This window comes from Nipponia nippon, unplaced genomic scaffold (assembly GCF_047370975.1).
Source record: "Nipponia nippon isolate SJK-2023a ecotype South Korea unplaced genomic scaffold, ASM4737097v1 scaffold_3, whole genome shotgun sequence".
NCBI classification, from domain to species: domain Eukaryota; kingdom Metazoa; phylum Chordata; class Aves; order Pelecaniformes; family Threskiornithidae; genus Nipponia; species Nipponia nippon.
Genome location: NW_028262347.1, coordinates 12,626,010 through 12,698,098, shown reverse-complemented (window position 1 = coordinate 12,698,098; position 72,089 = coordinate 12,626,010). Strand labels below are relative to the sequence as shown.

The window sequence follows — 72,089 nt, the reverse complement described above, 5'->3', positions numbered from 1 at the left end:
TTCCATATAGATCAATAGCATATATGATCACTAATCTGTAGTTTCATAAACCATTTACAATATATTACAGATGTTTTTGCAAATGAGTGTGTCAAAGTTTGAAGACCTCCCAGATTTCTTATTTCAGCCTTTTCCAGGCTTCCTATTAGTATTTAGCTTTCAGACTACAAATAAATATTTCTAAATTTGAACATTATTCATTAGAAAATTGATCAGTATACTGAAAATGAAAGCTTTTTTGTCTGTCTTTTTTTTTGGTTTCAACTTTGCTAAATGTGATTCTCGTTTTGCACAATGCCGAACATTTCTGTGTTGGCTGATCATGACCCATCTGCATTATGTAACTGTCAAAAGCCTGTCTTGGCCTTGGATCATGTTGAAAGCAACTATTGTACAGAGGGTCACTTGCCATTTTTATGTAATTGTCCAGAGAATGTCCTAGTTCACATTTAAATGACTCTATGATAGAAAATTTCTCCCAGCATTCAATCAAGCTTTTGTCTGGCTCTGAATAGAACCTATTAAAAAGCAGAAATGTATGAATAGAGAGATACCCCACTGCCTGCTTCAACCCACTAGAAGCTGTAACATGCTTGTGAATAAACAATATATATACATATATAAAGAGGAAGTTAAAATGAAAAAGTTTGGTGTGAAAAATAACATTTATATTTGAATAGGCTAGGCTGGCATGGCCAAGTCAGTACTGTAACACCTATTCCTGAGAAAACTGCCATGTTTCTTATACCTTTATTGTTCCTTGTCCCTGAAATCTGGGTTGTTTGTTCTCTTATTATGGCCTTAAACAGGGCATAGCAAGCTCATTACTGTTGGGTTTTTTTTTGTAGTGTGGACACTAGTAGAGGGTGCCTGGGTCACACAGACATTTTCAAACCATGCTGAGGAGCCAGAGGAGCTGGGGAGCCAATTCTGCAGTTTGAGTAAGGTACTGCAGTACGCCCGACCTTATAAGCCCTCCTTGAAACACAGTAATGCAGAGTGATTTTCTTGCATGGCCCTGTTAGCTCAGAAATTGCCATGCTCCTGACCACTGCACAGTGAGGGCATTCCTTGTGTAGAATCAACTCACTATCAGTGCTGGTCACAGTGTCCTTTGTCTCTGTAATCTCCACGGTCAAGTCACAGATTCGCATCACATGTTCACCCATGATGCCGTAACTGGAAAGCACTATCTGTTCTCTCCCCAGTTCTTGTTGTCATATTTATCAATTACATATACTATCCTGTTTAGATATCAGATGATAGACTGAAAAGTCGGACTACTCTGCTCAATCATATAACTACAAAGGTGTTTTTTTAATGCTAACACTAGCTTCTCTTTTCCGCCCGTCACCAAGATCTTTAGCAAGTAAGAATCAAAATTCAGCAGCCGGATCCAGTAAAAGGCTTGGTAAACTTGGTAGATAGACCTGTCCTGCATACTCACATTCCCATACTTCTCTTTTCCAACAGCTTTTAGGTGATTTTTAATCAGTAACATAAATCAGGCCTTGAACTATAACTGTAAGGCCTAGCAGCCATTAGGCTAGCGATGAGCTAAAAAGGAGTTCAAAGGAACATCTCCACCACGTTTTGTAATGAATTAAAACATTCCTTTTATTCAAGTTACGGAATTCTGTATCACAGCTATCCGTGGCAAGTCACACAGCTTTAGTTTAACTAAGGGACAATCATGCTGTTCTGAGAATCAGCTTCACTTGTGGGATCTTACGCAAGATCACATTGAGGCAATTCGTAATCTAATTATAAGAGACTGGCTACAGTTCATTCCTAAATTATTTTATCATAGGTATACTGACGTTAAGGAAGTATAAAAAACGGATTATCTAGTTTGATTTTCCGTCTATCACTGACCCTTAAATTATGTATGTGTCGTTTGAGAAAGAAAGTTTCCACAATCTCCTCAGTGCATTGCCTGGCATGAGGCGACTGTTCTGAACCCACGCCTTCGTCTTGGTACAACACAGATGTGCCATGCCTTCTGAAGAGACTGTCCAAGCCGCTGCGAGACACAGTGCAGCCAGCTCCTTCTGTTGCTGCTCACATTCCTCATCCTTCTTATGAGAGAATTATCCCTGGGCATTTTTATGATGATTTATACATTGACTGTAGGTTGTCAACTTCCCTTTTTTGGTGCGTCCACACTAGCGCTGCAAATAGTATTTCAATATTGGTCTCATTAAACCTTCAAGAAGAGGTAAAATTGCCTCTTCATACACTTATTCTTTGTTTAGCTATATAAACATCTTTTTTTTCCCCCCAGGGTCCAGCATTACAATCATTCTAGGTCATTCTGTATAACTGCCTTAGCCTCACCAGTTTTGTTGGCCTGTGTGTCATATGCAAGTTTTATCAGATATAGTATGATAATTAATTCAAAGTTATCAAGCACAGTGTTGAACAGAACAGAAATAAGTCCTGTTTTCTGCAGAACCCTTCTACAAATTCCATCTATCGGTGAAAATCTGGACATAATATTCACATAAATGTCACAAATGACAAAAATACATATCTATATAAAGATACAAAATTTAAATATATTTTAAAAATCTGCCAGCTCACTTCTCTTAAATCCTTCTAAGATCTGAATCATTGATAAAGCATATTGCTGCATTTTCAATCTGAATGTCATGGAATACTTAGTCAAAAACCTTACAGGTTTTCATAAAAAAATTAAGATTTATTTTTTGAAAATAAAATTCAGTAAAATGTTGATTGGAATTGATTTTATTCCTACCTTTTAATTCATAAGGAATTGAATTGTATATCTGTTTTCTGTTACTTTGGCTCAGGCTGAGCAGTATATTGTAGCAGGGCATATCTTGGAAGCACTATTTCAATGTTAATATCATATTTATTTTTTTATAATATTTCTGTATGCATCATCTCATTACTACTTTTTAATAGACTATACAATAACATCAGATCCATTTTTGTGGGAACAGAAATTTGTTGTAGTAATGTATTGTTTATACATTAATTGAACATACTTCAGAATACCTCCGGAAATGAAAAAGCACAATATAGCCCACACTCATGCCAACTTTGCCTGGCAAAAATAAGGGTTGTGATGGGACTTACTCTTACTTTGCTGTAATATGCAAAGGAAGCGCAGATCTGTGAGAGAGAAGGCTTATTTAAGATGAAGGAAACCTATGAAATGGGTCGGTTTAGAATTTATGAGAATGTTATAAGGTTTTTGCGGTTTTTTGTTTATGGTTTGGTTTTTTGTTTGGTTGCTTCATTGTTTTGTTTTGTTTTCTTTTGTTTTTGTAAAAATGCAGTTTGTGGATTCCAAACTCTTTTGCTCACCACCTATCTGGTTTCAGTCTAAGACACAGTTCTGGGGGAAAACTGCCCATTGCTTGCAGGTCTGCTCTGAAACCAGAGCCTCAGGCTCCAGCCCAGCCCACCCATGGGAGACCGGGGGACTGCTGTGAGCATCAGGGAGTGGAAACTTGTGAACTGCAGCTATTCATTGACATTATAATTCTTATCCATCAGCAAAGGAGCTGCTAAGAATTGTAATGGTCTCTCAACTGACAAGTTTCAGTGATCCCTGCAAGCCTCTGAGTTTTCAGATAATGATAAGTGATAAGATAATGGTAAGCAGAACTGCAAGCCCATCCACCCAGCAAGTGCCTGTCCATAGCCTACCTGCCTTGCCACACCCGAGGGAAGTGCAGCTCTTGAGTCACACCATGAAGCACACCATCACGGTTGCATTTAGACCATTGTCAGGTCTTCCTTTTTTCAAGGCTTTCTGCCCTGTAGGTAATAACCCGTTCTGGGTGCCAGCACCGTACCTGCTTGTACCTGATCACCTCCACTGGTGATCAGCTTCCAATTACTGTATCTGTACTGTATTACTCTGCTCCAGCTGGAGCTCACTGCTTGTCTGGACTTCACAGCTCACCTCTGACTTCTCTGACCCTAGCTGTGTTACTTTGCTTTCTTTAGAGTGCCCTAGACCTTTTTCTGATCATAATTCTTGTTTGCAGCTGGGTCTTACTAATTTAGGGGATAGTTTGACTTCTGACTCCCTTGTCTCTAATTCCATTTTCAGCTTTTTTAACCAGCGAAGTACCTTGTGGACCACTTCACACTGCTGACCTGGATTGCCTGACCTTGTACTGGGTTTCTGTTAAAGCTCTAATTGTTAGGACAATGGTCATCCTGCACACAGCCTTAGCATTCTGCAGTAACAAACAGTACTCAGTCTTTCCTGTTTAAATTCCTGATAGCTCTTTCTCATCTAAAAACATTTCCTGTTTTTGTTCCCTTAGACAGTTTTATCAATACATAGTTTTCTTAATCTGGGTTCCTCAAATTCTTGCAGCAAAGGCTCACAACTCAGTTTTATAGTTCTGCTTCAGTTAGGGAAATATCTAGATCTTCCAAATGCCTCTCATGAGAGAAGCTGAAAACAGCATCTACTTTCTTGGGAATAAAGCCTAGATATACCAGCCAAAACTCAACATGATGGAATAAACTGCGTAGAATCGTCTGACAGGTTATTCAGTCAGGTGATCTCATGACACAGACAAGGAAGAATTATTTTTGCATAGTGGAGAGGAGAAGAAATTATTTTGTTAAGCAAGGTTTTTACTTCTGAATTCTTTTACTGCTTTCTTCAACACTGTGGAATCCAAAGTTACAACCGAGTCTTACAGACAGTGTTCTTCTTTCATTGCAGTGGATCTAGGATTTGGTATTAATAATGCTGACAGTATTTAGCTAATATATATTATTTCTATTGCTAACCATAACTATTTTAACACAAAATATTACTGCAAATATTTTCTTGTTATTTAGCACATAGATTTTATGCCTCTTTCAACATTGCATTCTTATAAAAAACATTGTTTGTGTTACTTGATTTCATTCTGTTAACACAATTGATTCTACAAACTTTATTCAAGAAAAAAAAAATCTTCTGTCGGAATTCTCCTCTGGTACATGTGATTTTTTTTTTTGTGAGATTTAAACAGATCAACAGAATACTCCAAGGCAAAACTTCTTAGCTTTCAAAAGGAAGATTATATTCAAAATGTAATTTATAATACCAGGCACCATTAGACATAATGCATTATTCAGCCTAACACCATAATGGTATTCAATTCACAATGCAAATTAAAAATTAATAACTTTGCAACCATTGATTTTCTGTATTCTGCACAGATATTGAGAAAAGTGAACTAGTCTACTTGAAAAAAGTAGCAGCCCATTATTACTACAAGCTTCAAGGACATTGAACATGTAAACAAACAATAGAATGAATAACATTACCCAGGCAACTTGGACTAATTTGATATTTATATAAAAGTGAAGCAAACTCCAAGGCAAACAAAGGAGCACTGAAATATAACCAACTACAGGTTTACTTGTTCCTGTTTGGAAGATGAAGGAAGAAGCATTCGAAACCGCTATTTCCTGTAATGAAGCTAATGTCTGTTTTGCACTGAGTAATTATTCATTCCATATAAATCAACAAAACACAACCCATCTTGCCACCGCATTAGAGAATATCCTGCATATTTATCTGCATCTCTGTGATGACAGGAAGTGTTCTGCTTTTTTCAGGCAATTGAAGGAGAAACTTAAATGAGAAAATTACTCAGTCTACAGAAACACAAAATTTTGAATGGAGATGGAAATTAACGTAGTTATTATGATTTCAAGGCCTAAACTATGAGTATATGTTTCCTCCCAAATGGTTTAGGATCAGATTTTATACAAAAAGTTACAATTACTTTCTTCATTTATCCAGTAAAACCAATGCTTTTGCAACACAGTGCCAGTGTAATCTGTCTAACTACATAAGACTTAATTTTGAAAGATGCTGAACACCCTGGCTGTAGATCAGGAATGCTCTTAAACAGATGCATAACTTGAAGCACTTGAGCAGTTCCAAAAGAGAAATTCTCACTGTACTGAAGCACAGTAACAGTAAAGTAATAGCAATGATAACATTTCCATTGACATCAGTATATCCAGGATTTGAATCATAGAATCATAGAATGCTTTGGGATGGAAGGGACCTTTAAAGGTCATCTAGTCCATCCCCCCTGCAATGGGCAGGGACATCTTCAACTAGATCAGGTTGCTCAGAGCCCCGTCCAGCCTGACCTTGAAGGCTTCCAGAGATGGGGCATCTACCACCTCTCTGGGCAACCTGTTCCAGTCTTTCACCACCCTCATTGCGAGAAGTTTTTTTCTTGTGTTTAGTCTAAATCTACCCTCCTTTAGTTTAAAAGCATTACGGCTTGTCCTGTCACAACAGGCCCTGCTAAAAAGTCTGCCCCCATCTTTTTTATAAGCCCCCTTTAAGTACTGAAAGGCTGCAATAAGGTCTCCTGCAGCCTTCTCTTCTCCAGGCTGAACAATCCCAGCTCTCTCAGCCTGTCTTCATACCAGAGGTGTTCCATCCCTCTGATCATTTTTGTGGCCCTCCTCTGGACCCGCTCCAACAGGTCCATGTCCTTCCTGTGCTCAGGACCCCAGAGCCGGATGCAGTACTGCAGGTGGGGTCTCACCAGAGCAGAGTAGAGGGGCAGAATCACCTCCCTCCACCTGCTGGCCGCACTTCTTTTGATGCAGCCCAGGATATGGTTGGCTTTCTGGGCTGTGAGCGCACATTGCCAGGTCTTGTCCAGCTTTTCATCCACCAATATCCCCAAGTCCTTCTCGGCAGGGCTGCTCTCAATCCCTTCATCCCCCAGCCTGTACTGATACCAGGGGGTTGCCCCGACCCAGCTGCAGGACCCTGCACTTGGCCTTGTTGAACCTCATGAGGTTAACATGGGCTCACTTCTCCAGCTTGTCCAGCTCCCTCTGGATGGCATCCCGTCCCTCAGGTGTGTCAACCACACCGCTCAGCTTGGTGTCATCTGCAAACTTGCTGAGGTTGCACTCAATCCTGCTGTCTATGTCATTGATGAAGATATTAAACAGTACTGGTCCTGATACAGACCCCTAAGGGACACCACTTGTCACCAGTCTCCATCTGGACTTTGAGCTGTTGACCACTACCTTCTGGATGCGACCATCCAACTAATTCCTCATTCACCGAACAGTCCACCCATCAAATCTATATCCTTCCAATTTAGAGAGAAGGATATTATGGGGGACTGTGTCAAAGGCCTTACAGAAGGCCAGATAGATGACATCCATAGCTCTTCCCTCATTCACTGATGCAGTCAATCCATCATAGAAGGCCACTAGGTTGGTCAGGCAGGATTTGCCCTTGGTGAAGCCATGCTGGCTGTCTTGAATCACCTCCCTGTCTTCCATGTGCCTCAGCATAGCTTCTAGGAGGATCTGTTCCATGATCTTCCCGGGCACAGAGGTGAGCAACGATGAACTTTGAACCATGAACTTTGTTGCTACTAATAAACTGCTTAAAATTATTTTTTTTTTTTGGTAGAGGTAATATCTTTTATTTAGATCCACCGGTGTAGCTAGGACAAGTGTTAGGGCACCCAAGCCCTTCCTCAGAAGCAGCAGAGTTCATAGCTAAGTGCAAGCTGAGAGTAAAAGCAAGCATAGATGTAAATATAAGTCTGAATTGAATCTGAGACCTTGTATGACTGAGAATGAACAGGAACATTTTGAAGATTCAGCATATGTGTAAACACAAAACCATGGCAAAAGCCTTCCTTCAGACCTGCTTGATGTTGTTGCTCAGTAATAATTACTAAAAGGAGATAGGCAGTTTTATTACTTTGCTCCTTCTCCATCTCTTGTAATTAAGAGAATCCTATAGAGTCACAGTAATAGAATCCCAAGGCCCAGTATTAAATTTTATGTAATCATGCCTGGGGAAGAGAAGGGCAAACCCACTTTGATATATATTTCAAAGTTATTTTACTTGGTATTGTTCAGTACTCACAGTTATGCAATATTCTAAAGTGGGAAGACTACTGCCATAACGCACACATAAATGTCTGCAAAAATAAAAAGGACCACTTATTAAGAAATTATTTTTCATTTACATGTAATTTTCTGGAATATCTCATTTAGTATAACAACTTACATAGTTGTTTCACTCACTATACTTTTACAGATCTTGAATAAAGATGTTTATCTTAAATTCATTTCAAAAGACACCAACTTATGATGACCTAGCATTGCAAGAGTAAACATTATACTAATGGATATTTTTGCATAAACACTGATGTTTACTTCCTACAATTCCAAATTGAAACAGTCACTACAAAAAAGATTTACTAAAGCTTTACACAAATAGAATGATATCTACACTATAATTTCTGCTGACAACTGCACACGAATGTACATATTCATGTATCTAATTTTTATTCACATGGAATAACATTTACAAACACAACACTTAGTGGTTCACAGTGCTGTTTCACATTTACTGTGAAAGAATTTAAAGTTATCCATACCTACAAAGGAACAAAGAATATTATAACTGCCCAGACCACATCCCAATGAGACATGTATTTCATAATATCACATGTTTACCTGATTTTTTTGTGATTTATTTTACGTATAATTTGTTTCTGCTATGAGTATACTAAAGGCATAATGTTCTGAAGCTGTAGAGGATTTTGTGCTGGCCTCTTAGCACTATGGAAATAAATGTGTACCTGTTTGTGTCTCTCTCTCTCTTTCTCTGTCTCTTACAAATTAATAGAATCTTTATTAATAGCATGTTCAATTTTTCAATGTGTTCTTCTTATGTTTATTTATACTATGAAGTCCATATCATGATGAGTTCATTTGCAGGTCAGTGTTAGAACAGACAATAAATTATTGTTTCTTGTGCCATAATTATTCAGAATTAAATCTAAGGAGATAATCTTTCAGAAACATGCAGACTGCACAAAAAGAAATCTGCCTTGCTGCAGGCTCTATCATATTCTAGCAGAGGACTTATCTACACTGTTTTGAACATTGAAATAATCAACTCACAGTCTCGCGCAACTTGTTGGAAACCTGATCTTTTGGAAAGGTTAACATAATATGAATTAAACGTCAGATTCCCTTCTGCCCCATTGCTGAGCCTTCTAGCAAAATACATGCAGTCCACCTTCAAGGACCTCTGGATTACACTTGTATGCATACACAAAGCTGATTCTCTTCCCACATAAGTGTAATTAGTACTGCCTTCATTAAAATTAACAGAATCCTCAGTGTATTTCAGGCCAGCAGTGAGTACTAGTCCATGCATAGCATATGACATACATCTCCTCTCCCTCCCAACAGCACCATCCTCACACAATATACACCTTGGAATCTCCCATGGCACCGACAATAATGGCTTGCATCCATATTAACAAGCAGTATTGGTGTTAGTACGCTCCCGAGTCACAGCTTAATCAATTCAGTATTGCTCAGCTACGGCGTTAGGAAATTTTAAAACTGAACTTGTTTTGTGGTTCCAAGAAAAATTTCATTTTGAATTAAACATACAAAATCTCTTACTCAGAGAGGCCCTTCACAGAGGTGTTGCACATGACATCTGAAGCCTGTTCTGTCATTAGTGACAATGCTGAACAAGGACATTATCATAGCTAATTAACATCTAAATTATCCACTATCTATTAATTAACCACACTAATGTGAGAGGAGAATCAGCTTTGTGTGTGCATACAGTGTAATCCAGGAGTCCTTGAAGGTGGACTGCATGTATTTTGCCAAGGAGAAGACTCAGCAATGGGGCAGAGGAGCATTTGACATTTAATCCATATAGTGGATTTGTATTTGCTAACTACTTTTGATGTCTCTTTTACCATTTGTTCATCTGTTTAAATTTCAAATAGTGTAATATAGCTTCTTACCATTGGTAATGATTTAGATATGGTGTCACATGGGACTATGGCATCACATGGGAGGCCCCTAGTTAATCTGGAAAAAAATGAGGATTACTAGAACTGTAAAAAAGTCAAGCAGATGGCTAAAGGCAAAACTGCGATATACACGCTTTTAAAGTGAAGCAGTAGTATGGAAGAAGATACCTTGCACTGAATCTTGGTCACATTTTGTTTTCTTAGCATGAAAATAAATTAAATAAATTAGATAAAATTTTATTTTAGCTTAGGCATTGAGTTATAATTAGGCATATTGTTACATGCTTTACTCAGAAACTATTTTACCTTGGTCTATTCACTTTTCCAAAGATAGAAATTGAAATTCTTTCCCACTATCCTCTATTTCTCTCATAACAATTATACTCAATTTCTCATATGTGATTTTGTGTACTTTGTCTAGTTAAAGACGAGAGCAAGTAAGGTGGCTGAATCAGATGATCTAAATTAAAACCTGAAAAACAGCAAAATAGAAAGGTGAAGGCTGATCATTATCCCCACACAACACTGTATATTCCACACCAAACACAAGAAATTTTATCTATTAAGCCGATGCAATAGCAGCTAAAGATAATCTTACAGAAAAGTGAGCCCAAGAGAGGGTGATGGGGGCTCAAAAGGAGATCATATCAAACAACAGCTATTTGTTGTTAAAGCAAGCAAAACAACAAAATCTCTTGAAATAATCCTCTCTCAGGAACGAGGCCACAAAACACGCATACAGCTTCTGAGCAATCTCCCAACTTGTCAGACAAAGGCAAAAACTGTATAATTCTAACTATAGGGATGAAATACACTATCTTATATAGCCATACTGCTGTGAAGCAACTCTGACCAGTGCGTTAGAGCAAACACACTCCTGACATTTTGGAATAAAACTGATAGATGGTGTACTGCCCAAATACAGGCTCTATTTAACTACAGTTTCTTTTACTACGCAGTAGAATATTTTAGATTATAAGAAAATACTTTAAGACACCAGAAGTGAACCTCTGCCACCATGTACAGATGTATCCTAGCTCCGGACGTAGATTCAGGCCTCCACTGCTCTACAACTTAACATCATGTAAGACATTAATTGTTGTAAAGCACTGCTCTGGCAAACTTTGTTCTGAACATGAGGAGTTTCTTGGCCACAATAGTTAGCACAATCATTCTTCAGCCTTCTTGAGCACTGTAAAAAGAGTATGCATTATTCCATGATCCTGAGAGCTTTTATTGATGTGAAGCAACTATAAAATATAATAATTTATCACCTAGGCCACTATTCTGTAAGTAAACTAAACAACTGACATTGGTGAACACAGTTGAAAAGATCTTTTATTATTTCAAAGGAGACTGCATAAGGAAATACTATTGGTGAATCATATGTAACCTGTAATGAGTATTTCTTCTGCTCTTGTAAAATTGAAAATCAATACAACTTGCCTGCAAATTTCAACACAAGTAACATATATGTCAGAGAGAACATATGCAAGCAGATCTTCAGGTGTAGCCCTGTTTTTGGTAATGTTGTCCATGTACAAAAAGGTACACCTTATCCACAGGATTGTAATAGGAAGAAGGTAGTAGAAAAGTCCCTAAGTATGAAATAAAGTGGTTTTAAGATAAATAGGACTAAAAAGAGAATTAAATCTGTTTATAAGTGTGTAAAAAAGCAGAGACTAAACAGTTCTGTTTTCCTGCTACAGGGTGATAAAAATAAAAGGAACTCGGGCCTATTTCACCCTTTATACCTATGGGTGTAGTGGCAGTGTTAAAAGGGCAAGAAGGGCAGAGACAGAACTGTAGCAGACACTCTTAGTCAAAAGTATAAAAATGGGTGTGCTAGGCGCATGGTTAAATGAAACAAAATCCACACAAATTTGGAGTGTCCTACCTGTAGTATCTCCATCCTTATAACACCTACCTCTCTCATTATCACATATTTCCATCTACCATAATCTCTGTGTCCTGGTTTGGGCTGGGATAGAGTTAATTTTCTTCTTAGTAGCTGGTATAGTGCTGTGTTTTGGATTTAGGATGGGAATAATGTGGTAACACACTGATGTTTTAGTTGTTGCTAAGCAGTCCTTATACTAGTCAAGGACTTTTCAGCTTCCCCTGCTCTGTGAGGTGCACAAGAAGCTGGGAGGGGGCACAGCCAGGACAGCTGACCCAGACTGGCCAAAGGGCTATTCCATACCGTATGGCATCATGCCCAGTATATAAACTGGGGGAGTTGGCCAGGGGGCAGCAATCGCTGCTCAGGGACGGGCTGGGCATCGGTCAGTGGGTGGTGAGCAATTGCATTGTGCAGCACTTGTTTTGCATATTCTTTTATCATTATTATCCTTATTTCCTCTTCCTCTGCTGTCCTATTAAACTGTCTTTATCTCAACCCACGGGTTTTATTTTTTTTTCCAATTCTCTCCCCCACCCCAGTGGGAGGTGGAGGGTGAGCGAGTGGCTGTGTGGTGTTTAGTTGCCAACTGAGGTTAAAGCACACTCTGCTCACTACTTTCTTATCCCTTAATCTGCACGCTTTCACTTGCCAATATCCAAACCACGTGGTGTTTGTCTCAGAAATCATTCTTTATACTTTATTTCCAAACCAGAAAACTATCCCTAAGCTTATTAATTTTCCTCTCCCCTCACTCCATTCTTTCCTGAGCAGCAGTTTACATCACTACCTCTGCCACTTTGTCACAGGAGACACCAGGAACCCTAGAACAAGACTAAGTTCCCATATGTGAGCTGAACTGTTTTGTAAAAACTCTTATCCCATGGTACCAGTGTGGAAGGCTACACAAGAGAACACAAAATGGGCTGCGTACATGAACCGCTCAGGAGGGCAAATGGCTGGTGGCAGAGAAGCGAGTCAGACCTCTCAGCTGCCCAGCCATTCTCCATAGCTGCAGCACAATGAAGATGGCCAAATAAAACGTCTCAGAGGTCTTATGAAGTGTTAAGAGTTAATGTTGTTTGGGGTTTCTTTAAGAAAGGATTTTATACCATACTTTGCTAGGGTTGAGTGCATGCTTACCAACCAGAAAATGTTAAAATTGTTTAAGTCACAATTTAATTGAGTGTTATCTACTTAATTTTACATCATTACTTGTGCTTTGTTCAGCATCAGCATTCAAAGGCCCCTGTAAAGAAGAAAATCTAACACATCCAATAAAAACTATTTGATGCACTTTTCTGTCAAGATTAAGTATTACAGAAAAAAACTTTTAATTTACCAAGTACAGTAATAGCTGAGTCTGGCTTAGTCTTTGTACTCCAACGCTAAAACACCTCCTGTACTGTAAAATTCTTGCTCTCTTTTCGAGCTCATTCTGAGGGCAGAAATTCTTGAGATCTTATAGAAACAAAAAATCCTACAGACTCACTGGGGAAGATGAACCTTAATTTAACAGATTTGCCTGGTAGACCCTTGTGTCTTACGAGATGTTTTGACTGATCCCGAGATTCACGGTTTTCTTTCCTGTGCAGGCTGTTTATCTATTCTGCGACATCCACTTTGTTTCAAACTGAGTGTGCTCACAAGGTGGGGGGGAGCGGTGGATACAAAGTAACGCAGAAGCTGTGAGCAGAAGGTTGGACCAGGTCATCTCCTGAGGTCCCTTCCAACCCGAATTTTTCTGTGATCCTATTATAAGGTAATAGGATCTTTCTTTAGCAATCCAAACAGCTCAACGCGTGCATGGTGGGGAAAGAGTTGGAGACATTGCATGTAGTTTTCTTAGGGGTTTGATATTAAAGAACAAAACAACCCAGCAACAAAACAACCCATCGATAGGATGTGGGTACGCAGACAGCCCTACGCTTGAGCTCTGAGAAAGTACACCAGCCACATGAAGGGAAAGTTGACTGAGTAGTTTTGAGCCGTGGGGTGGGAGCGGTTTTTTTGGCTTTCTTTTCGCGGGGGAAAAGAATACTGCTGCCTGGTGAGTCTCAGGAGGGCAGAAAGCTCCGCTGCCGCCCCAGGCCCCCTCCCGAGGGGCCGATCGCCCCGCAGCCCACAGGCACCCAGCGCCGCGGGTGGGGGCTGGACCCCGCGGCCCTTTGACGGATCTCGGCAGGGAAGCGGCGGGCAGCGAGCACAAGGCAGGCGGGGGCGCCGGTAGCCGACGGCGACCCAGGCGGGCCCAGGCGGGGCCGTGACTGAGAACTGGCTGCCGCTCCCCGCCACGCCTCAGGCGCCCCCCCCCTCGGGAGCCGCCCCTGCGGGCCCGGTGCGGCCCCGCCCGCCGACGGAACCTCCCGCGCAGAACCGCTTAAATTCGAGCCCTCAGCGGTTTCCCCCGCGCCGCTGGCAGGTGTCCGGGTCTCGCGCGCGATGGCGTCACACAGACGCCACCGTCTCCTCCCGCGCCCATTTTTAACCTCATTCACGCTACGGCACCGCTGCGCTCCCCCGCCCCCGCCACCAACGGCTCGCTGATGCCGTGCGCACGCGCAGTCGCCCTGCCCCGCCCTTCCCGCTGTGCACGCGCTCGCCCCCTCCCCTCCCTTCCCCGCCGCCGTGTGGGCGGTGCGCGCGACCGATCGCCTCTGGAGGGGCGGGGGCGGCGCGGCGGGAGCAGCAGCCTCTCGGCCGGCGGCAGCGGCCCCGGTGCCTGGCCTCCGCCTCAACCTCTCTGCCTTCTCCCTCTCCGCCTTCCCCTGGGGACGGCTTCAGGCCAGCCCCCTCCCCGGCGCCCCGTTCTCTTCCTCTCCGCTTGCTTGCGTGTGAGGTAAAGTCGGCGTGCGGTGCCTACGCCGCCGTTGCGTTTCAGGTGAGGGAGGGGGAGAAGGAGAAAGAGAGCGGGGGGGCGCCCACTCCCCCTCCCTCCTCAGCGCCTCTCCGGCGGCCCCGGGCGCGAAACCCCGCCGCTCCCTTGCTTCTCTTCCCCCGGCGAAGTAGAACAGCCCCCTTCCCAAAATGGGCTGCACGCTGAGCGCCGAGGACAAGGCGGCGGTGGAGAGGAGCAAGATGATCGACAGGAACCTGCGGGAGGATGGCGAGAAAGCGGCCAGGGAGGTCAAGCTGCTCCTCTTAGGTAAGGGTCCCCCTGAAGTAACCCCCCCAGCGCCCTGAGGCGAGGTGCCCGCTCGCCTCCCAGCCCTGAGGTGAGGGCCCCTGTGCAGGCGAGGGCGGGGCAGGTGCCCTCCGAGCCGGCCGGCGGCTAATGTGGCCCCCGAGGGGGGCTGAGGAGAGGGCCCCGTTTCCCGGGCGGGGGGGCGCCTTCCTCGGGTGAGGCGGCAGAGGGAACGGCGCTCTGCCGCGGTGGGCTGTGTGCTCAGGGCCCCTCGAAAGTTTTCGGGGTGAGGGGAGGCGCAGCAGCCTGTTAACGCAGGTGGGCGCCTGGGCTTCTTTCGGGGGTAGGGGCAGGGCTGTGCTGGGGAAACGGCACGGCGTAGTTTGTGCCGGGGCCCTGACTTCCATGTGAAGGGGATAACATCTCAAACTTTTAACGTGGATTCTGCGTACCTCTGCTCAGAGGAAGGATATTTTAGGTTGGAGGATGTTTGCTCTTAATGCTTCTTGTAGACCCGGACGCCTCCTAAACTGTTGCTGTAAGAGTAACGTGCACAAAGCATCAAAGGAACACAAGGCAAAGCACTATCTAACTTTTTGCATTGTTTTATTTTTGTGGAAGTTGCTTGTGTTGCTGGAATTTTACAACGGGAAGTACAATCTTGATGCGGGTTCTAAATCTATAACACAGTGACTCATATAATATGCTATCATGCGTTCTTGAGTTCTGCTCACAAGTATTGGAAGCTAGTTTTTTTTGTATATTTTAAGTGATATGCTTGCGTGTAAAGATAAGTAAAATAAGATTACTTTTAAAAATTACTATACAAGAAAAAAGGAAGCGAGTGTTTTAATTAGAAATACCTTTGTGCAGTACTAAAACTACTGTACAACGTGCGGACAGCTGAATGGTGCGAGATTTTCATTGTATTAATGTTGCAGGGGGTTTTGCAGTATATGCCGTATAGCTAAACCAGACTGGATCCTTCTAATCAGGAGTTAAAAAGTTGTTGAGTTGCAGCTTTCCTCGTGCTGCCCTTCCCCTCCCAGAGCTACAGTTTCAGGCAAACTTTTTAAACGACTGACTAATTTCTCACACCCCTCGGCACTGATTTTGCTAGATTCCTGGCTATAGCGCTCTATTCACTACAAACATTGTAGTGGACCTCTTAAATAACTTCTTTCTGTTGCTAAATTCTAAAATAGCTCCAGAAAAGTACAGGAAACTGAAGCACTTTCATGTGTAGATGAAGAGGTGAAACAAACCTAGTATGGGAAAAACAAATGTCCTAAAATGTGTTTATGGATTTAGAATTTCGCTTGTGAGAGAAAAAATTAAAGCTTTTCTTCTTGGTTTGTTTTCCAGAAATTGTTAGGCTTTTGGTTGGTACTGTGCCTAGTCCCGTACACCTTTGGCATCCTCAGATTGTTGCGTGGAAAGGTTGTTCTGTATGTGATCGATAGCAGTACTGAAGAAGATGGTAACATCTTTTTTGAAGGTGGAGAAGTAATGCTTTATATGTCTTCTGGCAAGGCATTTAAAATGACTTTTCAGTATTTTGCTGTTCTGTATGGAACTTTTAGCATATGTAGTTTGGTAGTTGCCTTCGTATCTTTCATCATATTCTGTGGATATGGATAAAATCCACACCTATAGAAAGATGCTTTAAACTTGAGAATGAATATTGTCACTATTTTCAGTTGTTTAATGCTCTTATGTATAAAGTCCTGTGTTATGAGCTTTTATTTTTAAATTTTATAAATTCTATGTTTCTAATATAGAAAAGCTTTTGAGGTAGGTATGTTCTTTTGCTAGAATCTCGTGAAATCTTAGGATATGGAACAAATGCTCAAATACATGTGTTTTCTCATAGTGTTCTGAGCAGTAGCTCAGTTGGTTTAATATTTCCCCCTCCGCTATTAAAAAGAGGTGGGAAAACTAGCAGGCAAACTTCATTTAGGACCTGTGTTTGAATCATTATTTAAACAAAAATTACCTAAATGTTTACTGCACTCAGAATGAGGTTTTGTATATACACTCATGGATACATTTGGTATTTCACATGTCTTGGAATGGAAGTTTTTCTGTTACTTTTCCTTGCAACTGTGTCAGATGTCTTAAATGTTATGCGAATGCTTTATCTGATGGCAAAACTATTTAAAGTTACTTCCACTATAGTCACTTTCTTCTCACTGCTCACTTTCCCAATTGCTTGTTCAGCCCATATGTCATAGTTTATCATCTACTCGGTTGTACTCCTACATCTATTTATGGGCTTGTTCTGTTAAAAAGATACTGAAATAAAAGGAAAAGTACAAATTGTGGTCTGCTGCCAGGAAAATACAATGTGTGAGAGGCATCTAAAATACCTTGCTTATGTAGAAAAAGAGCATGTAGCTGTATACCTATTGACCCAATGAGACAGATTGATTCCAGCATCTATAAAAACTATCTTTTTGTCTGTTGACTAGAGAATCCTACTGAAGCTTGAGCTAGAATACTCACTTGAGGGAAGATGTGTTTATAAAATCAGTCTATTTCTAGCCTTAGAATTTAATTTAGTCCATTATATGCTTTTCTAAAGGTTTTTCTAAAACAGGAAATTGCAGTGATTTAATTAAAAGAGATAGATGACATAGCTGTACCTAAACCATGACTTTGTGAACAGTATCACCGATCCATGTTAGATTTTTGTATTTTGTTGTCCTGTCTCTAGGAAGAAGCAGACATATTTAAGCTGTGCAAAATTTGGCCTGGATTATCTAGCTTCTTTCATCATATCTGTAAATTGGTGCATTATTTTGTACAACTTTGACTGCAGATCATTTGGAATAAAAATACTGGATTCTGAACATTATTCAGGTATAACAGTATTTTAGCCTTGTAATTCTATCCACTTCAATGTGCTATCCCAACAGCATGAGAAACTCTTCTGGAAAATTTCTGAGAGCTATCCTCATTATTAGAAGTAAGCTGAATTTAAGCATATATATAGTTTGTAAGCCAAATAGAAAATACTTGTTTATACATGAAATTTGGTGATTTTCTTTTTTAAAATCATTAAATAAATGAGCTTCTTTCATTTAAAATTGTTTTCAATCAATGTGTGACAAAGAAATACTTACATTTCATGGGAACTCAATAAAAAATACAAGTGCAGTCTAGTATATTGTCCAACACTAAAAATTTAGCATACATAAGTGCTTTTCCTTAAGCACTTTAATATGTGCCAAGTTGACAGTTCCTAAACTTGTTTCCTAATTGTTTGAAGTAATATTTTGTTTTATTGTTTTTTGTTGTTGTTGTTTCTTATAGATAAGCTCATATACATAGTGTGAGCGAGATTTTTGAAAAGCAATGTGTATTTTGGCTGCCTTCCAAGTAGAGAAAGCAGTAGACCCAAGTTGTTTTTCTTTTTCATGGTTCCTCGTCTTAAATTTTGGTATTAAACAAATAAAATTTCTGGTGATGCTTGCAGAACGAGCGTAATTCTACTCATGTTGGGAGATGGTGGTTCTCTGTGAGCAGTCTGTGTGCTGCATTAATATACATGTGATCCAGATCAGGTGTGGATTTGCAAGTACATTTCTGTTAAATTAGCTAAAGCACATAAGACTGAATTTATGCCAACTACAGGAGAACAGGCAGTACCTCATTTAGTAGAAAGCCTTCTGGTATGAGGTTAACTCATCAGGTTTTATGAATACATTCAAACTGGCAGCATGAGTTTATAGGATTAGCGCTTTGTCTTGTGGATTATCACATTCTTCACCTAATATAGCAAATTCACTGTTCTGGTTCTTAGTGTATTGAATGAAAAAGGCAATAGATAGGTCTTAAACATTCTTTAGGAGTAGATCCGGGGATCCAGGAGGTTACAGACCGTATATTTGACAACTGTAGTTATCTGTCTTCTTTCTGGATAATCACGTTTGCAGATTTAAGTTCAATGGATACCTTTATGCTCACAGAATCATGGAATCATTTAGGTTGGAAAGGACCTTTAAGATCATTGAGTCCAACTGTTAACCTAGCACTGCCAAGTCCACCATTAAACCATGGCCCTAAGCACCACATCTACCTGTCTTTTAAATACCTCCAGGGATGGGGACTCAACCACTTCCCTGGGCAGCCTGCTCCAGTACTTGACAAGTTTTTTGGTGAAGAAATTTTTCCTAATATCCAATCTAAACGTCCCCTGGTGCAACTTGAGGCCGTTTCCTCTTGTCTTATTGCCCTCGTTACTTGGGAGAAGAGACTGATGCCTGCCTTGCTACAACCTCCTTTCAGGTAGTGGTAGAGAGCAATAAGGTCTCCCCTCAGCCTCTTCCAGACTAAACAACCCCAGTTCCCTCAGCTGCTCCTTGTAAGACTTGTGCTCTAGACCCTTCACCAGCTTCGTTGCCCTTCTCTGGACATGCTCCAGCACCTCGATGTCCTTCTTGTAGTGAGGGGCCCAAAACTGAACACAGTATTCGAGGTGTGGCCTCACCAGTGCCGAGTACAGGGGCACTATCACCTCCCCGGTCCTGCTGGCCACACTATTCCTGATACAAGCCAGGATGCTGTTGGCCCTCTTGGCCACCTGGGCACACTGCTGGCTCATGTTCAGCTGGCTGTTGACCAGCACCCCCAGGTTCTTTTCCGTTGGGCAGCTCTCCAGACACTCTTCCCCAAGCCTGTAGCGTTGCATGGGGTTGTTGTGACCCAAGTGCAGGACCCGGCACTTAGGCTTGTTGAACCTCATGCTCATGACGAACAGACCCGCTCTTCCATTCCTGAATAGATCCTTGTGATTCGTGCTGGCACATTGGTATGTCATGTTCTTAAAGATACCTGTTTTTTAACTTAAGACAGGGTACTGCTCTTAATCTTTTACATTGCAGTTCTTGTTCCCTAAGGCAGTAACTAGAACAGTTCTATTCAGTTGTTCTTCTAAATCTTCACATCTCAGGCATCTTTTATGGCTGCTTTTCTTTTGTCACAGACTAGCATCTTTCTTTCTTCTCAGTCAACTGACTCCCACTGGATACTCATCTTCTCAGTGGCATGATCCTCGCAGTCCTTGGCAATACCTGCCTTCCTCCAGACCTGACTGCACATTGGACTAAAAAAATATGTATATATGCTGTTTGTACCATTATTTCTCTTGCCTTTTCTCCAGAGTATTCTCTTTCTCCACACTTGCAGACAAAAGACTTTAGAATTCTGAACTTATGGGAGCTCTCAGAAGAGCCTTATTTTCACAAACAAGTATTGCACATTTTGGAGATGTTGACCTCATCTTTATAAGTTATGCCAGCCTAGTCTAAAACATTTCTGACAAAATATTTCCTGTCTCACCTTCAGATACAACTATCTATAGGTATTTACAAAGTTCACCTCTTATTTAAAAGCTGTTTTGTGTTTTGCGTTTTTTTTTTTTTTTTTTGCTTGTTGATCTTGTCTGTCTGCCCTCCCTCCCCCCACCCCGACTTTTTGCCTATCTGCTTAGATTTAGCAGGAGTTCTGAACTAGGAGCTTTCTTGCATTTTAATGTGGTACAGTTGGACTCTGGCAATCAGGATGTTATTTATGTGGACGTTTATATTGGACTCTGTAGTTAAGTCAATGAAGTCCTCAAGCCTTTGTACTAAATATAACAATAATTTCAAAGAACAAAGTCAAAATTACTAGATTCCCATAGTGTAATAATCCCCCTTGCTTTTGTGAATGGAGGCTTATGGATGTACAGAAAACACAGCCATTCAGCTAAGGTTGTGTTTGTATAATTGCAATTTGTGTTCTTTTATGCTTGTCTCTTTCTATTTGAATGTTGGTGTAATAATTTACAACATAATATTGGTCTTTAATGTGTATATAGACTTCTTCACTACAATACAAATTAGTGATTTCAGGTCATCTGTTGCATTATTATTTGAAATCTTTATTTTTGAAGTTTCTTTATAAAATCACCCTTTATGATAGTATCATGATTTTAATTCTTTAACATTCTTAGGAAAAAAATTACATCACCACATGTTGTTTTAGAAAGGACTAAAGAGAAACTGTATGTTTTGTACCATGTCATGATACCAGTAATGGTGACTTTGCTTTTTTGTCTCCTGATTAAAAAGTGTAGTTATGGATATATCTAAAAATTACTTTAACTTCTCTTTTGCATCAGGCACTAAGGCTTTTTTTTTAATATTTTATTTTAAGAGTTAGCAAAGATTTTAAGCTTAAAAAATTATTTTCCTTCAAGTTGTCTTTTAAAAACAGTGTAATGCTTCTTCCCCCCTGTTCTCCCCCCCCCCCCGCCCCCCCAGTTAGAGACCAAAAAAGCTCTGGTAAGGTACTTTTTGGTGAGCTGTTCACTCCTAGCAACAGTGGTGCCTCAAGACTACACATAAGTTCTGTAATACACTGACTTAATTAGTTTCTTCCTACTTTTTCTGGCAGGACAATTTATTGTGTCATCATTGTATTGGTATGACACTTTACTTCAGTCCTATAGATCATATTACTGAAATGATCATGTATTTAAGCTAACCTCCTTTTGTGAAGTTATTTTAACTCACTTAAGAACTAAAGTTTACAGTATAGCTCCTTGCATAGTTGTGTTGGCACAAATTGAACTCGGGCTTTGTGCTATAAAGAGTTACTATGCTGATTTATGTAATCATATTGCTAAAGTGGATTGTTCTTTTGCTGCCACATTTTACCCTTTAGTTGTTTTGGTCCTTTGAGAATGAACAATTGAGTAGCCGCAGATCCTGAAGTCTGGCTAAATATTTTGAAACCAAGCCATGAGTCCAGCTTCAGAGGGCATGAAATTCTCAAGTCAGTTTTGCTGCTGAGCTTGATGGATGTCTGCAGTGTTTCCTGTAATATGCTATCTGGCAAAGGTCAAGGTAGAAAACTGGAAGTAGAAAAGAGATATTTAAGATGTTCTGTTAAGTGTGGTTTTTCTGCCATGGAAATGCTGAAATAAAGATTTGAACTGACTTGATAATTAGCTATTAAAAGGCTTTTTCCCCAAGATGTGTATAGGAGAACCTGTATTGATGAAAACTTGCTATTCCGAGGTTGAGTCTTAGTCATTGTCCAGCTTTACTGAGGTCAGCTGTTCTGTTTATTGCCCTTGTTTGCTTAGTGTCCTACTGTTACCTCAGGCTTTGTGTAAATTACTGTTTTGTTATTTTGTAAATGGAACTTAGTTGGCTTCACCTGAGAGATTCTGTATCCAAAAAGTATTTAAGTTGGTAAGGTACGTAGAGAGCAGTTGATAAAATCAGAACTTTGAACTTGTGAGAGCAAGAAGTTTTGAGTGCGCTATTTGGAAGAATGCAGAGATTTTGAAGTGGCTCGACTTAGTGACGTTTCTGAGTGGAAGGATAATTAAGATATTTAAATTTATTTTTGGCTCAATCATCTAATAAACTGCTCAGGCACTTTTGTGTACTAGGAACATATGCTTTTGCAATAAGATTTGAACTCATCACTTCTTAATGCTAAACATATTTTGTTCTCCTTGTCCATTGAGTAGGAGCAGATAAGACAAAATAAGATTTCTTAATGAGAATCAGGGTGGGAAATGAAAGAATGATATGATATCAGAGATTAATTATCCGTGTTTGTAACTGCTCATAACACTTTCACAGCATAGCTGTAAGGAGTGTTAGAGCTGGGGAATTGGAAGATGTTTCCCATCATCATGGCTTCGCCCTTGGCATTTGCAAAGCTGTGGAGCCAGCTTCAAAATCGCTGGAATTATCTATAGCTTGAATATGTAACAGGAGGTAAACTATCATGTATCTTTTTATGCTGTCCCAGCAAAATGGCCTAAAAATCACCTAGTGTCACCGATACCCATGTGTATTATTCCTTGATTTGAAAGTATGTTCAGGTCAAATTTTGACTTTCCATTTCATTTCGATTTAATTGATGGCTAGCTCCTTCCTTGAAAACCATATATCTGTGTAATTTTTTAAAATTTTTCTTGATACCATTCTTTCAGGATCTCAACTGATGTGGGTAATCGACATAGAGCATTTAAGAACCAAATCTTTAAATAAAAGATTTGTTGTTAAACATATGATAGATACATAAATTGCTTTCCTGTCCTGGCTTTGGTAATTGAAGGGTCATTGAAGCTCTGAATAACACAACTTCTTGTATGTTAGGTGTCAACTTAATAAATCCAGTAGCAGTGTTGACATACATCTATATTTTTATATGGGCACTACGTATTTATATTTAGAGATGCATGTAAACTGCAATATTATATGTACCTATATATAAATTGATATTGAAATTAGAAAATACTTTTTGTAAACCTACTTATTTAAAGGAATCAACACTATTTGAATATACAGTGCTTCAATTTATGAAATAAACTGTACCTCATTACTTTTTCATATATGCTTTTTAGAAATGTAGTATTGCATTTGAAGTATGTAATATGCTTAACAAAGGTACCTGATTAAATCTTTAGTGAAATATAACAGTATCTAGGCAACCAGAATGGACAGGAAGTCTTTACAATCGTTGCTCGAAACAGATTGCTTTTAAAGAAGAAATCAATGTACTGTAATGAAAATTCCCGTTGAAACTGTGAAGCAGGTTTATAATTCTCAATATCTTCTAGAATTTAATATGGTCTGTTTCTTGAAATGAAAATACTGTTGGAATCAAATAGCTACCTGTATCGCATCTTCCGTTTGCAAAGTTGATAAACAATTTCTTGCATACAACTATATGTTGGTTTTTTACATGGATGAAGCTATTGTAGTTGTTTGGCTCATAATATGAGTTGTTACCCATCACGATCATAAGGATGTTCTGAATCTCTGGGTTTTTTTTTTAATAGTTTCCAGTAAAACTCAAGAGGTTCTTGCCTGCTTTCTAAATTCATATCAGAATGCTGGAAATAAGCAGTGCATGTTGTGTAATAAGCAGTTGAGCCATTCTAGCAGCTCTGTGTTGCTAAAAAGGAGAGTGCTCTTGCAGCATCTGGCTGAATGGTTTTGCCCTCTCCCTGGCACTTTTAAATGCTTAATTCAGTTTTGTGCGGGTTTAGTAGTTAAATTGGCTGTCCTGTTTGGACTTAGTTTGCTGCTAGAGTGGTCAGTTTAACTGGTATTTCATAATGGTCTGGTGAGGACCTGAATAAAAGCATGATGAGCAGAGATACATGCCTTATGCAGATGGAGTACTGGTAATGCATGGCAGCAGGTGGAGGGGAAAATGGGTTCAGAATAGGATTCTTTCAATTTCTGCATTTCTCTGTCACAGTTTACTGTAGAATCGGATTAGGAGTAACATGAAATTGTGCTCACCTGCGAGGTCCAGTTGATAGACATGTTAAGTGGGTTTTGAATAGAGTTTATTTTAAAACCTTGTTGCTGGAATAGGAGATAGTGCCAGTCTTTCTCAAGGTGTGTGTTGATTAGGGCACTTGATTGAAAAATGGAGGTAGGAGTTTGTTTTTGTTCCAGATCCAAGGAGTCTCAGACTTAGGTTTCCTTACGCTGTTCTAACTTATATGTCATAGGCTTGACTAGGAAGAACCCTCTTCTACCTAGCACTTTGTGAGGAATGCAAGATGGTAGTGGACAAGCAGCATAACTGCCAGCTCAGTGTCCAAACAGTAGAGAGGAGGATGGAGACATTAGTCTCCAGTTAAAATAGTAAAGTTGTACTAATATTATAAACAGAATACAGTGTGAATGTAGTATTGGAATGCAATTTTAAAACTTGCTGTGACTGGAGGTAAATGTCTTGCAATAACAAAATTGGGAGTAAACAAGACAATTGTCTTGAGTATTTATAGATTTTATTTAATGAAATGTTATTTTGAATGTTTGTTGATTTCGGAATCTACCAGTGATGTACTGTACAAAGGTGGACTGAAAATAAGCTGCTAAGTCTCATTTAAGTATTGTCTGTGTTCTTGATGCAAGAAATATTTCTTGAAGTGTTTTGAAAGTGGATTTCTCAGCTGTATGCAGATTCAGTTACTGATCCTTAATAAATCCGGTAAACTCTTAGCAAAACCATTATATGCTTTCTAAAGCTCTTAAAGACACTGACAGGGATCCCTTCTAATATGCTTTAGTGCCTCAGTGTTTGCTAGCAAAGGCTGTAATTTAATTCCTAGATGAGAGACTACTTAGGTTATTTTCTGTGCCTGCTGTTCTGGAACATAGGACCTTTTGGGGTTGGATTAGATTAGATCAGGCTTTGACAACGTTCTTGTTTGAAACCTAACAAGCTGCTATTTATGTAGGTATCTATCTTATTCCTTGCTTCTGGGCTCGTTGGGTGCAACAGCGTGTTTGAATGGGTTGAATTTTTATGTACTTCAAAGCTTTCTCAGTTTGAGACCAGTTAAATACAAAGTGTGTTTAAACAACAACAACAACAACAACAAAAAGCCAGATTTTTGTTTTAGTACTGTTAACCACAAATAATATTCTGTGTGTAGGTAGCTTTGTGTGGAAAATGCATGTGTATGTAACAAAAGAATATGGTTGAGCATACACTTGAATTTTCTTTCCTGGTTCAAATACAAATAAGAGTTCTGAAAATGTTTGCTTTTGAAAAAGATCAGTTGGGATAGCTAGATCTCTTCATTTAACATTTCCATCTGTGTCAGTTTGTAAGTCCTTACAATTTTCTGGTGGAGGTGGAGACCTTTTCGTAGTGAATTTAGGTCAACTATCAATATGCTTATTCTATATACTTTTGTGGGTCTTAGTCCTCAAGCTACAGGATGAAAAACACTGTTAAGTTAGGCATGGGTGAAGACTGAGAATTTATGTGAACTAAAGTTTATTGCACTACTTTTACATTAATGGGCTAACTTTTAGTATAACTGCATTTGCCCTGGTATAAATGTTGACAGTACCCATTTATCACATTTGCAAATAATGCCTTGGTGTTACATGACAAGTAGAGCTTTGAATAAAATCAGTTGAGATTTACATGAGTTTTTTCCTATTTTGAATAGGAACGCATGCACTTTGCTTTCTGATTTTCCCAACTCTTTGTACAGTTACATAGTAACATGAGGTAGCAGGGACTGTCAGATCTGTCACAATTGTAGATAATAGAACAGTAGTGTTGTTCTGAATTGCCAGTGGAGCCTGAGATGAAAATATGCTGTAAATTCCAAGTTTTTTGTTGTATCTCTCCGCCAGAATAACCTGCATAAAGTATGCCTCTGTTGCAGTGGGGAATTGTTTGTAAAGTATCTTTGATTGTGATTAATGATAGTCTGTTTAGTAGTAGAAGTTTTCCCTGGTATCTCAGTCACTGAACCTACCATCTTTACACACCATATTTATAGCTCAGTGAACAGTAAAAGGCCATGAAGGCCAACCACGCTGTCAAGAAAAATGTCAGGGCACTCTGCATTTCTAGAAGTCTGTTAGATATACATTTGGATGTCTGGATGAGGCATGCTGTACTCTGTTGGCAGAAATTGCCACTAACTGTCTTGGCAAACATTGTAAGAGCAAAGGAGGTAGTCCTCTCTGTTGGAGCCCTCAGCATTTATCTTGTGTAGTGTGGTCATGTCCAACATCCACTCAAACTCATGTTCCAGAAGGTCTTTAATCATGTTCTTCCATACCATGACTTCAAATTATGTAGTGATTGTTTCTGAGCATACTACTATGTATGGAAGAAGATAACCACTTTAGATTTTTTTTTTCAAGTAACAAATTTAAATCTTATTTTAATTTTGAAGAGAACATCAGTTATTTGCTATTAGTGAAGTTCCATTAGAAACACTAACAAGTTTCTGCACTTTGAATTTTGAGGAGATTCTCAAATCTTTTAGAGGATAGTAGTGTGGAGGTTGGCCTTTGATACATTTAAGTAGTCAACTGATAATCTCACCAAGCTGCTGTCAGCATTGACATGTTAGATAAACCTGGAGCCACAAATGTTTTAGCTGCTGGTGGTGTGGCATATAGTTGTCAGGCAGCAAGCATGACTACGATGTGGTCTTCATCTCTAAATGTGCATCCATTCCCTTATTTAATTTCTGGCTTAAGTAAGAGGTTTATTTCCAAACCTTTGAGTCTCAGCTTGTCATGGTCCTACGGGTTTGGCACCTCGCATGAAGGAAGCTATGCCTATATCTTAATTGAAGAAAATGCTTCAGATTTTAAAATACAATGGCACTGTCCCTCTGTAAGGCAATGATACTGTTTAAGAGATCTGTTGTACGTCCTCAACAGATACATCTTTTTAAAGTAGATTCAATTCCAAGGTACCATATTTCCTTTTGAATGCTTCACAGAGTTTCTGAAACTTGGGATTGTACTGGTGCTCTCCTTTATAGTGAGAGAATGAGTCCACAATATGGTTATGGTATAAGTGATGCACATAATGATAAAAGGGTTCCTACTGTATAGCAGTAGCTGTACAGCCAGTCATTTGAAACAGTTGAGGAATATAAATATAAGAACCATTTTGAAGAGCTAGGTATAATTTGTATTCAAAAGATGCATGCATTCAAGTGTGTTGTACATAAAATTGCACATAAAAATTTTCTGCTAAGGTGTCTGCTTATCACATGCATCAAATTCTAAGCAAAAAGAAGACTTCATAAAACCTTTGTCATAAAAAGATACTAAGCACTAATAGAAAATTTGAAATAGCTGGAAACTCAATTCATACTTCTAAAGATAAAGTCGTGAATAAAAGTTACCTTCAGGTTTGCAAATTGGAGTGTGTGCTCTGCTCATTTCACCATAAGCTTTATTTTTTAGAATTCATTGAGTTCCAGAGGTTATATTGAATATAAACCCATACTTTTTCTTTGTTGTTTCAATACTAAACTAACTAATACAGTCTTTATCACTTGCTTATGTGTTTAGTATAGTAATAGCCTAGGTATCTAAGAAACTTAAAGCAGTTTATTGGAGGTCTAGGCCTGAATAAACACACAGGATTCTAATGTAAGTTAATATGCGATTGCTTCTTGAGGTAACATTTTATATTAACAGTTTTCTTAAATGATGTTTTATATATAATGACTATTTTGTTGTGTACTATTGATTTCAAACATCTACTAAGAGCAATACCAAAGACCTAGGAAAGAAATAATTAGTTGTAATTAATTCTTGATTTGTTAGGGAATTTACAAAAGTGACAGTGGCTTATAGGTTTTTATGGTGCTTCTTCTGTAGAACTAAGCCAGCATGCAGCTACTGAAACCTTGAGAATTATGTCAGATCTTCTGTCTTGAGTCAGTGTCATAATTTTAGAATCTGTCACTCCTGTGGTTTCAACCAGTGATGTAATCTGGAATTCACACTCTATTACTACATGGCTAAGTTACTGAAATATTTTCTTCCAGATATTATTCACACAGCTTCTTTCTTAACTCATTCAAAGTTTCCTGGCATGTTCAAATTCCAGTAGCTACAGAAATTCCAAAACTAATGCCACCTTATAAGTAATGAGTACTGTGAACATTTGGTTGACTATATGAAAACAGTTGGGAAGGGGAAAAGGAGCATAAACTCTGTCAGTGGCAGCAGCCGCCCCAGAATTAGAAGAATACAAGATGGTGGTAGATAAGAAGCATAACTGCTGGGTGGCTTCAAAAAGGGGGAGTAGGGGCACCAGACCAAAAAAAAAAAATAAATTTTGCAGGGAGATAGAGCGGTGTGGGTGCTGGCATCAGACAATGTTTCATTTAGTTGTCAACCTGTCTAGTGGATGTGTAGCAACAAGTTCCCACTGTTTGTGGGTTTCTTGTACTAGCATTGATGTATTTTGAATATAGTAACAATGATTAGCAGTTTTAATTCTAATTTAAGTCTCATGTCTGGTAAATGTCATGAGGTGATAAATTTAAGAGATTATACTTCCAAGCTATCTGCTTGCCATGTGCTTTTGTAAGAGATTACTGGCCCCGTAGCAGAAAGTAGAAATCACTGGGCATTTAGCTTGCGCTGTGACCAGTGGTAGCTGAGGAACAGGCACCATTCATCTTGTGCCTTCTACTGTGAAATACTAACATCTGACAGAAGGAGAGTTGTGGGGAGAGGACTTTACAGTAGGTGAATCCAACAATTTGCTAGTCAGTGTGTTTTATTTTAAATTTCGCATGTGTCTCTATGTTTAAGTTAATCTGGTGCAAGTCTCCTGTTTTACAGTCTGAAAAGCTGACAAGCATCCATTGAAAGTTTTATATTAGTTACTGTTGTCCATACTTGAACTCTCTTCTGGCAACGTACAAGACTATTCTACTTGTTTGTGGGTTCTGTTCCTTTGTACAACTTAGTTGGTGGTTCAAAGCCAGCCCCATTCTACTCATCAGTTTTTATCTAACTCTTCTCTTAAACTAGGGTTTTTTTCCCTAAAATTTACTCTACAATTTTTTCTGTGTTAGTGTTGCGAGGAGTATATTTGTGCTGTTAGGACTTCTTGTACTTGACAGTTGGTTTCCTCCAAAGAGCGATACTGTGAACTTGAAGTTTTATTTTGGTATTTGATTAGTTTCTTCAGTAAGCAATTAGCAAATGCTTAATAAGTTAGAAATGTTACTATTAAGATCTCAGCCCTTCCAAACAGCAGTTTCTGTGCTTGGGTGCATAAAACATTTGTTCTAGAAATTTGTAGTTCTGGAATGCTTGCCATGTAGGCAGGGTGCAGGATAATAAATCACAAGGCACTATGAGTAGTTTAAAGCAACATTTTTGCTGACCTGTTTTTTTTAATCATTATAAAATACTTATTTCAATTCTTTTTAAACACAGACGTGCTCCATTTGGAAAGTAAAAGGATATTGAGTCTGTCTAAAATTGTTTGCTACAATTTCATAGTAGTGAGTCATAGCATCATAGAATCATTTAGGTTGGAAAAGACCCTTAAGATCATCAAGTCCAACCAAGTCTGTCTTTTTAATATTTTTTAGTAAGTTCTTGTGTAACTGGCCAAATAGCAGCTTGGAGAATCAAATATTGCTTTAGCTGGTTCTTAAATTTATTTGAGCTTTGCTAGCCCTACTCAGTTCCTTCAGAGCACTATACATAAGGTTGATCTGTTAAATGTTTTTGTGGTTGGTTTTTGGAACGTGAAGATGCTTTGATTTTTCTCGCTATTTCCAAAGTCGAAAGTTGGCTTTGAAATAAAAAAATATAATACAAATTTCGACCCTCTTAATTAGCTGAGCTTCTGATTGACTGTGCCATGGATGGTACAGTGGGGTTGGTCATAGGCCTGCGTTTATGTGCTAGGTATGAATTCACTGAGTGCTATCATAACTCATGCTGGATCCAGGTAAACAATTGCTTTGAGTAGCATCAATGCTAGCTGTGGAAGTATTGACACGTGAACTAGACTTTGAGGCAGAAGACCCTTCAGATTGTAATAGAATCTATGGGGAAAAATGTGGTTCTGCTGTTTCCTGTGTTAAATTGTGCTGATTAAGTTGGACATGCTTTGCTTCCACACTTAGTCTGTATAATGAAGTATAAGAACCTACCTGCTTTCTGGCAAGCAGGTGTAATAAGAGTATTTATAAGAGTATTAGACTTAGTTGAAGTTGTATTCCTACTGAACTATGTGAATAAAAGTTTTAAAATTGTGCTTTAAATTGGATTTTCATAGGATGTGTTGCCCTCTCTTTATTAGGGGTTTTTTTTGTAAGGAGCGCATGAAGGACACCAAGAGTGCAAGAGAGATGAAAATACGCATCAGTTATTAAAACTTTCTTTTGTCAAAGTGATGACCTAACAGTTAGCTTAGACTTTCATTTAAAACTAGGCAAACAAAAGATGTCCACCATTCTTTCAAATTCAGAACTGATACACTGCTGTTTTTCTAGTCTGAGCAGAACTGCCATGTCTTTTTATTAGTATTTTTGTTATACATAAATGGTAACTGAGACAATAAAACTGTTCAAATTATTGGCAGTAGTGAAGCTGAAATCAAGTATCACACTTAAGTAGTAGGCAATAAATAGCATCCTTTACTAGATGATTGAGGAATATACAATCAAGTCTGTCTAAATTTGGGTAGGGTTTGGTTGTGACACTACAGCTAGCCCTGACATTTTATATGCAGCTGTCACATGAAATATTTAATACTGCTTGCTCCTGTCTAAAACTTTCTAAAACAGATTTAGTTCTCATTTTGCTGTATGGACAACTTACTTGCACTGAGATAAAGGAGGAAATTTTACAAATGCATCCATTGGAAAACCTGGCTGAGCTCTGCATTCAGGAGTGCAAAAATAATGAACCTCCTTTCAGTATGGGACAGTGAGTAAGGTGTAATTTTCTTACATACTTTGCAAAGATTATTAGGCAAGCTGCAGACATTTTAGCATGCAGTTAAAGAAAAAGCCCAAACCAAACACAACTGTTTCTATTTTCCATTAAATAAAATAGGCGAATGCATCTTCCAGGAACTCACTGTTGATGTTAGGTACTCTGTAATAAATGACTTAATTTTTTTTCATAAGTATGACGTGTGTTTGTGGTTATGTTGCTGAGAGGGCTTTTATGAGAATTCTAGGTATTTGGTACATGGGAATTCTAACACCATAGAGGAACACACATATCTGACTCAGGAAAAACTGAGTAGAAAGTGTATTACAAAATAATTAAATTTTGATACTGTGGCTAGCCCTGACGCTAACCTGCTCGGTTAGTCAAATGTGACAAATTTTTTACAGAAAGAGCACTTCACAAGGTTATGTAAATTAAATGCTGTAGTAATATTTCTTAATATCTCCAGGATTGCTGTTGAATGCAGGGGTATATACTTTCTTCAAATTGTTTGAATAAAAATATTAACCCAAAGCAAATTATAGTAATTTCATTAATAAAGCTAATCTTTAAACTTTTGTCACCTATTTGTGCTTAAGTGCATAATTAGGTATTTACAGATTAAGTGCTAATTTGGTTTATAAATGCTTCAGGTGTCACACTAACAAATTACTTTTGTACTGATGTCTCTGTTTTGTTTATATTAATATACTGATATTGAACTTCCATGGCAGCTCAGAGTCTGAGAATTATTGCTACTCTATAAAGAAACTTGCAGATTTATAAAAAATAAGTCTTTTACTTGGATATTAGCTAAAGATGGCATTAAGCAATCTTAGATTGATGTTGACAGGCCTACTCTGTTCCTTAGCTACTTAATTCTGCAGCACACTAGCTCCTCGTGGTGCTAACACTCATTCTACTGTCTGTTGGAGGAAGGGAAGTCTAGCCACCTCAGTAGGAGCGCTGAGGAGGAGGTGGGACAACTTTTGGCAGCCAGTGTTAAATTGGCTTGAGCCTGTCATGAAGCTACATATTTGGTTCAATAGGAGGAATATCCCAAAGACATCACTATACAGTAGTCAAAGTATAGAAATATTCTGTTACACTGACATTAAATAATATTTTAAATTGGAAGAAACCTCTAGAGGTCATCTAGCTCAACCCTTGGCTCAAAGCCAGGCTAACATCAAAATAGATAAGGTTGCTCAGAGCCTTGTCCAGTTGAATCTTGAAGATCTCCAAGACTGAGTTTCTACTTCCTCTATGCGCAATTGGTTCCAGTGCTTAACCTCTTCCATGAGGATAGGTTCCTTGCCCCATCTTATATCTCTGTGAAACTGCCTGTACTGCAGCTTCTTGATTGCCTCACATCTTTTTGTTGTGTACCTCTGAGAAGTTTGCTTCTGTCTTCAGCTGTCTTAAGTGGGTTTCACGGAGAGGACAGCAATTAGACACACAACCCACCTCACCATCCCCTTGGCCCCCAGTAGTCTTCCCAGGATTAAAAAGCCCAGTTCCACTTAGCTTTTCCTTGTATGCCACGTGCACCAGCCCCCTAATCAACTAAGTGATCTTCTACTGGTTTTTGTGTAGTTTATCAGTATCTCGTTTTCTGGGCACTGAGGGAGGCAACAGTACACAGCGCTCAGAGGCAGTGTCATGAATGCTGACTGCTGGGAGTAACAGCTTCTTTTGACTTGACTGCAGTTTTTCTAGTGCAGCAGTGGTAGCTGTTGGCCAGGATCAACCCAAACATCCACACAGCTGCTTGATCACTGTCATCTCCCTCGGCAGATGTTTAGCCACATCCTGGAAAGGAGGACCTGAGCATGCATAATGGTTGTGTGGGAAGAATCATAGAATCGTTTAGGTTGGAAAGGACCTTTAAGATCATTGAGTCCAACTGTTAACCTAGCACTGCCAAGTCCACCATTAAACCATGGCCCTAAGCACCACATCTACCTGTCTTTTAAATACCTCCAGGGATGGGGACTCAACCACTTCCCTGGGCAGCCTGCTCCAGTACTTGACAAGTTTTTTGGTGAAGAAATTTTTCCTAATATCCAATCTAAACGTCCCCTGGCACAACTTGAGGCCGTTTCCTCTTGTCTTATTGCCCTTGTTACTTGGGAGAAGAGACTGATGCCTACCTTGCTACAACCTCCTTTCAGGTAGTTGTAGAGAGCAATAAGGTCTCCCCTCAGCCTCTTCCAGACTAAACAACCCCAGTTCCTTCAGCTGCTCCTCATAAGACTTGTGCTCTAGAGCCTTCACCATGAACTCCGTTCCAAAGGTTATGACAAAGAAAGGTTAAGACAAACACCATAGCCACAAATGTCCACCCTTCCTCCTTCTTTTCTGAGCTTTTACAGCTGAGCATGGCATCATATGATATGGAATATCCCTCTGGTCAACTTGAATCAGTTGTCCTAGCTATGTCCTTTTTCAACCTCTTGTCCATTCCTAGCCTACTCGCTAGGTGTGGGGACAGGGTGGAAAAGAGAAAAAACCTTGATGCAGTGCATGCGCTTTTCAGCAATAGCAAAACCACTGCTGTGTTATCATCAGTGATATAGCCACAAATCCAAAGCACAGAACCATATGGGCTGCTGTGAAGAAAGTTAGCTCCATCCCAGCCAGACCCAGTGCAGCAGCCCGGTATCTGGTTGACCTTCATCACCACAAGGGCCACTGCTGATTCTTCAGGTTGTTGATTCCCCCCAGTTGCTTTCTGCAAGGTTGTTCCGTAACCTGTTAGTCCCAAGTCTTTGTTATTGCATGGGTTATTCTGTGCCACTTGCAGGACTTCACATTTGTCTCTGTTCACTGTCATGACATTCCTGTCAGCGCAGTTCTCTAGCTTGTTGAGAACCCTCTGAGTAGCACCTCTGTTCTCCAACACTGTGACCACTTCATGGCCTCTCAGGCTGATGTCAGCTGCAGATTTGATGGGGGTGCATTCCATCCTGGCTTTCAGGTCATTGATGAAGATGTTAAACCGTACTAGCCCAGTATCATCTCCTGAAGAATTGCCTCTTCTAACTGGCTTCCAGTTAGATTTTAAACTGTTGACCACAAGTCCGGCTGTCTAGGCAGATTTGCAGGCACCTTGAAGTTGATATTTATCCAATTTGGTGCAAGGATGCTATGGGAGGTGGCATTGGAAACCTTATTAGAGTCAAAGTGAATGACATCCATTGGTGTCCTTCATCCCCAAAACCAGCTGTTCACGCACGAAAAGTTATCAAGTTAGGTGCAGTTTGCACTTTGTAAATCCGTGCTGGCAATTCCCAGTCACCTTCTTTTCATACGCGTGCCTGGAAATGACTTCCAGGAGTATTTGCTGTATAGTTAGTCTGAGGATCAAGGTGAGGCTGACTGTCTCATAATGCCTCAGATTCCCCTCCTTGCCCTTTTTTGAAGATGAATAAATACAGCCTTTATCAGTGGCTTCCCGTGGTCACAGTGACCTCCTCTAAAGAGGAGAGTTTTCTTTGGTTGTATTGGAATTGGACAATTGCTGATGTTTGCATCAGAAACACCTGTACATTGTGTGAAGGTTATACTCACTTCTGCAAAACCATATTGAGAAAGAGGAAATGTAAGAAGGAGAATTCAGCACAAGTCACAGACAAACCAGGAGTGTGCTGTCTAAAGGGATTAGATCACAGCTCTAAGAGTTCCATAATTTTTTCAGAGAAAGAAGCAGACTAAAGAAAGTGGTGGTAAAATAAACTAAGGTTGTTGAAACAGCAAAAACTGCATTTTTTTTTTCCCCTGTCTGCTGACAGCAGTACTAATTGTTTTTGTAAGCTTTGTATTTTAAAATAGCATGCGCTTTTTTTTTTTTTTAATTTGTTAAGCATTGAGAATGGTATCGGCATGGCTGGCAAACCTCATGCAGTCTGTTCCAACAAAAAGTAATCTGACTGTTGGTTTACTCTTGCAAGGGCCAAAAGATGGTTGCAAGGACTAGAACCCTGAAGAGTTTGAAGATGGTCATTTGCATCACTGAACACCATTAATACTGTGTGAAGAACTTATAAAGGAGGTTTTTGGTTAGGTGTTGATTAAAAAGGCACTTAGAGGAACTGAGCTTCAGTCCCCTTTGAAGCTGAACAACTGATCATCTGTTTGCATTAGAAACACCAGCAGACTGTGTAAAGATTATGCTCACTTCTGTAAAAAGAGAAGCAAAGACTTTTTAGAGCTGAATGATTTGTTCTTAAAATGTCTTGATCTTGACTTCCAGCTCAAGACAATTACATTTTGATATTAAAAAATAATTTGTAACAAATGTACTTTTAACTATTGAAGGGTTTTATATTTGTTACGTATTTGAAGTGTAGAAACTAAATGTCTTTTCAAAGATTAATAAAAGTCTACTCTAATGAATTTTCATACATTTATTTTTCAGGAGCTGGTGAATCAGGGAAAAGCACAATTGTCAAACAAATGAAGTAAGTATAGTGAAACACTATGACAGAGAAATATTTTTTTATTTGAATAGAGAATTTATTTTTTTTTCCTTCCATAGGATTATACATGAAGCTGGTTATTCAGAAGAAGAATGTAAACAGTACAAAGCTGTTGTCTACAGTAACACCATTCAGTCCATTATTGCTATCATTAGAGCAATGGGGAGGTTGAAGATAGACTTTGGTGATCCAACCAGGGCTGTGAGTATTGAAGTACACACACAAGATATGCAGCTGAAATATCTATTAATTCTCAATTTTTGTCCATTACTATTTCCTGAAAAAAATCTCTTAATATCCAGGAATCTTCTTTGTAGGATACAAAGTTTGACTGAAAACTAAATGTCATTGGTCTTTACATGGCAAGGTGACCTACAGACTAATCAGAGAGAACTAAACATCTAAGTCTTAGGGAGTTTTTGAAAAACATTAAACTATGCAGTCATGTCTCTTCTTTTGTATGGACTTGTGGGCTGTTGTGTTCTGTAGGTCATTAAGTTAGACATCTTGACATTCCTTAAAAAATGGAACACAGCTTAAATAGGTAGGCATCTAGCTACTGTCTGCACTTCTCTATTAGGTCATTGGCACAGCGGTGCCTAAAACATTTCCAGCCTCTGGACTGATTTCATGTATTGAAATAAGTATGTAAGGTAGTCAGAGGGACGTTTTGTCATAATTAAGTTCTTTCCATCATGTTAAGGTTGAATTACAGTTTGGGGGGAGGGGTGTGTGTCTTCAAAAATAAGAAACAGTATGTAAATTCTTCATTCATTACAAAGTCTTGTGTTCAAGATCTTATTACTTAAAAAGCAATTTATAAGTATTAGAGAGTATACCTTCAGTGACCTTGGGAAATGCATTATGTATGGGTGTCATAAGGAAGACAAATGTTCATAAGATTACATAAAGTGGGTCATAAAGTTGTATTTGAAGTCTAAATCCGATTGGCAGTCATGAATTATTAGTTAATTTTCATTTTGCTCTTTGATAGTCATTATTTTATGTACATATGTTAATTCTACCTGAAACTTCTTCAGTTGTAAGCATAGCTAGTAAAAGCTCATTTTCATTGGTTATTCCTTTCTGTGTTCTTATGTTTGCTGTTGTCTTCCCTTAAGACCAAAGTTTTCCAGGGCAGCAACAGTATGTTGTTGCATGTTAGTTCAGTATTTGTGCAATGGAGTCCTCTCTGGAGTCTGGCAGTTAATGTTGGAAAGAGGCAGATGGTAGACTCGTGTTACTAAATACATAGTAAGAGAAAACGGAGGAGGAGTACATTTAGGTGTTAGCAGATAAAATGACTAACAAGAAGATTTTGAGTGCTATTTTATATATGATATCAATTTGAAGTCATCTGAGTTTCTTAGCTTCAGACAGCTATATAAATGATGAGGCAAACTTTTGTCAGGGATAATCTTAAAATAGCTGTCCATCCCTTTGCACTTAGGCAGGTCTTTGTGGTCCAAATTCTTTTTTCAGAGCAACACTGCTATGGAACATCAGTACTAGATTTTTGCCAATTGTAAAGTCAGAAATGGAAAAAGGAATTCAGATCTTGTGTTATATATCAGTCTCACTTTAAAAACAAAAATATGGTTACTCCTCGATTATAACCTTTTTAATTTTATTCTATTTTGTTGTAATTTTGTTGGGTTTGGGGGGGTGGGGGGGGGAAAGCTCAAAAATTGTAACTCCTGATCAAAACTGTTACATTCAGACTCTTTTCCTTAAATTTCTGAGGGGAATTTCTGAGGGTTTTACTCTAAATGGGATAAGTTTGTTTGGAAAATCATATATTTCTGTCATAAGACTAATGGTAAAGCAGTGAGTTGATCGTTTTCTTTTTTAAAGCTATTGAATCAAGGGAGCACAGATTACACCAGCAGCTTCAGTAATAGTCAGTCTCAAGACTGGTGTGTCTTCCTTTGTCCTACAGGATGTTTCAGTACTAAAGTAGAAACTATGTTTTGAGAGACATTTAGTGAATATGCTTTAAAGGACTATGGACCACTTTCTGAATGTGAGATTTGTTGTAATTAGCTAGAGAGATGGTTAAATTAGTTTCTTTACATTATCTCATTTATGAAATCTGGTATAAAAATAGTGACACCTAGAGAGGAAGCTGACTGATTCCAGTATAATTAAAGGAAAATATCTAGCATTGGTTAATAATGAAAGTAGGGCTTGATCATTGCATACTACCTCACTTGTGGTATCTGTAGTACTTGCCATCCTTAGAAAAGGGAGTATGAGGGTAACAGAGACCACTTTTAATGTTTGGGCTTTTAAAAAGCTGAAATTTATTCTCTTGTTCCACCTCCCCTTTCCCTTCTCCCCCATTAGAACCTGTAGGGATTAGAGCTATTTGAAACAGTAAATTTTGTATGTTTGAAAGTCAGACCATGTTAGGTATAAAATGGCGTGCTCATTCATGACAAAATTGATTGTCAGTTTCTAAGCTGTTTCCATCATGTGTCTTAATGTATTGGCTCTTCTTCAAGATCTGCTGCTTCTATGAGTTGTAGGTCCTTGGCATTTGCATCCACAAACAATATTCAAGACCAGAATTATCATTCAGGTTTCTTTTATGCAGGCATATTGCTAAAACTACAGTCCGTGGGATCTGACTATCCAATCCTTTAATCTTTACTGCTCTGTTTTTTTAATGTAATTATTAGTGCATTGAATTTTTACTAGATGTCCACAGTTTATCCTGTGTATGTACAGTAATCGGTATTCTGTTAATTTGTTTGAAAATGTTCATTTTTAGATTTGTAACTACTCTAGCTTTCAAAAGACTTTTTGAACTATACATCAGAAACCTGTTGTTCATATGTCTACATATAGATATATATAAATCTCTTCAAGTTGGCCTTGAGTTGACTGAACTGCAAGCTTTATGTTTTCAAGCTGTGAATATCAGTATTACTCAATCCATCTGTAAACAGTGTCCCTGTTAGCTGTTATAATCTTTGATTATTTAAGTCTGCAATGGACAGTATCTTTAGAACAATCACTGCTTTCTGTGCTTATCCTGAATTTTTTTTTTCACAGCTTATTGTTTGAACAGGAAAGGTGACAGAACCGGATTTTTCTACAGATTTGCATCTGTATCTTATTACTGTTTTGTGAGAATAACCTTATATGTTGCTTTTTTTAATCCTCTTCTTTCTTGAAATACTTTCAGTTCCCAGCTGATGTGCCTAAGTCTCTCTTTTATACTTCCTCCTTTCCAGTATCATCTGTTCTCTTTCTTTTAATTATTGGACAAACAGTACATGCTGTGGGTAGTAGTTACAAGCCACAAGTATGCTGATTTTTCTGGCTGACATAACTTGGCATTAGATCACATACAGCTAATAACCAAGGTCAAGCAGCTACCCACAGGAGCATCTCTTTCCTCTACCCAGCTGCTAAATTCTTTTTCCCATGCCTTACAGGTCTAAAATTTTTAAGTTTCTTTCCTCAGTAAAAATTGGATAAATGTAGCCAACTGGTCAAATTCTGTTAAAGGAGACTGGTGGATTGACATCCTGTATTCCATTAGCCTCACTCTCAAAGGCAGTCATTACGTATAGTCTTAAAATCCAACATTTGCTCTCTTAGAAATCTTGATGTTTGCTTGATGTTGCATTACCAAGAAATCTTGGTCTCTATAGAATAATTAAGGTAATGGATATTTGTAACTGATTTATCTGGAAAGGTTTTAAGAAGTATTTTTCTATTTCCTGATGCATGATTTGGGAAGAAGTGATCGTTTGTCACTTTCAAACAAAGTTGTTTTTTGAAGCTGAAGTGATTAATGTGTTTTCTTCAGTCAATCAACACACATCATCATTTCTGAAGGTTCCAGTATGCATTGTAACCATTCTATTCAGTTTGTGGTATTTGATAGGCAAATAAAGTTAACTTTAGACTTGAGCACAAAATATGTTACTACTACTGTTTATAGAAGCTTAGTTCAAGTTATAAACAGACCAGAAGAAGCTTTATCAGCTTATAAGAAATTTGGTTTACTAGTGTTTTTCTGTTATCGAAAAATGTGGGAATTAATATCCCATCCAGAACACTAAAACCAATTGTTTTCCTTCACATTTTTTTGTTTGGTTACATTCATGTTTGCCAGGCTAAGACAGTAACTCATTTGCTGAATATAGTTCTTATTATACTTCTGTTGTATTTCTCAATGTTTGTCTCTCCACTTTCTGGTTACATCCTAAAGGATGATGCTCGTCAACTCTTTGTGTTAGCTGGAGCAGCAGAAGAAGGATTTATGACTGCAGAGCTTGCAGGAGTTATCAAGAGACTGTGGAAAGACAGTGGAGTTCAAGCTTGTTTCAACAGATCTAGAGAATATCAGCTTAATGACTCTGCTGCCTAGTAAGTACTATGTGACAAACAAGATTCTCTTTGTCTTTTAAGTAATAGCTGAAGGAATATAAGAAAAGCGTTGTCTTTTGAGGAATTCTGCTCTCATGTAGATGGAAAATTTAGCAGTATCTGGACAAAGATATTGTCTACTTGGGTCAAAATGCTCCAACTAGGCTGCAGGGTTGGAAAGGAAGAGGTGTGGTATAATTATGAAATTCAGTCATGTTTTGACCAGTTGTTTCATCCTCTTGAGGAAGACAAAAATTGCGTTAGGGTGCTTTAATAGCATTTTTATTACAAAAACATGACTCAAGTACCTGTTCAGTATCTGAACATGTCCAGGAAACTTGATTACGTGATGTGAATCTGTATTACCAAGAATACTACTTTCATGTTCGTGATAAGAGTTTCTCCTATGGTTCAACACTGCTGTATTTTTGTTGTTAATTAACGGTCTCTGTTAGAAATGTGTTGAGCAGATAACAATCAGGATGTGTCATCTATGTTAGGGTACTTAAAAAAATAAAATAGTAAGGAATCAAGGGTGTGAGAAATAAGATGTGACGGCAGCGAGTCAGTCAAGGAGAAGAGTCCATCAAGGGAGGGGTAAGATGGTAAAGAATGGCATAGCAGTGATGCTGGCCATATAGGGAAATTTTTTAAAGCTTTATCATTCTGAATTAATTTGTAGTGTTTGAAGTTGGTTTTCACTTTCCTTAAGATAGGGTACTTCTGTTCTTTAGAATAACTGCACCTAAATAAAAAACATGCAGGTGAGGTAACTGAGAAGATTACAGCTGGAGTGCTGTAATTACAGGCATGCTGAATGAATAGAAATGTGATCAAATTGTACTGAAATAACACTGATAATTTCAGCATGATTGTTACTTGTTTGCTAAAGTTGTTCTAAGGGTACAGAGGGTAGATGGCAACAAGCTGCACTCACAATGACAGATCTGTTGACTTAAGAGACAGCACTTGCATAAACTTTCTTCAATATGGAGCACTTCCTTTGGAGGATCACTTACTTTCTTCTGGTAGCCTCCTCTGTTCTATTTTGTTGTTTTAGATACCTCTGCCTCCAATTTCATATGAAAACTGTTCTTATATACAATTGTATCCTTAAAATTGCTAACTTCTGGTTACACTGAAAGAAGAACATAATGCCTTCCCTTTTTACTATGGGAAAAGCACAAATAAGATTTGTATGTTTTTTAGAAATGCTGGGCTTCTTGGCCTGCATCGCAAGAATTTTGGCAATGAAAGTATACTATTGTAAATAATGTGTGCAATTAGAAATTCTCAATAAAAAGTTAATTGTTATGTATTAAGCATTTTCTTAAACACATTAATTCTGGCCAAAACACCAAGTTGTTCTTTTCATACCTATTATCAAATCCAGGGTTTTGGGCTTTGGTTATAGTTCAAAGTAACTTGTATGTAGTTCAGTAGGTTACAAAGATGAAGGTGTTCTTCTAGTTAGTGCAAATAACATTGGTGTATGTGGAACCATATTTGCATTTTGGGATTTCAGAAGAAGAATTCTTTGTAGTGGAGTCAATTGCATAAGTTTTCTTTCTTCTAGGATGAAACGTCTTTGTGTCTCTAAAGTGTATTTCAAAAAACCTTGGAAAATTGAGGGGAATAATGTGTCTTGTTTTTTGTCTTATCTCAGAGAAAGCTATTTTATAAAAGCCAGGCACAGTATAATGAATGGACCTAGAACTTCTGTAATTCTTTGTAATTATCTTGTTAGTGTTTTATGAATAACTGAAAGCAGTATTTATTTTTACCTTCAGTTACTTGAATGACTTGGACAGGATAGCACAAACCAGCTACATTCCAACCCAACAGGACGTTCTCAGGACTAGAGTGAAAACTACAGGAATAGTGGAAACTCACTTTACTTTCAAAGATCTTCATTTTAAGTATGTAAATCATGCTGCATGTTCATCTGTCTGTTACAGTTTCTGTAAAGTTCTAGAAGATGGACTTTCAATGATGTAATTTAACAAATTTGTGTAACCACAACTTTGACACCCCCACCCCGCCCCCCACCCTGCTTTTTTCTGAAAAAAGTTCCTCACACTTGGCTCAATTTTCTGAAGGGATGTGGGAGTTGTTGGAACTCCTGTAATAACTCAGAATAAATATGCAGATATTAAGTAATAAATGCTTTGGGTTTATTGGAAGCGTTTTGTAAAGATATTTTATATGTAAATTAAATATCAAAATATTCCATTTTTTGTCACGTTAAATCACTGTTATTCTCTCAGATTCTTCCCTTTAAATTCAGTTGGAGAGCTGGAGGCTTATAAATGTTTACTAGTGTTGTATGAAAGAGTAAATCCATTTTCCTGAAGAACTGAATTCAAATATGTGTTGTACTTTAAGTTAGTTCTTTCTTTAGTGATGAAAGAATGTGACTTGTTTCCTGTGGTGTGGGATTTACAAAATAAATGTTAATATTCTGAACATTTTATACCCAAAGACATTCATGATGAAAGCATAGGATAGTATAAAAGTAATAATGCTCTACCTCCTACTGATCAGGAAGAATAAGAAAGCTTAGTAAAACTCACATTGCATCTGCATTTAGATTGTGCATAGATTGTTGCCAGCATGTCTATACAATATATTTGTGTAGTATCTTCATGGAAAATATTTTTTTTATGTAAATGCATAGCAAGTACTGTAATACAGATGCTTCAGGGCCATCAGTACTGTGGAAATATATTTTGTTTCTTTGTTTTAGGGTTTAAGTATGCAAAATTTGTATTCATCCATAAAATAATAGCTGGTAAATGGGAATGAATCTCTTGCAAACCTAAGGAGAGTAGTCCTTAGCCAACCCTCAAGAGAGGTCTTCAGTATTCTGAGGAGCTATCCATTTTCTCACTCAGTTTCTAATGTTTCTTGTTCAGTTCCCTATTGTAGATGGGTTTAAATTCTTCTATACTCTTAATGAATTTGTATGCAGGTAGCTACTTCCAGTCTGTACTGATTATTAGGACTGTTATAGGGACCATATGATTAGAGTCCTATAGCGTCTGTTATAAGGACCATATGATTACAATTCTATAAAATGTGTAACTTTAGGACAGGCCTTTGGAAGTATTTAGCTGTAATGTTGTATATTTAAACACCTGTACAGCAGGTGTTTAAATTTTAGCTGCCTTAGGAGGTAGGCTTAATGAGTTATTGGAAGGGCTTGAAGAAGTATAGTCTTACATAACATTGAAAAGAACTTTTAAGATGAACTAAAGGCATAAAAGGCTTGATTTATACCAAGGTGAGGGTACATAAACATGACTAGCTGTGCAATATTGTGTACTTCATTTTTTTTAAAATTATCTTTTCTTTCCTATTTTTCTCTGTGTCTTTAGATTCTTTGAGGTTGAGCCTCATTTCAGCCTTCTCTATGAAGCGCTTAGCATAGCTTTGATTATTGATTCAATCTAAAATGCAAATAGCAAGTCATCTTCATCCTGTTTCTATAGACTGTTTCAGAAGTTGAGTCTGATTATTTACTGCTTTTGTCTTCAAAGAACACCATATTTTGTAGAAATGTTCTTCTGATAATTTAACAAATTATTATGGAAATTCAGGTTTTAATACAGAATTATAAAACATTAGCATTAGAATTGACAGAAGTAATGACTAAAATTTAAGATATTAATTATTAAGGTATGCAAGTATGAAATATCTTCCTGTGGGTACAGCTATCACTAATTATTTGAGAACTAAGTAGGAGCAGGTGGCTGACTTGCATTTATATATGGTGATATCCAGAGACTTCCCCTCAAAGATATTTCTGAAGGTAAGGAACACTTCTAAGGATACCTTTTTTTCATTTTTAAATTCTAACAGGAGTAATCTTTAAAATTTTTTTAAAATGGCATTATTCCATTGTAGAACATTAAATGGGCAATGAGTATTGTGACTTTCACGATAGCATACCCAGGTAGAAGACCTTGTTAGAGGTTATGATATTTCTGAGAGTTTTTGATCAGAAAGCCAAGGGTCTTTGCTTTTTGTCTAATTTGTTTCCTTCTCTACTTATTTTTACTGTGGTTTTTTAAATAAAAATCTAGCAACTCAGAACACTTGAAGATTTCTAAAAATAACAATTGTAATTGAATCCCTTCTAGTGCAATTTACCTAATCATGTAGTACACTAATATTACATCGGTAGGTTTTTTTATCTACCTGTTCCCCTGCAATCTTACAGCCCAGGGAAAACAGGAAAGGGGGATAATACAAAATTCGTCTCCTTTAGTGTGTAATATGTGAGACTTTCCAAGTACATATCATATTTTTGTAAACACTCACCCTGCCTCAAAAAAATATTTGTCAAATTCAGAGTCTTTCGCAAGGCTGAGGACTGGAATGAACAACTTGTTTAACCTTAAAAAAAGAAGTGAAAGCAATCATAATAAACATCTGGTGTCCTTTTGGCCCATATCACATTTTGTATGGCTACTGGAATCATGTTCTTTGCTTAAATGGTCTGAAAGAAGCAGAACATAGCAAATCTGGCAACACTAGCATTCAAAAACATATTGTGATAATGAAAGGACCTTGCGAAAGTCCTTAAGTTTGCACAATTGCAGATAAACCATCCCGAAAGCTACCAATTAAATATAGCTAAGTAACATAGCTTAGTAGAGTGATGACTGGAGAAGTGTCTTTAATGCTTTATATTTAGTGCTGTGAACTAATTTGTCTTAATGTGGCATAGTCACCTTCTCATTGGAGAAGTCTGCTTTCTTTAAGTAATGGAAAGTCATTAAAGCATTTCTCTAATACCTCATTCTTTAGGTAAGGGGTGTAGATTCAGCTGTTACAAACTTCAGTTCTTTCAGCACTGCCTTGTATTTCTTTTTAGTTCACTGTAGACTCGGGCTTACCTTGCATAAGCAAAATATGGTTCTTTTGAGTAGTCAAACCATGGACAGTACTATGAATTTTAGCACCTGAGGCAAGTGCTTAAAAGGTGGGCTTCCACACAACCCTGCGTGCACACCCTCCCATGTTGGAAGGTGGAATCTGTAAATCATTCTTCCAAAATGTTTTAAAATTTATCGGCAGATTAAGCAGCTTCTATGAGTGTTTCAGTCTTTTGGGACTGTGACCTAACAAGCCTCAGTATGACTTCTAACAGGGCAGATGGAAAGCTTGTGAACTTTAAGACCATTCTGTTCAGAACAGCTAATTTTTCTGAAAGATACTTGCAGCCTTATCTTTTCTTAAGAATTTTGTGTGGCAAATAGTTTTTTTTTCCTGTATGCCTGTATTTCTCTGTTCTGATATCATATGGAGAAGAAGCTTCATTATGTAAAACAATCCATCATGTATTACTTGTTGTTGAAGTGTTCACTATGAAGCTGGTGCCAAAACTTCATCCAGCACTAGATTTTACTATATAAAAATTTCAAAGAAGAGTGAGAAAAGATGGTTTGCATAAAGAACTGGGAGTTTGTTAGGTGCACTGTTAGAAGGAGAACCCCAAAAAGAGACAAGCATCACTGGTGAAATATACCACTGACAGAGAGGCTATTCTGAACTGAAGCAAACATTTCTTGCTAAAATCAATATCTGCAAATACAAACTGGAAATTGCACTTCTTTATGTTCTAGAAGTTGTCTTCTGCATTTTCCCTCCCTTCCCAGGTTACCTGCTGGCAACTTAGTCTGAACAAGCCAAAATCATTCAATGCCTCTTGCGCAGACCTATTTTCTTTACATATTTTTGCTGTTCTTTTGAAAGAATACTTTTTACTACAGGTTTTTATTAATACAGGAAGTTGTCATGTTTTCTTATGCCTCTCAGTTACCATCTTAGTAGTAATATTTTTGCATTGAGCAGTGCCATAAGATATTACTGAACTAGGTGAGATCCATGCAGATTGATATTACAGCACTGCCATCAGTATAAAGCATTTAATGTCTCATGTTCGTTAGAAGCTGGTGTCCACAAAAAATAAAAGGAGCAATTTTCTTGTTCAGTTTCTGAGTTAATTTTTCTGTCTTGTATTCTGTTCTGTCCTATAAAGAATGCGATTTGCTGTTGTTCAGCCTTACATGCCCTACTGTCTACCAAAAGCCCTCAGTGTGATAACCTGATATAATTCTGAACGATTTTAGGCCATGCTGGAATATCTTAAAAATTACCTAAAATATCTAAAAAATTATAACTATGCATCTTAATTGTTGTTGTTCTGGTCTGGATTTCTCTTCCTGTTCATACCCAAGTAAGGCTTTTGTGATAGAGTTGGTCATTCTACTACTGACAGCAAAGAGGATCGAGATGTAGGAACTGGTCTGCCCTCTGTTCTTTCTCTTTTCTCTTCCTCCTCCCATTTGAACATTTTTATACCTACTGAATTCTAAGCTCTTTTTTTGTGACAATGTAGAAAGAAGTTAAAATTACTTGTGAAAACCCCTGAAGACAAAAGTCAGAGGGAAAAATTAAATTTTTGCATGATAGAATATTGGCTAACACAGCAAGGGAAGTAAAATATGACATATTTGCATTGTTTTGAGTAAGTCATCTCAAGAATTTCAGACCACAGGCTACTTTTTCTGTGATAGGAAAGAGATAGGTGGAAAAAGTCTGTGTTTTCTCTTTTTGAGCAGATCCTACGATGTATATATCACTTAATTTCAGGATACCACTGTTGGTCTGCTTTTCATTTATTTTTTTTGTTGGTGTTGGGTGTCCTGTGTGTGTCGTCACACCCCCACCCCCCCACCCCCCAATGATGTCTAATGAAAGCTCTGTCTTTCAGGGTGGCTGTAACCCATAGTGGTTAGTAAATGGCCATTTAAAGCATTTAGATAGCAGAGAAAAGCAAATCCATTCACATCGTGCTAATTTGCTGATCCTCTGCTGTTAAGTTCTGGAATGTGGTCTTTTCCTATTGCTCTATTTCTGCTAAGCTATAAATTCAAAAGAAACAAGACTTACCTTTCTAGCTCAGTTTTCACACTTAACTGCATTTCCAAAAAATGCAGTTATTAGAGGGAAAATGATTGTTCTTATTATGTAATGCTTATTGACTTTTAAGAGAATTTTGAAAATAATTTTAGTGTCTCTTAAAAAAAAAAATCCCATTTAAACATGGACAGTTGAAAAATAGATCAAGTTGCAGTTTGGTTTAGGAGAGAGAGGAGCTGAAACTCATCAGGATTTAGAGATTCCAGATTAAATTTGAAAAAGTGAAAATTAGATTTTATATATTTATATTCAAAATACTAAATCAACAACAATAAAGTCAGTGTTACTTGTATCCAGCTTCCTTAGCACTGCATTATTTCCAAGTATTAAAACAGACATAGCTCTGCTCTTAAAGAATCGTACCTTGTTGATCAATACCTTTTATTATTTTAGACTTTTTTATTCATTTGGACTAAAGGTTGAATAACACTTTCATCTAGTTTACATTTAGTAAAGCTAGCTCTGTGTATTTTTATTTTTTATAGATGACAATTAACTTTGTTAATGAAATAGTATTGTAAATGTTTTGTTTAGCTTTCATCTCACACTTTCTCACGTTTTGTAAAATGTTGTATAGGAAGGCTTTTAAGGCTTTATTTAAATTGTTTTTTTATACTGAGACATTAAATAGTAATAAATGTTGCAGATTTTTATGCCTTTTTTAAAATTTTGTGATCAGACTTACACAGCTGATACTTTCAGATTTTATTGGTTAACATTCAGAAAGCTAGAATTTCCAAAGTTCATTCCCTGCTTTGCGCTTCTGTTTTGCAGAATGTTTGATGTTGGAGGCCAAAGATCAGAGCGCAAGAAGTGGATTCATTGTTTTGAGGGTGTTACAGCAATTATTTTCTGTGTGGCGTTAAGTGATTATGACTTGGTCTTGGCTGAAGATGAGGAAATGGCAAGTACCTTAACGTTGAAGAAAGGAATAGCTGTTGGATAGGAACTAAATAAGTTTGAAAGGAAAGTTATAAATACATCTTGTAGAGTATTACTGCTTTATAAGATGTATGGGTTTTGTGTAAAAGGTCTCAGAGAAATGGTGATAGAATTCATGCTTTCAGGTTTCAAAGTATTTCATTCTTAGAAGGAATACTATGAGACAAGTATTCTTTTCAGCTACATTCTTTTGTGTTTTAAAGGATGCATAAATTAATGAGGATAGGTTGTCAGTAACACACATTTTAGTCTCTTTATGGATGCTAGAAGTATATAATAATAAATTGCTTGACTTATCTGTTTCTACTTTACCGCATGTTTTGTGTTCCTTTCCTTCCTCAGTCTTCAGTTTTTGTTTCTTTCTGAATGTGTTTTTCTGATCTTTCTTTAGCTGCAGAAATTTTGCTCTTCCTTCTCCCTTTCAACCCCCTCCACTCCTTCTCCTCTTTCAAGGTGTGACTCCTCCCATATCAGTATGCACAGAATGCATGCTTTTTACTATCTGAGTGGTCGAAAATGATGCTTATCTGTTGCTTGTGCATCATTAGCAAACTTCTGTGCTCTTCCTCATGTTCTGCAACTTCTTATAAAATATAGTTTGGGAAGGAAAGAGAAATAAAACCACTTTCAAGTCAAATGTAGTCAAAGAAGGTCATAGCTAGCACCATGCTACTTAAATGACTGGAGCTTGGCCGGAGTACTTACATGTTGGATAATTTTTCTACAGAGTTAAAAATTAGGGTAAGAGGAAAAAAACCTGCTCACTTGATTCTCTAGTTCTATTGAACTTTTTTTTTTTTAAAATGCTGGAGTCTCAGCTAGGTGCAGAATTTAATTTTCAATTTCCAGGAGGTCTAATCAGTATAAGACAAATTCAGGTAACTCAGCAACTCTTGTAGAATGTCTGTACTGCTAAATGTCAAAACACACCAAACATTTCTAAAATACTAACCGGCTTAAGCCTGAAAATGAGAAGAAAAAAAAAAGTAGTTGTTGCTTAAACCCTACTCATGGAAGTGTTCTTTGTAGTGGTCTTGGCCTCTCTGTATTTCCCTGTGGCAAAATGTGATTCTCTATGCTAGAAACTTAGTTTTGTAACTTATCTGGTTCATTTGTAACTAATCAAAAATATCTATCCTGATTTTACTACTGAAGTCTGATAAAATACAACAAGGTGTTTTTTTTCCAAATACAGAATCGGATGCATGAAAGCATGAAATTGTTTGACAGTATCTGCAACAATAAATGGTTCACAGACACTTCTATTATTCTCTTCCTGAACAAGAAAGATCTTTTCGAAGAAAAAATCAAAAGGAGTCCTCTCACTATTTGCTACCCTGAATATGCAGGTATTGGAGGGGGGTGCGCACGTGTCAAGTAATTTTTGGTTAAATTACCTCATTTTTGATGCACAAATCGGGAGGAGTTTAATGACTCTACGTGTCTAATATATTTACATTAAATAAAGTTTAAGATGGGGGGGGTATTTTTATGTATCACAAATAAAATAGTGTTAAGTCAGGTTCATCGTTTTAACCAGAAATAATGCTGGCCCACTGGTAGCATTTACATGTTACTGCTGCAACTCTTTTCAGCCTAATTTATTTGGCCCATTCTCTTTTCTGATGTCCTCCTATTTTTGTACGTAGGTGTAATTTTTTTCACTAGCAGTAATCCCAGAGAATACATGAGAGTTTATTTGAACAGGGAGTGTATGTACATGTTAGAAGTAGGTGGCTTATTCAGAAAATAGGTAGCAAATGAGGATGATTTCATTTAACAAATCTTAGCCTTTTTATGTTTCATTTTCATTGTAACTTCAGACTATTCCATTGTACAGAAAATAGCATGTTGGAGGTAAAAAGCTTAGGAGAAATATGTATGCCAAATGTCTTTAATTGAGTTTGGGAAAAATCCAAAGCTTTTAAAAACATAAAAATTGAAAATTAATAACTTGAATGAAGGAAACAAAATATCCTAATCTAGGGAACAGTGATGGGTCATTAATGACTTGCTCTGTCTGCCACTAAAGTAAATGGAAAGACTTCCTGCAGCTGGAATTGAATTGACTCCTTGGTTCTTATTCTTTAAAATGTGTCCAGAAGGTTTCCTTCAAGATTTTTTTATGGTGTCTTAAAGCAACGGCTGTGGAATTAGTCCTCTTCAGGTTTAGGCTAACTTTTCCAAAGAACCACTTCCTTCAAAGATATACTATGCATCTTGTTGTTTCCCAGTCTGAAACCTGCTTACTGAGCAATTTTCTCCTTCTAGGATCAAACACTTATGAAGAAGCAGCTGCTTACATTCAGTGTCAGTTTGAAGACCTGAACAAGAGAAAAGACACGAAGGAAATCTACACTCACTTCACATGTGCCACAGACACAAAAAATGTGCAGTTTGTTTTCGATGCTGTAACTGATGTCATTATTAAAAATAACCTTAAAGACTGTGGCCTCTTCTGAGAACAGATAAAAGGTTGTTAAATGGTAAATTACATGCCTGAAAACAGGATTTAGACACATGGAATATGCCCATGCTGTGTAAAACCTGCATAGATATACTTAATTTTCTTTTATTTTATTTCTAGGTTTGGAGAACGACTTCGCACAATTCTAATCTGATTCTTTTCAAGGTGAAAGAAATACAAAATACATTGTGCTGAATGATAGATCAGTACTGTACTTGCCTGTTTTAACAGCTTTATTTATGTTTGTCTTGTAAATTTAAGTAACTAGTTAACACTGAGATGTCAGTTGATTGTATGTAAACTTATAATTGTAGTAATGTATTTGTATAAACGTTGAACGGAATATTTTAGTAACTTGATGTCCTCTAAAATTTCCATGTTTTATGAAGATACTCTTAGAGGAGACAGACACTTTTTGCCTTTGGATTATTTAAACATCTTGTAAAATTAAATTTTCTTTTCATCTTAAGGGTGCATGCTGCCTTATTCTTTACTTTTGTTGGTAATACTGTATATGGCGTTAGCTTTTTTGATATTTAAACAGCCTCATACACCTGCTCAGATTTAAAGAAACATAACCAATAAAACTTGTTTTTGCCTTAAGTTTTGAAAAAATCTTTTTATAAATTTAAGATAAATGCAAAGATTATTTTTTAAATTTAAACGAAATCTACAGTTTATTAAATCTGGGCTTGCAGTCTTTGCAGTGCAAATGTGGCAACACTGAGAAATTGAATTTTAAGGTTCAACTATCATTGAAGCTGATGGAAATGCAAAAAGCAAGTTGTTAAAACCATTCATACCAATAAAAAGTTTGAAACTGTGGTCTTTACTCAGTGGAGTGAATGGCAAAATTGCCTTTGGGGTTTTTTTATAGACTGTTAACAAAGGCTAGACTTCAGAGTAATATTTTTTTTCTGCTTACTTAAGAAGTAAAGTCATGTTGTCCTTAAACTTTTTGCTATTTTCTGGTAATAAAACTAGTTTGATAATTTAATAACTGTAGAAATATCAGGTTCTCCCACAAGACATGGCACAGTGGCTTCACGGATTAAAGCAATTTCCTGTTGCATATAAAAAGAATCTTTAGTATTTTGGATAGGGTGTTTTAGTGACTTGCAAATGCTGGTTCTTTCATTTCCTCTTTAATTATAATTAAAGTCTCACAGTTTCTTTAATAAGTTAAAGAATATGGTTTTCTTCTAGTTATGCTTTCATTATGTGTTTTGCTGTCTTAGGTACATATCATCCATTGCCTTATGGGTAGTGCCAAAACTGATTTTTTTATACAGATTTAAAATGAATACGCTTCTATTTGTAAATAAATTCATGGATGGTTGTCTTAAATGTATGTCATCTAGAAAATATGAACGTACCAAACTTGGAAATATGATTTTCTATAATTGTTAAAATATTTCAGGCAGCTACAGTACACCGTAAGTTCTTTGAGAAGTAAAAAAGTCTTTGAACCTGTTGGTATTTTTCTATAATACCTTAGCATTTATGTTCTTAGATATGTTCAACCAAAATATTTAAGTCATTGTTCTGTTATTTAATTTTTGATTGTGTATGTGTTTCATTTAGGCCTCAGATAGCTTAGAGTAAAACTTACCTGCACTTCTCATTCTTTAATGCTTCCTTTGTTAGGTACAGAATTGCTAAATGTGTTTCAAATGAAAGAATAGAAAGGAGATAACTTATTACTGGAGGTTGTTAAATATATTCATACATTATGAGCTCTTTCAGCAGTTATGGTAAGCAATCTGTATATCCTGGGCTGCTTTTAATTGTGCTTTACAGTTCTGGATACATGACTGATTTTAATCTCATTGAACTACTTTGTGGTAATTGTATTTACACCTACATTCAAGTTGGTTTTTGTACTTAATGTAAAACAAAAATTGGGATTAATCAAATTACATAAATAAATCTAAATTTTGTGCCTTGCTTGAAAGAAATGTTTTTCATTAAATGTGCTGATGGAAATCTTTTTGCATCCATCCTGTGGAGATGTAATAAAAATGAGAAGATACAAAGTCAAGAGTAAATTCAAAAACTTTATGCAAGAAACAGTAAAATGAAAATGAGCATAAACTGATGATTACTGATTAATTCCTAAATATTTTTCCTTTACCATTGTTCCTAACACCTTCAGTTGGAGAATTTTTGGAATTTCATAACTGGTGTTTTCTGAAGGATTTACATCTTAACACAGAACAAAATTGTGAAATACTTTTGCTTGCTTGTCCAGGCAGATGAGCTTGTCTTTTCTGACTTGATGAGTGGACAGCAGGTATGTTTCTTTATAGATGCTTTGTACTGGTTGATCAGTCTTTGTCCTGAGATGAAAGTTGTCAGATGAAAGTGGTAGGAAAAGTTACAAGAGGATTTATGTGCAATAGTGGGAACCACACACTTAGTTTTCACTGCAGTTGTAATAGGGCTCCGCTCCATCTCTATTCTGTCAGGAGGCTGCTGCTCAGTCAGAGCACTGCAGGAAATGGAGGAAATCCTGCAGGTCCTCCACTGCCTGAGAAGGTCAGTCTTGTCCCTCAGCAATCTGAGCCTCCGTTCTCTTCCAGTTCTCCATTCTTTAATTTCTTCATGGAAAGTATCCAGGCAAACTGCTCATTCTAGCCTTACATAAGGAAGCTCCCTCTACTAGCTTAGATATTCCTTCAGATTATTTTAAATATTGTACATTTAATATATGTAGCGAATTATAACCTTATGGAGGCTTCTCCAGTCCCCGTGGTCTTGTGACTATATTGTCTATGGTTGAAGTCTTTCAGTAAAATGCAGCCATCATTAAACGTAGTTATTTTTAATGGGCATAACTGGGAGGAAGCGTGGTTTGGAAAATTTGGTATTTGGCTTCGTGATACTACCTATTGAATTTGGAGGAAGTTTGATGTTAAATGTAGTAACATCTTAGTAACTAAAACAGGGTCCAGGATCATGGCATGGGAACAGTGTATCATTTGCTGGATTGCAATTTCTGTTTCCATGTACGCAATTAGCAGATTCATGATTTAAATTCTATATAAACCCTTGGGGAGCAGAAGAGATCAATCTGCAGCGTGCTGAACAGCATGATGGCTAGTATGTGTTCAGAATTGGGGAAAACGAAAGGACAAGCTTCTGTTCCAAATCAAGCAAAAAGAAAACCCTACCAAGACACTGGCTGTCCTACTGTGTTGGATGCCTCTTGAAGTTATTGTACTTCATGTTAATAACTAAGAGCATATGGGTCAAAGAGTAGTGCCAGGGTTGTAATCTTCAAATCCTTGACTATTTCATTTTGAAAAAAGTGTAGAAGGTGGAACAAGAGGCTGAAAGCAGCTCATCCTCAAATAATTCGTAGCCTGTGAGAGAGCGCACTCATAGGCTACGAATGAGGAAGATGAGACTGGTGAAAAAGTAACAATTACCAGTCATTAGCTATATCGATGCTTGTAGTTTTTGCAAAAATTTAGGTTTTTTGGACTCTGAAGAACAGGAATATTAAAATTTCAGTTGCATAGATGCAGGAAAACCTTTTCCAGCTCTGTCTCTGGATTTCTTGCAAAGAAGCTGCCTTGACATAGAAGCAGCTAGGAGCAGAATTTCAATCAGCTATGTTTCTAAGTCATGAAAATATGCTGTATTTAAAAATGGCTGAGTTAAAATGGATTTATCAAGCTTTTTACCCATAGCATATTTAGGAGCAGCGCTTTTCAAAGTTGGTCATGGTTCCAGATACGGTGTTTCTGGTTGGCTTGCTCTGCATGTGGTTTCTTTTTTGTGGTGGTGGGAAGGCTTTATGACTGCTACTCGACACAGCAGAGATCAGGGTTATTGAGTAGTTTTATTTTAGTAATAAATTGCTTGGACTAAGGCATATTTCAGATTATTTTTAAAAATGCAGTCAATGGGTTGAGATCCATATGGGATACTGTAATGCTATACTGTTTTGGCCATACTCCCTTCTGGATTTTAGGAAGGGAAAAAGTTGAGCCCACGGTGTAGAAATATAGTTCTATAGTAGGACTTCATTTCTGTAGTGCAATGCCTCAATTCTGAAAGGGATTTCAGAGCAGCTGTTACAGAAGAAAGATGTATGTATGCAGGGATGTACTGATCAGAATGTGCTATCTGAAATTTGACTCTCTCAATTGCAGTGGAACAAAGGATGTTTAAGACCAAATATGTTCTCAGCGGAAGTCACTGCAGGTTCACAGTACGAGCTGTTCCCAGCTAACTTCTTTATTCTCCCTCCTTTTCTGTCCTTCCACTAACAGAGAAGTTTGGGAAGAGATGGTGTCACTGTGCTTCCCCACTCACAGGTTGTGCTATTGTGTAGACATCTAAGGAATGGGTACCTTCAGTCCTGTGGAATACACTGATCTTTTATTTCTTTTGCAGATAAAGAACGTACAGATGTCTGTATGTAATGTAAAATGATGATGATTATTATTATTATTAAGGTAATGTAAGAATATGCAGACTGATTAGAGAATAAATAAGTGTACTTATTTAAACTGCATGTGTTTATATTGAAAAGCATGAAGAAAAGTCTAGGAAACCAGGAACTTGAGCGGGTGAAGCTTTTCAGTTATGTAGCTTACAGTTCCAGAGTGATACACAGTCTGATCAGAAGTCCTTACAGTATAAAGCAGAGCACATCTCAAATACCTTGTCCAAATAAGTGTCCTCATTTCTACAAAATCAGAATCTACTTTGAGACTGTACACTACAAATGGCTGAGTGGGAGACACATTTCAAATAGATACCAAGATACTTCCAGGTGGGTTTAGCCATTTGTCAAAATAAAGTAGCAGTGATCTAAACTAAAACAAATGAATAATTCATCAGTTTTGCACATAAGCTTAAAGGTGTAACAATTTACCTCAGGAATCATAACGTCTTACTCTGACAAAAATATGCTGAAGTATAGTCACAAATTCTTACTTTCTGTCTGTTCTGATGTAATGATTCTCTTACAATGTGATAAAAAACCCTGCAAAATCTATTATAAAAATCCTATGAAACTAAGTCATCCTGAGAATGTTACATAGTTCTGATTGAAAAAGGCTAATACTTGTCCTGTATGCCAGGATTTTTTTGGTAATTAAAACAAAGATGCAGCTATTCCTGTTTTGATTCCATAAGCCACGAACTTAAAATACTTTGTCTAACTTTCATCGAGAGCTTTATTACTAAAACAAAGACAATTTTCCAATGAGAATGGTATTCACTTTCACTTCATGTAAATTGCCAAAACTTACATTTCTTTAATAGGAATTATTGGTGGATTTATTAAAATAAATAAAAATCAGAAGTTACCAACTGCATAATTTAGCATATCAAACTGAACAACAACCAGTAAAAGCATATCCAATTTATATTCAGTGACTTTATTGTAGCGAACATATCTGAACATGTGCTCAAGATGTGATTTTGTCCTGTGTATTATGTCTTAAAATACCTGTAAGTCAGGAAGGATAGTTCATCATCCAGTTTCTAATGATGATCTTTCTACTATTTTTAATCTTTAACAAAAATATGGGTTTAATCCTTCATACTTCTAGAAATGCTATTGTAAAAAAAAGTCTAATTTGTTAGATACTGCACATGGAGATTTGAGTACCTTTGATCAAATTCTGAAGTTGGTTATAGGTTCTGCCAGTATCTTTCATAGCCAAGTTATGTTGGTTTGGCTTAAATGTCGTAGTTTGCCTTGTTTTTCTACTTATAACTTAATTCTTTATAAAATTCTCACTCTTTGGCCTTCTGACTCTATTTAAGGGATGGAAGAAAGTCATAAACTATATAATCTACTGAAACAAAAAGAACACTTTCAAGATGTTTGTAGTCAGTCAGGCATATGAGACTGAAAGCTTTAAAGAAAATACTCCGTGATGAACGTCACAGCTGTGTCGAACATTTGAAGAAAGCAACTTTAGGAGAGTGATGTGGCATAAATTTGTTTTTTGGTATGTTCTTGTATGTTTTTGTTTTCTGGAGCTCGAATTGTGAGGAGATACAGTGAGGTATGTGGAGTTGCTCAGCTACTTACTTACTGATCAGGTGAGGGTGTTAGTTGTTTGCGTATTAAAGGCCCAGGCAGCCTTATCTTACAAATATTGAGGAAAATGGTTGTGAGCTACTTGGTGAAAAGAAATAGGCAAGAGGCACCCTGATCCTCCTGGGGAGGAGAGAGGGACCACTCCCCAGAGGAGTGGATACAGATGGAGGGGGAGGGAGGTGGCTGCTCTTCTGATGTCTACTAAGTTTGTATTTGAATGCTGTCAGGGTTTAATACAATTTTACAAGAAGAGATGATGTATTTGGGTGCTGCTAGAAGAAAGTTGCTGGTTTATTGTACACTTAATCTTGAAACATCTTGTTCTATCCAGATTCGCAGCCCTTGAAGATCTATCTTCCTCTAGTTAAAAGCCATGCGAGAAAGAATAAAATGCTAATATAGCTGCAGAGTAATAGTTTGCTAGTCTTGAATAAGTTTTTTCTTCAAAACCAGAATTTTTAGTGTTGTAGAGTCTCAAAGATGATCTAAAAGATAAATCCCGAGGCTGTTAAATGAGTTTTATAGTGTTTTAAATATTAAAGTGCAGAGATAGGCACAAGCTATTTCATTTCACTTCATTTTTTCCCAGTAAATCTGTGAGAGGAAGATTTAATGGAGCAAAGTGCTCCATGTGAGCCTTCCTGAGACCAGTGCTGAAACACAGTGCTTCCATAGGCTGTTAGAGAGGCAGAATGAAGGATTTCTATCTTCCGTGGAATTGCAGCAAAGAACTGATAGTGCTTCCTGATAGCTCTAGTGTTTTAATCCAGTACATTGACAGTTTACATCCTTGATGAAGAAGGAAAAAATATTAAAGTAGTATCAGTGATACAGGACCCTTAACTACCAGAGCACAACCGTTAGGGTCCTTTGAGGCCAAACTGTGATGACTGCTCTAGAAGGGTTGTTTACGTAAACTGACTTTCAGTGAAAGCTTTAAAAGGAGTTGGCTGTTTCATCACTTTCAAAAGGACTTCAGAAAGCAATGAGCAGTTTAGAAGTGGGATAATTTGCCTCGCTTTAATGTTCAGCATCTCAAGTGAGTTAAAACAGTTTGTCAAGTGATTGCCTATTAGCTGGCATGTGGTAATGAGTATGTTTTTTTAGCCTTTGACAAGTGCAATGTAGTTCAGTTTATTTAAAACACAATGAAACTTGTACATCTAAGAAGTAAGGAAGACATGATCACTAAGGAAATAATTTGCAAAATTAAAATTATGCAGATTAGGTAACCAAGGCTTGCATTCTTCCGATAACACTTACACACATGATCACATTATGTCAGCATTTCAGAAACTCCTTTATGAAGTAGATCTATACCAGGTTTTTGGAGACAACACTTCTTATTGTCATAGTATATACAGAACTGAGGGGATGATGGCACTAATAGTATTTTCTGTATTCCAGTTGCAAGGCTATTCAGCTGGCAACTGGGACACTAAGGTTCAAACTCAGTCTGATTTTTTTTAAATACATTTGGCCTGCTCAAATCTGAGAAAAGTGCCCTAACGAATGGGCTAGTAAATACTCTGAAATGGTTATTTTTACCTTGTCCTGTTTAACTTTATTTTAACTCATTTGCCTGTACCCCAGCCAGCTGTATTATGTTGTGTGAGACTGCAGCTATGTCCCTCGTTTTCACCTTTGAATGGTAACAAAATCATCCTTTTAGACCTTTTTTCCAGTTACCATCTTATTTATAATAGTTTACAATGTCTAATTCAATTTGAAATGAATTTATCAATTTTTTTTTTAACTACCAGCAAACAGAAGAAACTTACAGAGCTCACTTAAGACTGATCTAGTCATCCTTTAGCTGTTTGTGAAGCTGGATGGATTCAGGCTGATGAGACCTTCTGTACAACGCCTGTTTTTTTTAGTCTTTCATTCTTATAATTCTTTCCTGCATCAGTTTCCGTTTCTCCTTATGTATCTTGAATTGCAAAGCTATTTATAAGTGAAAAGGGTTTAAAAATGGAAAGCTTGCTTTTTTTTTTATTTATTTTCTTTTTGGTAGGATGGATGGGGAAAGAATATGAAATGAGTGTTTTACCAAAAAATATCAGTTTGAATCATCTTAACAAGCTTCAAAATTTTCCATTCCCAAAGTGTAAATATTACTTGAGAGGTTTGTAGATTACTAGACAATTTAATAAACTTTATTTTAAAAAAAGGAAACTGAAAGACAGAAGAATACATTATCATAGGCTGAAATACCAAAGCCCCCTTCTGCCTCCATGCTGTTTCTGGTCAGACTAGAATAATTAATGGATGACTTCCATTAAGACATGATGTTACTAGGCCAGGGAAAGATAGACAAAAATCAGAATACTGTGTTAATTCTGGAAGGATTCCGGTAGCATATTGAGGAAAGGCCATCAATGAATAGACTAATTTAGGTTGGAAAGGACCTTTCAGATCATCAAGTGCAACTGTTAACCTAACACTGCCAAGTCCACCACTAAACTACGTCTCTAAGCATCATATCTGCCCATCTTTTAAACACCTCCAGGGATGGGAACTCAACCACTTCCCTGGGCAGCCTGGTCCAGTGCGTGACTACCCTCAGTGAAGAAATTTTTCCTAATATCCAACCTAAACCTCCCCTGGCGCAGCTTGAGGCTGTTTCCTCTTGTCCTGTCACTTGTTACTTGGCAGAAGGGACCGAGCCTCACCCGGGTATGAGGGGGTCCTTTCAGGTAGTTGTAGAGAGCAATAAGGTCTCCCCTCAGCCTCCTCTTCTCCAGACTAAACAACCCCAGCTCCCTCAGCTGCTCCTCACAAGACTTGTGCTCTAGAGCCTTCACCAGCTTCGTTGCCCTTCTCTGGACAGGCTCCAGCACCTCGATGTCCTTCTTGTAGTGAGGGGCCCAAAACTGAACACAGTATTCGAGGTGCGGCCTCACCAGTGCCGAGTACAGGGCCACTATCACCTCCCCGGTCCTGCTGGCCACACTATTCCTGATACAAGCCAGGATGCTGCTGGCCCTCTTGGCCACCTGGGCACACTGCTGGCTCATGTTCAGCTGGCTGTTGACCAGCACCCCCAGGTTCTTTTCCGTTGGGCAGCTCTCCAGCCACTCTTCCCCAAGCCTGTAGCGTTGCATGGGGTTGTTGTGACCCAAGTGCAGGACCCGGCACTCAGCCTTGTTGAATCTCATACAGTTGGCGCCGGCCCATCGATCCAGCCTGTCCAGGTCCCTCTGTAGGGCCTTCCTGCCCTCCAGCAGATCAACACTTCCACCCAGCTTGGTGTCATCTGCAAACTTACTGAGGGTGCACTCAATCCCCTCATGAAACAGGACTGCAGGAATTTTAACTAGACAGCAGAACACTTCAAATTTCTGAATGAAGGCATGCAGCTTCCTTGCAAGGTATTTGTCCCATGCCTGACTTGATTTTGACTGAAGGCTACTGCTAAAGCATTTCTTTGCCTCATTGCCAACCATAATTCTGCTCTAGAACCATTAGTCTTTGGGTTCTGGGTTCAGAAAGAGATTCCTAGGAAGTCAGTTTTCTTCTTTGCTTTAACTCTCTCAACTCCTTAGGGAACATCTATGTTCTTAGGTGGGCAATGGCCCAGGAGGTATAAGCTGGACTTTTAAGGCAGATCTTTCTTATGAGCTGTATTCTGGAAAGCAAAATAGTGCAGTTAATGTGTCTATACAGGTTTCTGTGCTTTAAGTACAGCAAATTGATGTTTGCAGCTTTTCATTATACCAAAATAAGGTACTTTGTAAGCCGTTGTATCAGCACAGCTCTTCACTTGTATTCTAAGTAGGTGCCCAGTGGTGCTGCATTCTGCCTCTGCGCTGAATTCTTTGAAAGAGAAATGACATGAGAGGCATGGTGAGAAGCTACCATCATTTACCTTCCTGTATCTGTTAATCTTTAAAATCTGATTTATTTTCTTATTGCTGTCAAACAACATGGACAACATGCCGCAGAGCACGATAATCATGAAACAGTATAACCAACATGTGTTTTGAGTCACAAAGATGAATTTGCTTCTAGTGCCAAAGGCTGTAGATAATAGAGGAGTAAGAGCCAAGTGACAGAACTCGATACTCTGGTGGGGTATTTGAACAGTTTTGCTCAATCGATCTTTGCTTTAGATCTCAGCTGGCTGCTGCTCATTGGAGGCTCTTCAGCTCAAGAGGCAGGTGGTTAGTTTTGTGGCCTTGGTGGTTTGTAATGCTTTGAAAAAAATTCATGCTGTCTGTTGCAAAGTGTTCCATCATAACTCTGCCTCTCTTCCAGAACCATGATCTTATGCAATATATGGAAAAATGCCTCAAATAACCATCCTTCTATAGCTCTGTTCTCATTGCCCTATTATGGGTTTAAATATTTCATGGTGTGGTTTTTTTTTTATTCTTCTCTTTTGTTGCTCTTTTCCATGTTCTGTAGCACTACAGCTGTGCTAAAGATACTGAGAAGAAAAACCCACAGGTGCTTACAGTCTTGGTGATACACTGATTATTGTGGACCACACTGATTAAATGTTTCCTTCACAGTTTAGAAATGTCATGCATGGGTTTTTTTTTTTCTGTTTTGGGACTCCACTTGAAGGCTTGAGTGCTTTTTCAAATTACTTTTTAGTGTAGGCTGCCTGAAATCTCTCTGTAGCCTAACTTGGGCCATTAGCTCATGAAACAGAGTTGAGTAAAAGCGGAGTAGTTTAATGAAGCTGTGAGCCAGTGTACCTTTCTACTTACTTACAGGGTTTTTTTCCCCTCTAGTTATTTATCTGTGGCTACAATAAATGCACTTGCCAAGTAATGCATTGATTTAAGGGGATTTTTATTAGCAGAGGGAGGTAACAGGAAAGGCAGTGAGTGCATCTTGGGGAAGAGGAAGCAGCTGGGGATGCCAGTGGCTGTGGGATTTGTTATAGCTGAAAAATAAGACTTTAACATCTCTGTTGTGAATGCTATTTTTAATGTTCTGGAGAGGAAGCAGATGCAAAGAGACTGCCAGATCTGCACAACATGGAAAGATAAAGAATAAGCCCTTTTAAAGCAATATATAATCCTTACAGGTAGATCTCTCTTCTGTAACAGTCTCCATATGATGATCATATGGACATACATGCAGCCTCTGGCTGTGTTCCATGCAGATCCTGAACTCCATGCCCTGTGTATGATCAAAGAAGCTTTGGGCATGTGTTTCTGAGCACTTGGTGTGTTGTGTTTTTAAGTGCTTTGTGCATGACTATCAACTGTATCATGTGTGGCTTTATAGGGGCTGGCACTTTTAGAAGTGCAGTTCTCGGTCACTGTTACCCTGCTGATGGAAAAAGAGAACTCCTGACTGGCTGCTCTTTTAATGGTGGTGGTCACAGCTGGTCAGTCTGATTCAAGGCAGTGAAGTATGAAACCATGCTGAATTAGGGATGAAGCCGTGATGGTACAAGAGGATTTAGAGGACTGCCAAAACTGGACTTTCTAAATCTTTCCCATTTAAAGTGAAAAAAATCCTGAATTGGAAGTTGCCTTATTTCCTAGACAAATTACCTGCTGTAAATTACCAAGAATGCAAAATCCTTTTGGCTTTGTTTCCATAGATGATTATTTGAGGTGAAATATCTGGGACAGCATTTCATGGAAATAAGACATGGCTAAGACTCAATTCCCCACAGTTAATCGGGACACATAAGTCATTCCACAAAGTGAATTGCAGCCGAAGGAGCCTGCGGTATGTGCAGATGACATCATGATTTACCGGTCGGATAAGATTTTACTGCAGTAAATAAGCTTGAGAGATTAGCCTGGTCTTGAGAAGGGATATGAATCCTCTTTAGAAAAAAAACACAAACATCAGAGCACTTATCACAGTTCATCCCTTAAAAAACAGTATCAGAGGTAGGGAATTTCTCTCAAGACACTAGCAAAAGTTACTGGTAGTAGAATACAACAGTAAAATGTCCCTGACAGTGCTGCTCATTGCTTTGCTGCCAACATAGACAGGAGTTTTGTGTTCAACAGTGTCTGTCCCACACAACTGAATTCTGCTTCCACTAAGGTTAGAGGATGACCGGCTAACATAATGCTGACGTACCTGTGATGACCACAAAGCCCCATGCAGGCTAGTAAGCCAGGTGAACCATCACCTTCTAACATGGCAGTATGTTTCATGGATGTTGTCTGATGGATAAAAGCAGTACTTTTTAGCAAGACATTTGGTATCCGGCAGGCATTTAAGATGGTCTCTGTTTAGTCTGATGCAATTAGATCCAGATGCTGTTATAAATAATAGCATCATATAATAACTAGCAACAAGACTTCCCATATTAATACTATGTTTTAATGAATTTAAATAGTTCTACTGTATACTTTAAAATGCCACTTTAGTCTGAATTCAATTGCTTTTTATTTATTTTTATGAGTATATAAAGAATACCATGTACGGTACAGGTGAGGATGGTTCTTGTCCTGTACAACAGACACTGCACATTGTTAACGTGCTGTTTTGTGTTTAAGGTGTTTTCTGTAAGAACAAACTGGAAGTTCTTTTCCACTAATGGGAATGACATGGGCTATTACTCTGTTACTGAAAACAAAGGCCAAAGCTGATTTCAGTAGAATCTGTCAAAGACCGTTTCCTGGCATACCTAATTCATTACAATAAATTTCTTGCTCTAAGTTGCATGTGGTGTCTGTGGCAGAACACGTGAATATGAGATAATCATATTCAGCCTTACTCTTTAGGATGTCTCCCAAACTGCACTGTTACCCCTCAGCCGTCTCCGAGACCTGGTTCTCTGGGCTGCAATGATGTAATACAGACAATCCATTTAGTACTTAATTATCCTTATGGCCTAGAAAGGTACTGAGCCTTTCTTTAAAGGCATGGGTTAGAAAAGTAGTCTAAACTTTCCAAAGAGACAGGGTAAGACACTATTTTAGAAATTTGGTATGTATCCTTTTTCTTGGAAACTGTGTGTTTATGTCCTTTTAGAAAGCATGTTTACCTGAACCTTATCTTAGTCTGTTTTATCATGTTTTCTCTGCCATAAAAAATAGCTGACTTCAGAGTGGGATTAACTTCTCAGAAATATGTTCCATAGCTTCTCTTCACATTTTGTGTGCTTCTCAAATCCAGTTGTAAGATAGTAAATGTTAGGTACTAACACTGTTTACAATATGATCTGTCAGCAGTCCTATTAAAGTAAAACTGAACCTCTTTTCAAGGATTCATAAAAACTGATACTAAACCCAGTTTGTAGGTGAAATTGCCAGACCTGTTCCAGCCTGACGTGCTTTTTATATCCATTAGAGAAAAACAGAACAGCACAAACACCTTGAGTAAAGAAAGAAGCTGAGGAAGGTTGTGTCTATGCTAACTTTAATAGGCGTTATGGAGTGCATCTAAATCCTTCTCGCAGGTGCTGCAGGCTGGCTTGTGACCATACTGTTCTGTCTTCCTGTGCTCTACAGTGGCTGTAGCACGGTTCAACTGCAGCACAAACTGTTGCATCTTCTGGAATGTGTCTCTAGTGTTCCCCATGTTCGTGGATCACTTGCCTCACACACACCTTGGCTATACCTGCTAGTGAGCAGTGCAGACCAAGAGAAGCAGATTTGTTGAAGTAAAGTGTCTGTTGCTGAGGATGCAATGCCCAAGCTCTGCACGTTTCAGGGGATTTTACCCTGAACCAGCTGGAATCTGCTCTTTTGGGCCAAGTGCCCCTTAGCAGCTGGAACATGGTAGGTGCGCTCCTGGTTCAGATGTTGCAGGACTTGTCTATAGTGGGAACCAGTGAGGGTGCCGGGGAAATCTGCTTTGGAGGCACATTCCTGATCAAAACTAAATCTAATGTAGACACACCTTATGCTATTCACTCTATGTAACAGGCTATGCACAGGCGCTCAGCTACTGTGTATCACTGGTATGGAAGCAGGCAGCAACCCGTCTACAGTTATCATGCCCAGTGCTCTGATTTCTGCTGAAGGGGCATACGATCTCCTGGGAATGCATTCCTCTGGCGGAGAGCCTTGCCATCATGGATCCTGGAAATCCTTCACTTGCACTGGTCAGTGAGGAATCAGTTCAAAGTAAGTCGACCATCTGCTGGTGGCCTAAGCTTGTGATGCCATATTTCACTTTCAGTGTAGTTTGGTCCGTAACGGTTGCATACCTGAGGTTAATCCGTACTGGTGGTGTCATCAGGGATCTCCCAACTGAAAAGGAGTACACAGCCCTCTATGCAGCTTTCATAACTATGATTGTGTTAACTAATAATTACCATTCTATCATTTTACAGGCCCTGTGAACCATTATGGAAGATCAGTGGTTTCTGTGAGTCTGTGCAGCAACAGCTTACATCAAAACTTGGCTTTTATACCTCAGCTATTTTCCACTGAAGAGGCATTTCTTCTCCTCAAAGAAAACCTCATCCTCAAGGGTACCAGTATATGAATCCATGCTCGTCGTTACAATTCAGCTCTACCAGGAAAATAAGAGGCTCATGTACTTGCTTTGAGAGGGTCCTAACTCCTCGGTGTTGACATGCAGTGTGTTTTCTGTCATCTCACTAAGTTCTCCTTAGTGGGATGCTGTAGGACAGCCTTTCTGCCAGGACTGCAAAGTGCTTGAAATCACTGTGCAGGGAACAGAGAGCTGTGAGCTGTGGCGTATCCCAGTGAATTGTTCAGCAGGGCAGGGATCAGTAGGCTCAGCCTTGTCCCAGGCTGCCTTTCTCCAAACGTCCCTGCCTCCCTTCTAGCACACCTAGACCTTGCATTCATCTGTATTGTTTCTGTTTCCCTGCCTAAAGCACTGATCTTTTCTCCATAGCAAAAGTGCGCTATATGCACAAAGTGTCCTATAGCGTATAAGGGCACTTATAAGGACACTTGTATAATACAAGGCATAAGCAGTATGTTGCTTTTTATTCAGACCATTTAATCCTCATAAAGGTCATCCCTATTCTACACAGCTAGGAAAATTTTTATGAAAAACTCTCAGGCATGCATGCTGGATGGCTGCTCTTTAGCCACCACCAAACCTCTACAGGCTTCTGGGCATTCCTCCTTAGTGCTGCCAGCCTTTTATCTATGGAGATAAAGTGTTCCTCCATAATATCTCTGCTGTCTAGCAGCCTGGATTTCTGTATCAACCTATCTGTATGTGGGCTGCCTTCTTGGCAAAAAGCTTGCTGTTTGGGAGAGGAGTAGGAGCAGAAAAGGCTCCCAACAAAACATTGAAGCAAACAATTTTTTAAGATTTATTTTTACAGTTTTGGTAAGGATCCAGCCAGCCTGTGTGTGGGGAGGAGACTGGGAAGAGATTTCCAACTGTCTTGGTGGCAGCCTACTTGGCCTCTGCCAGGGCAGCTGCTTCCTGGACACCTGCTGGTCCTCTGGGGCCAGAGAAGTGTCCTGCCATGGGGTCTTCTGGGGTTGGAGGCTCAGATTAGGAAACATGACCAAGGAACTGCTCTTTTCTTGGTATCCATGACCTTCCTTCACATGCAGCCCATGAGACAATGTGTTTTTCTGTTTTCCTTCTTCTCTTGTTTGCAACGCCTTGACAATCAGCCTGCTGCTGCTGACCCACACTGAATTGTGTGTGGCAGCCTGGGAACAGGTGAGGCTAAATTCTCAGATGTTTTCGTGGTGAGGGACTGTTTTTGTCTTAGTCTGAACGCACTGTTGCCCATATCTGTATGTAGCTTACTGGGACCTCAAAAACAGAGTTTTTAGTAAGAATCTTCAGTTTGATGATCATACCAGAAAAAGACTTCTTGAAGAAGGGCCTTTACCAAGATGACTTACTAACATCCTAAACATCCTTTAGTGTGGAGAGGGAGTGGATGGCAGTGGCCTGTGTTCAGTCTGGATCTATCTGTTTGGTAGTAAGCTAGAGATGAGAACCTGGAATGAGCTTTTCTGTAACTGTGGGAAACAGCAGTTGAGATGGGAGTGTTGGTCTGGGTCTGCCGTGGGAAGGGTTTGATGCTAATGGCCCATCCCTGTTTTTTCCTTGTTGCCTGCTCTGGGGGGATTGGATTGATTCCTTTGCACTGTTGCAAGGATTTGCTCCATCATTAATTACAATAGCCACATCATCCTTTGGGGAGACATCCTCTTCTGCTGGGAGTTGCTCTTAGTCTTGCTGCTTCTCAGCCAGATCTGGGACTGAGACTATGTGATCTGCTGCTCTTCCTGCTGGTGAAATACTTGGAGTGGGCACTGCAGGAAAATCTGCTGACATTCCTTCTCCTGAGGAGGTCAACATTTGGGATCTGCACCATGGACAGGCTGTCGTGATAGAGGACAAGCAGCCTTAGGAGCTTGGAGTGGTCTTGTGGAAGAAGGTGGAGTGTGGAGGGCAGGGAAGATGGGAGTGGGATAGTAATCAGGGCTTCTTCCGTACTGGATGATACACGTTTTGTGATGTCTATCTCCTAGGTGCCAACAGCTACTTGCTTTCAAACCATACCATAAGTCCCCAGAGTGCAGCCTGTGTTGGCACTTCCTCCTGCCCCACACAAGCACAATCAAAGCAATGCAGCAGGGCTGTTTCTGCATTTTGCCTTACCATAAAGGATCTGGGGGTGAATTGTTTATGACTGAGGCAGAAGGATGGGTGATGATCTTGTATTTAAGGCCTTCTATGGCCTTAGCGTCCTCAAGGGTTGTGATTCCGTGCAGTTATAGAATATGGAATACTTAGGATTTCCCAAATCCAACGAAAGCAACCATGGAGATGTGGGTTCTGGGTTCTGCCAAAACAGCAAACCTGAGGATCTGCAACCTCTGTCCTTGTCTCGATTGAAGAAATATTGTTTTAGAACTGACTGGGATGAAGAAAAATCCAGTGAAACAGTGCAGAATTCCTGTCAGGAATTTTACAGCAGATAATATGGTAGAACAGATGCTGTTGGCACAGAAAGAAAAGGAAAGGGGCAGGGTTGTTGCTGGAGGCTTCTGAAGTCAAATCTTCTGAAGTTGGTCTGTATCTCTACCACAGGACTCAAGTGCATGGTCTTAATTTTGTAATGTTTTTATAACTGTAGATGTGAATCATTCTGTTTGGAAAAATAAGCTGTGACCTCAATTTGTCTTTGTACTTCTTTTTTTTTTTAAAATTAAAATAGTAATAAAAAAAGAACATAAGATGATTATATTGTTCTTTCCATTCCTTGGTGCTTGATTGCATTATATAAATACACCATTGTAGTCTATTTAACTTTGTTCTTCAATAACAAAAAACCAGTTGGATCAATGAGATTTAGCAATTGTACTGTTTGCTTATAGATCTGCTCACTGGTAGAAACATTTAAGGATGTTGCTAAAAATAAGCATCCTCTTCCTGCAAGGCTGTGAACACAGACTGTAAAATGCATCTTTAAGGGAGGTACGCAAAGTAACAGGAAACCAGCTCAGCCTTATTTCAGTTTACTAGTGCTTGGTCATGATGTCACCTTTCTAAAGCAAGGGTTAGGTCCTGAGAACAGAAGCAGTAATTTTCCTTGTTCCACGATCCTATGCTTGAACGCAGTGATCTCTGGTTAGCTACCTGGCTGAGCCAATGTGCAGTTAAGAATAGGAAGGCAGGGTCGTTTGAGCTTTCTTCTGGGGCACCTGTTGTCCTCTTGGAAAAAAAGTATATAAATTCATAGACACTTTTTTTTAAAGCCAGTGATAAAACTAATGTATTTAATGTTGTGTTCCTTATGCCAATACAGTTAATAAAATTGTGGTTTTGCAGGTCCTTATTCCCTTCATTTCTCCAGTTAGTGAAATCACCTGATAACGTGAGTGACACAAGTTAGCACTTAATTTGGGCTGTCAGAATTCTTGATTGTTGCTTAAAAATGGCAAAACCAACCAACCAACAACAACAAAAAGAAGAATTATTACTCTATTGTCCCAATAAAGGAAGCACAGGGTCTGTTCAATTGAGTACTGTCCTATTTTCTAGAAAACATTGGTAATGGTTTTAGCAGATGAAAACTTTTTAAGTGCCTTTACTCAAGCTAAAGGTATTGGTTTCAAATGAAACTTGTAACCCATGAGCCTACTTAAACTGGTAACTTTAACAGCCAGCTGTATTTTTATGTTAGGAGAAAGATTTGCAATTATAACCTATATTCCAAATTTCAGTGAGTTTTCATACTTTTGCTCATTTCGTTTTTTTTTTCTTCTTTTTTTTTTTTTTTTTCCAGGGGGGTGGTCAGGTCTGTTTAAATGTATTAATGGCTGCACAGTAGACTCCTAAAAGAAGTCTAAACACAGAAGTGATTACATTTCAGTGCTGAAGAATCCCATGTTTTTTCTTGCTTCCTTTTTTCAAGTGATAGAAATTTTTGTTAGTGTTTGAAGAGTTTGGTATACTTTGGCACTAAGAGGAGGGATTGTCCTCATTGAATTAATAATTTTCAGCCACCTTTTGCATTGTGCTTCTCAACACTTTTGTGAAGTGCTCTACCTTAGTGCAAACATTTCATCAAGATTCATATGAATGGCATCCTTAAATGCTTTATAAATAAATATACATTACATTTCTTATGTTATAGAAATTATTCATAGTGCAGTGTTACAGAATTTATTAATATGAATATATTAATATTCATTCAAAGTGCTTTATTAAAAGAAGCCAATACAGTTATTCCCTTCCTATGAGTGGGAAACTGAAGGAGAAGAGAGTGAAAAGAGTCGCTGGGGCAACACGTCAGCCTACTGTGAAAATCAGAAAGATTGGCCTGGTCTTAGAATTCTGTTTCAATGCATCCCATACCACCCACATAGGTGGTATACGTACCTGCCACACAGGGTGAATCCAACATCCATAGGCAAAAATAATATGTTCAAATATGAAGGGCTGTCACTGTCTTACTCAAAAGACAAAAGTCCTGTAGATTATGGCAAGTTTGCAGAGCAAAAACCCCAAATCTGAAGTTCCCATATGTGTGTGACTCCCTCTTTAGAAGGGCTTACATCCGTATTTCATATTTTGGATATTTGTGCAGTTCATGAAGTTATCTGTGTCCTGCCATGTTGAATGTGATCAGGTGTCATTATATGTAATATTATTTCCTTTCTGACTTGAAAAGAAGTAGATAGTGAAGCTCTGACTTTGTTTTGCCTAACACTAGGACTCTAAGAGTTTCTGGATGTCTGATGCCAGCTCTATTCATTTTGTTTAATAAGCTACATTGGCTCTGAGTGTCAAAAGCAAATGAACATTTATTCTTTTAGAAACTGCAAGAATGAAAGAGATGAAGAATTTCCCAGGGTTTCAGTGTTCAGGTCTTAAACAGTGGAATAACGAGTATCCAGTGAAGGCCCCTTTATGCTGATAGATCCGAGTTGCACATGCTATTAACATAGGGTGTTTCCAGTTAAGTTACTGAGACTGATTCAACATTTGGGATTTGAGATCCAATAATCTCAAAGTGAAGAATATTCTAGTCTAATGCTTTCAGCTACATTCAAAGGTGATGCAAATACACGTGCTCTTCGCTGCCAGGCATCCTTACTACTTTCAGGTAGGTTTGCTTATAATTATGTCCTCAAAATATTATATTGCTGTTTTCAGATGAGTCCAAGGGGGGATATATCGCATGACTAAATCGTGTAACTAAATAGTTATCAAAGCCAAAGTCTAGCGAGAAGGGTTCCCAACAACATATTTCTATTGCTTGAACAATGCAAGCTGGTGGTCTTCTGACTGTTTCTTTCCTAAAGACAACTCTGCCTTGAAAGCAATATGAAACCACTTATCTGTTGGGAGAGGACTAAAATGATTTTTTTGCATCTTAAGAGTAATACAAAACCCAAAACCTTTTAAAATGCAAGACTTGCAGTAAAGGGGGATTCTAGCTAAACAACCTCAAAATTGCATTGCTAATTATGACAGATCTATGAGGTGTTATATTTTTTTTAAAGATGAGTATATCAAATCATAGACAGAGTTTTGAGAACTTTTCATCTTCTATTTCCTGAGAAAATAGAGATGATCTAGCAGAGAGGGAAAGACAGCCAGTAGACAGCTCTTGTACCTACCAATGCTTTTTGATCTGGCTGAGCTTGCACACAGACAGTTCCATTAACAGCTCAGGCAAAGTGCTACAAGCTATAAAGAAATCAGCTGAATAACATACAGATTTTGTGTGTACTACCTAGGTTTGCTATATATATACTTGACAGTTTCTTTGGGCTGCAATGTGTAACAGTAAGGGAGGTGAGGATAAAATGAGGAAATGGCCTTCCAAGACCTCCTCCAAGACCTCCAGACATGTATCTAGAGTTGAAAGTACAAGAAACAATGTTCAAATCATTAAATTATTCATAATGAACAAGCTCAATGGCTTTCAATGTAAAAACCCAGGCATACAGGGATACCTTTGTTCTCCAATAAACAACTTTAAGGCCTACTAATGCTAGTCAGAGGACTTGAATTGACTTTTGTATGCTTTGGATGTAACACTTCATAAACAGAGTAATTCAGAGGTGATGAATCCCTTTTAGGAAAATAAATACAGAAGTCACTTATGAAACATTCACACGTGACCAGGGACTTAAATATTCCTCAAGATTCAATTTCCTTCAGGAAGCAGAGAGAAATAGACACTGAACAGACAAAGCCATTACAAGAATCATTCCCCTGGTGTTTAAGCTCAATCATCAATAGATTTGGAAATGTGATATAAGTGACCTTTGAAAAACATGAACTACTATCAGAATATGCAATTTTTAAGACATATCTCAATGTTATAGGAAAGATGGAGATTACGTCAGTAGCCAAGAGACACGTTTTCCCTTTAAAGCTTAACATTTTAGGAAGGCAAATTGTCTATTACCAGTGGAGACAGATTTTTATGCCTACACTGACTGGTATATTCTTGTTGTTTTATTTCATTCTGTCCATACAAAGCCAGCGCAATTAGTTTTTTTGAGCAGAGTTTATAGCTGCTTTTCATCTTTGGGGCAGTATAAAGCAGGTAGGGCATGTTAATGAATCTGGACCTATACTTTAACAAGGTAAAAGTAAATACTCTAGGCAAATATTTACCATGCCTGGCAATCAGCAATAAGAGACATAAACAACTTCTAAAGTTAACATCTTTTTGTTTGTGCAACTGATCACTTGTTTTTTGAAAGCTGGATTTGCAGTTGCTTATATCTGTGGGTGAGGGGGAAAAAAAATCAAAGATCAAATGCTCTTCAGAGTATTCTAGATCAGACCTTCCCTAAAATTGGCATACTTACCAATTTCGACATTTCAGGCTTTTGTGAATGCCTTCTTTCTACTTTCTCCAATCAATATTCTCTTTCACAGCAACAACAACCACACGGCAGAAGCAAAACGGCACAACTGCACCAACGAATGCAACAAGGGAGATTGAGCTCTTTTTTTTCTTATCTGCTGTAGTTCTTCACTACAGACTGCCTTTCTGCTTTGAGTACTCCACACACCTGTACAACAACATCTATTTTAAAAATTCTTCAGAGTAACAGTGTGGAATGTGGAGCTGCTCGCTTTGCTGGAGGTTAGAGAAATGGCACTGAAGATGAGTGGGAGAGTTACAAGCAACAAAGGTTGTCCTGTAGATCTAACCGTACTGTTCTCAATGCTCCTGGGACAACACAGGCTCTTGCAATAAGCCAAG

At 38.3% G+C, this 72,089-nt stretch overlaps 1 protein-coding gene across 3 annotated transcripts; it reads left to right on the top strand.

The window, feature by feature from the left end:
- Positions 1-14,168: 14,168 nt before the first annotated feature.
- Positions 14,169-51,232, top strand: GNAI1 (G protein subunit alpha i1). Of its 3 annotated transcripts, none has more exons than XM_087764637.1 (9): positions 14,169-14,881; positions 35,558-35,600; positions 35,678-35,819; positions 39,844-40,001; positions 41,792-41,920; positions 47,766-47,895; positions 49,129-49,282; positions 50,205-50,408; positions 50,521-51,232. In XM_087764637.1, exons 1-8 carry the CDS (start codon positions 14,764-14,766, stop codon positions 50,393-50,395), a joined length of 1,065 nt encoding a protein of 354 aa, XP_087620763.1. In that variant the 5' UTR covers positions 14,169-14,763; the 3' UTR covers positions 50,396-50,408; positions 50,521-51,232. The 3 variants fall into 3 exon arrangements, with proteins under 3 accessions (XP_087620763.1, XP_009461184.1, XP_087620762.1); XM_009462909.2 differs by having other exon boundaries at positions 50,205-50,419; XM_087764636.1 differs by having other exon boundaries at positions 50,205-51,232.
- Positions 51,233-72,089: the final 20,857 nt, after the last annotated feature.

Excerpts from the sequence above, each read along its gene's own strand:
- GNAI1 (XM_087764637.1), top strand. The coding sequence starts at position 14,764 with ATGGGCTGCACGCTGAGCGCCGAGGACAAGGCGGCGGTGGAGAGGAGC. Across the intron at positions 14,882-35,557 it reads GGTCAAGCTGCTCCTCTTAG|GAGCTGGTGAATCAGGGAAA; the intron begins GTAAGGGTCCCC and ends TTTATTTTTCAG. Across the intron at positions 41,921-47,765 it reads TTCAAAGATCTTCATTTTAA|AATGTTTGATGTTGGAGGCC; the intron begins GTATGTAAATCA and ends TCTGTTTTGCAG.